The sequence below is a fragment of the Oncorhynchus mykiss genome, chromosome 18 (assembly GCF_057628025.1).
Source record: "Oncorhynchus mykiss isolate SJ-2025 chromosome 18, ASM5762802v1, whole genome shotgun sequence".
In the NCBI taxonomy this organism is placed as follows: Eukaryota; Metazoa; Chordata; class Actinopteri; order Salmoniformes; family Salmonidae; genus Oncorhynchus; species Oncorhynchus mykiss.
The window spans coordinates 5,979,627-6,049,396 of NC_143039.1; the positions used below are offsets into that span (position 1 = coordinate 5,979,627).

The 69,770-nt window shown below is 53.9% G+C and overlaps 2 protein-coding genes across 4 annotated transcripts in view; both read right to left on the reverse strand.

The window, feature by feature from the left end:
* Positions 1-236: 236 nt before the first annotated feature.
* On the reverse strand, positions 237-33,846 carry LOC149975363 (methyltransferase-like protein 21E). Its single transcript, XM_090206702.1, has 4 exons — positions 33,474-33,846; positions 4,728-4,885; positions 4,250-4,367; positions 237-2,584 (listed from the first exon to the last, which is right to left on the reverse strand). The coding sequence occupies exons 1-4, from the start codon at positions 33,526-33,528 to the stop codon at positions 2,160-2,162; spliced, it is 756 nt and encodes a 251-aa protein (XP_090062828.1). The 5' UTR covers positions 33,529-33,846; the 3' UTR covers positions 237-2,159.
* A 12,366-nt stretch (positions 33,847-46,212) lies between these two features.
* Positions 46,213-69,770, reverse strand: part of LOC110495346 (ERCC excision repair 5, endonuclease) — a 61,422-nt gene continuing 37,864 nt past the window's right edge. For all 3 annotated transcript variants that reach the window (XM_090206996.1, XM_090206994.1, XM_090206995.1), the window contains 5 exons: positions 53,828-54,041; positions 53,331-53,475; positions 52,545-52,745; positions 52,284-52,368; positions 46,213-47,193 (listed from right to left, as the gene is read on the reverse strand). In XM_090206996.1, coding sequence (XP_090063122.1) covers positions 46,483-47,193; positions 52,284-52,368; positions 52,545-52,745; positions 53,331-53,475; positions 53,828-54,041 — 1,356 coding nt within the window. In that variant the 3' untranslated portion in view covers positions 46,213-46,482. The remainder of the gene's footprint in view (positions 47,194-52,283; positions 52,369-52,544; positions 52,746-53,330; positions 53,476-53,827; positions 54,042-69,770) is intronic.

The window sequence follows — 69,770 nt, forward strand, 5'->3', positions numbered from 1 at the left end:
AGAGGTGTTTATAATGTACTGTATTTACAGACCAGAGGCGTTTATAATGTACTGTATTTACAGACCAGAGGTGTTTATAATGTACTGTATTTACAGACCAGAGGTGTTTATAATGTACTGTATTTACAGACCAGAGGTGTTTATAATGTACTGTATTTACAGACCAGAGGCGTTTATAATGTACTGTATTTACAGACCAGAGGTGTTTATAATGTACTGTATTTACAGACCAGAGGTGTTTATAATGTACTTTATTTCTCAGAACTATTTACAGACCAGAGGTGTTTATAATTATTATTATAGCAACACAACAGGTGAAGCAGGTCTTGTTATGTACAGCAACACATCAGGTGAAGCAGGTTCTTGTTATGTACAGCAACACATTAGGTGAAGCAGGTCTCGATATGTACAGCAACACATCAGGTGAAGCAGGTTCTTGTTATGTACAGCAACACATTAGGTGAAGCAGGTTCTTGTTATGTACAGCAACACATCAGGTGAAGCAGGTTCTTGTTATGTACAGCAACACATCAGGTGAAGCAGACACTATACATCTTCAATCAGAGATACAACTGAATAACAGAGAAAACAATAATATACTGATCTGCCCAGATGTGAAGAGAAGGAGAGTTCAAGACCCAGACATGAAGAGAGGAGAGTTCAAGGCCCAGACATGGAGGGAATGAGAGTTCAAGGCTCAGACATGAAGAGAGGAGAGTTCAAGGACCAGATATGAAGAGAGGAGATTTCAAGGACCAGATATGAAGAGAGGAAAGTTCAAGGACCAGATATGAAGAGAGGAGAGTTCAAGGACCAGATATGAAGAGAAGGAGAGTTCAAGGCTCAGATATGAAGAGAAGGAGAGTTCAAGGCCCAGACATGAAGGGAAGGAGAGTTCAAGACCCAGACATGAAGAGGAGAGTTCAAGACCCATATATGAAGGGAAGGAGAGTTCAAGGCCCAGACATGAAGGGAAGGAGAGTTCAAGGCCCAGATATGAAGGGAAGGAGAGTTAAAGACCCAGATATGAAGGGGAGTTCATTGCCCAGACATGAAGGGAAGGAGAGTTCAAGGCCCAGACATGAAGGGAAGGAGAGTTCAAGGCCCAGACATGAAGGGAAGGAGAGTTCATGTAACCTCCGTAACGAGGACAATAAACTCCGTAAAGAGGGCAGTAAACTCCGTAAAGAGGACAGTAACCTCAGTAAAGAGGAAAGGTCTCTCCGTAAAGAGGACAGTAACCTCAGTAAAGAGGACTGTAACCTCCGTAAAGAGGACAGTAACCTCCGTAAAGAGGACAGTAACCTCCGTAAAGAGGAAAGGTCTCTCTGTAAAGAGGACAGTAACCAACGTAAAGAGGACAGTAACCTCCATAAAGAGGAAAGTAACCTCCGTAAAGAGGACAGTAACCTCCTTAAAGAGAACAGTAACCTCTGTAAAGAGAACAGTAGCCTCTGTAAAGAGAACAGTAACCTCCGCAAAGAGAACAGTAGCCTCCGTAAAGAGGACAGTAGACTCCGTAAAGAGAACAGTAACTTCTGTAAAGAGAACAGTAGCCTCTGTAAAGAGAACAGTAGCCTCTGTAAAGAGGACAGTAGCCTCTGTAAAGAGAACAGTAACCTCCGCAAAGAGGACAGTAGCCTCTGTAAAGAGGACAGTAGCCTCTGTAAAGAGAACAGTAACCTCCGCAAAGAGGACAGTAGCCTCTGTAAAGAGGACAGTAGCCTCTGTAAAGAGAACAGTAACCTCCGCAAAGAGGACAGTAGCCTCTGTAAAGAGGACAGTAGCCTCTGTAAAGAGAACAGTAACCTCCGCAAAGAGGACAGTAGCCTCTGTAAAGAGGACAGTAGCCTCTGTAAAGAGGACAGTAGCCTCTGTAAAGAGGACAGTAGCCTCCGTAAAGAGGACAGTAACCTCCATAAAGTGGACAGCTACAACAAAACATAAAAGGGCTCCAATAAATTATTTTCTGGGCCATGACACTACAATTTCCCCCGAAATGCTGTGGATGTCGGATCAAGGGTAAATTACCTTCAAGAGTTAAGTGTAATGCACTTCTCGAGTGTGTGTCTGGGATTCAATCAAAGAACACACATTCACATCCCCATCTCTCCATCCCCCTGCAGTGTCTCAGACTGCTTCCGTTGAGCATGGTAGTATTAAGCTGCCTCTCCAGACCGTGTCTTCCTCCCCATCTCCTTCCTCGATGCTCGGTACAGTTTGATACTGAGACTGGGCAGATCGTACAGTTCATCCAGATGGAACCTGGTCTGGAACCGTTCTACGAACTGGTTCTCTCTGTCCAGACGGAACCTCATGGCCCAGAGGATCTCCGTCCCGTCCTGACACAGGTGATCGAAGGTGTCCAAGAGTTCCGCCAGGTAAGGGTGGCAGTACACCACATCGGCAGCGAACACGTAGTCGTAGTGACAGGCAGCCTGAGGGAAGCGTTGTTCCAGCTCCTTCCCCCAGGACAGCTCAGCGACACGAGGAGCGTGTCTACAGGAACCCCTGGTGTTACGCAGTACGTTATACTGCAGGTTACTCAGCACCTCCGGCAGGTCTGTGGACGTGACCTTGGCACCTAGGAAATAAACACAAACAAACACCAGTTACCAAACAGGAAGGAGATGTCTGTCCTCTGAAGAGGGCGGTGTGACCGGACGTGCTACCTGTCCCAGACCTGCTGTTTTCAACTCTCTAGAGACAGCAGGAGTGGTAGAGATCCTCTCAATGATCGGCTATGAAAAGCCAACTGACATTTACTCCTGAGGTACTGACCTGCTGCACCCTCGACAACTACTGTGATTATTATTATTATTTGACCCTGCTGGTCATCTATGAACATTTGAACATCTTGGCCATGATCTATTATAATCTCCACCCGGCACAGGCAGAAGAGGACTGGCCACCCCACATAGCCTGGTTCCTCTCTAGGTTTCTTCCTAGATTCTGGCCTTTCTAGGGAGTTTTTCCTAGCCACTGTGCTTCTACACCTGCATTGCTTGCTGTTTGGGGTTTTAGGCTGGGTTTCTGTTACAGCACTTTGAGATATCAGCTGATGTACGAAGGGCTTTATAAATACATTTGATTGATTGATTGGCCCGAAAAACTAAAACAAAAAAAACACACTAACGAGGAGGGTGTCTGGGGCCCCCCAGGACAGCTCAGTGACACGAGGAGGGTGTCTTGGGCCCCCAGGACAGCTCAGTGATACGAGGAGGGTGTCTGGGACCCCCCAGGACAGCTCAGTGATACGAGGAGGTTGTCTGGGACCCCCCAGGACAGCTCAGTGATACGAGGAGGTTGTCTGGGACCCCCCAGGACAGCTCAGTGGTACGAGGAGGTTGTCTGGGACCCCCCAGGACAGCTCAGTGATACGAGGAGGGTGTCTGGGACCCCCCAGGGCAGCTCAGTGATACGAGGAGGGTGTCTGGGACCCCCCAGGACAGCTCAGTGATATGAGGAGGGTGTCTGGGGCCCCCCAGGACAGCTCAGTAATACGAGGAGGGTGTCTGGGACCCCCCAGGACAGCTCAGTGACACGAGGAGGGTGTCTTGGGCCCCCCGGGACAGCTCAGTGATACGAGGAGGGTGTCTGGGGCCCCCCAGGACAGCTCAGTGATACAAGGAGGCTGTCTGGGACCCCCCAGGACAGCTCAGTGACACGAGGAGGGTGTCTTGGGCCCCCCGGGACAGCTCAGTGATACGAGGAGGGTGTCTGGGGCCCCCCAGGACAGCTCAGTGATACAAGGAGGGTGTCTGGGACCCCCAGGACAGCTCAGTGATACGAGGAGGGTGTCTGGGGCCCCCCAGGACAGCTCAGTGGTACGAGGAGGGTGTCTGGGACCCCCAGGACAGCTCAGTGATACGAGGAGGGTGTCTGGGGCCCCCCAGGACAGCTCAGTGGTACGAGGAGGTTGTCTGGAACCCCCCAGGACAGCTCAGTGATACGAGGAGGCTGTCTGGGACCCCCCAGGACAGCTCAGTGATACGAGGAGGCTGTCTGGGACCCCCCAGGACAGCTCAGTGATACGAGGAGGGTGTCTGGGTCCCCCAGGACAGCTCAGTGATACGAGGAGGCTGTCTGGGACCCCCAGGACAGCTCAGTGATACGAGGAGGGTGTCTGGGCCCCCCAGGACAGCTCAGTGATACGAGGAGGGTGTCTGGGTCCCCCAGGACAGCTCAGTGATACGAGGAGGGTGTCTGGGACCACCCGTGCGACTTTGTAAATACAAGATTGTCTCACCTAGAAGGCTTGTAACTATGGAGACCAGACCGGTCCCGGCGCCCAGCTCGATGACGTTCTTGTCCAGCAGGTTGTACGTGTCACGGTGCGTATCCAGGAAGTAACACAGCACTATGGCCTGATGGGAAATAAACACAATGCAATGTGAACTAACAGGACATTATAAAATGAAGTTGATGGATGAAGATGTACATGGTGAGGACAAAAGTGGAATTTAAAAGTAATGATTGTGATGAAGATTAGTGTAAGGGTAGTGTTAGTGAGGATGATGAAGGTGAGCGGTAGGGTAGTGTTAGTGAGGATGATGAAGGTGACCATAAGGGTAGAGTTAGTGAGGATGATGAAGGTGACCATAAGGGTAGTGTTAGTGAGGATGATGAAGGTGACCATAAGGGTAGTGTTAGTGAGGGTGATGAAGGTGGGCGGAAGGGTAGTGTTAGTGAGGATGATGAAGGTGGGCGGAAGGCGCGTGTTGTACCGAGGGCCACATCACAGCGCCGTAGAGGTCATGTGACTCCTTGATCTTGATCTGATGGTCAGCGAAGGTATATCCCTCCCAGGCTTCCACGGTGATCAGAGACTGGATGATCCTCCTGGACATGATGGCAGCTGCCAGCTCAGCATCCACATCCACACCTGGCAACACAATTAAATCACATTTATTCTATGTAGGACACGTGCTATGGAACTATTACCAAACCATGACAGTGAAGATGCTTGCATTTCCCATCATCCCCTCTCTCAGTACAGTCTCAGGTTGTTGACGTATCCCATCATCCCCTCTCTCAGTACAGTCTCAGGTTGTTGACGTATCCCATCATCCTCTCACTCAGTACAGTCTCAGGTTGTTGACGTATCCCATCATCCTCTCTCTCAGTACAGTCTCAGGTTGTTGACGTATCCCATCATCCTCTCTCTCAGTACAGTCTCAGGTTGTTGACGTATCCCATCATCCTCTCTCTCAGTACAGTCTCAGGTTATTGACGTATCCCATCATCCTCTCTCTCAGTACAGTCTCAGGTTGTTGACGTATCACATCATCCTCTCTCTCAGTACAGTCTCAGGTTGTTGACGTATCCCATCATCCTCTCTCTCAGTACAGTCTCAGGTTGTTGACGTATCCCATCATCCTCTCTCTCAGTACAGTCTCAGGTTGTTGACGTATCCCATCATCCTCTCTCTCAGTACAGTCTCAGGTTATTGACGTATCCCATCATCCTCTCTCTCAGTACAGTCTCAGGTTGTTGACGTATCACATCATCCTCTCTCTCAGTACAGTCTCAGGTTGTTGACGTATCACATCATCCTCTCTCTCAGTACAGTCTCAGGTTGTTGACGTATCCCATCATCCTCTCTCTCAGTACAATCTCAGGTTGTTGACGTATCCCATCATCCTCTCTCTCAGTACAGTCTCAGGTTGTTGACGTATCCCATCATCCTCTCTCTCAGTACAGTCTCAGGTTGTTGACGTATCACATCATCCTCTCTCTCAGTACAGTCTCAGGTTGTTGACGTATCACATCATCCTCTCTCTCAGTACAGTCTCAGGTTGTTGACGTATCCCATCATCCTCTCTCTCAGTACAGTCTCAGGTTATTGACGTATCCCATCATCCTCTCTCTCAGTACAGTCTCAGGTTGTTGACGTATCCCATCATCCTCTCTCTCAGTACAATCTCAGGTTGTTGACGTATCCCATCATCCTCTCTCTCAGTACAGTCTCAGGTTGTTGACGTATCCCATCATCCTCTCTCTCAGTACAGTCTCAGGTTGTTGACGTATCCCATCATCCTCTCTCTCAGTACAGTCTCAGGTTGTTGACGTATCACATCATCCTCTCTCTCAGTACAGTCTCAGGTTGTTGACGTATCACATCATCCTCTCTCTCAGTACAGTCTCAGGTTGTTGACGTATCCCATCATCCTCTCTCTCAGTACAGTCTCAGGTTGTTGACGTATCCCATCATCCAAATGTTCCATTTAAAGTCGAGACCTCGTCTTGTCCCAGAATGTCTCCCCCCGCCCCCTCCTCACTAGTTGTCCCCTGTAAGGTAGGGTTAACTGAGACCTCTGACCTTGGGTTAGTACTGTGTCAGCAGTGTAACATAACCCCTCTACACGACTAGCTGACCCAGTCCAGTAACCTAGTCCCTCAGTAGAGTACCATAACCCCTCTACATGGCTAGCTGACCCAGTCCAGTAACCTAGCCCCTCAGTAGAGTACCATAACCCCTCTACACGGCTAGCTGACCCAGTCCAGTAACCTAGCCCCTCAGTAGAGTACCATAACCCCTCTACACGGCTAGCTGACCCAGTCCAGTAACCTAGTCCCTCAGTAGAGTAACATAACCCCTCTACACGACTAGCTGACCCAGTCCAGTAACCTAGTCCCTCAGTAGAGTACCATAACCCCTCTACACGGCTAGCTGACCCAGTCCAGTAACCTAGCCCCTCAGTAGAGTACCATAACCCCTCTACACGGCTAGCTGACCCAGTCCAGTAACCTAGTCCCTCAGTAGAGTAACATAACCCCTCTACACGACTAGCTGACCCAGTCCAGTAACCTAGCCCCTCAGTAGAGTACCATAACCCCTCTACACGGCTAGCTGACCCAGCATCAGTCCAGTAACCTAGCCCCTCAGTAGAGTACCATAACCCCTCTACACGGCTAGCTGACCCAGTCCAGTAACCTAGTCCCTCAGTAGAGTACCATAACCCCTCTACACGGCTAGCTGACCCAACATCAGTCCAGTAACCTAGTCCCTCAGTAGAGTACCATAACCCCTCTACACGGCTAGCTGACCCAGTCCAGTAACCTAGTCCCTCAGTAGAGTACCATAACCCCTCTACACGACTAGCTGACCCAGCATCAGTCCAGTACCCTAGCCCCTCAGTAGAGTAACATAACCCCTCTACACGGCTAGCTGACCCAGTCCAGTAACCTAGCCCCTCAGTAGAGTACCATAACCCCTCTACACGGCTAGCTGACCCAGTCCAGTAACCTAGCCCCTCAGTAGAGTACCATAACCCCTCTACACGGCTAGCTGACCCAGTCCAGTAACCTAGCCCCTCAGTAGAGTACCATAACCCCTCTACACGGCTAGCTGACCCAGTCCAGTAACCTAGTCCCTCAGTAGAGTACCATAACCCCTCTACACGACTAGCTGACCCAGCATCAGTCCAGTAACCTAGCCCCTCAGTAGAGTACCATAACCCCTCTACACGGCTAGCTGACCCAGTCCAGTAACCTAGCCCCTCAGTAGAGTACCATAACCCCTCTACACGGCTAGCTGACCCAGTCCAGTAACCTAGCCCCTCAGTAGAGTACCATAACCCCTCTACACGGCTAGCTGACCCAGTCCAGTAACCTAGCCCCTCAGTAGAGTACCATAACCCCTCTACACGGCTAGCTGACCCAGTCCAGTAACCTAGCCCCTCAGTAGAGTACCATAACCCCTCTACACGGCTAGCTGACCCAGTCCAGTAACCTAGTCCCTCAGTAGAGTAACATAACCCCTCTACACGGCTAGCTGACCCAGTCCAGTAACCTAGCCCCTCAGTAGAGTACCATAACCCCTCTACACGGCTAGCTGACCCAGTCCAGTAACCTAGTCCCTCAGTAGAGTAACATAACCCCTCTACACGACTAGCTGACCCAGTCCAGTAACCTAGTCCCTCAGTAGAGTAACATAACCCCTCTACACGACTAGCTGACCCAGTCCAGTAACCTAGTCCCTCAGTAGAGTAACATAACCCCTCTACACGACTAGCTGACCCAGTCCAGTAACCTAGCCCCTCAGTAGAGTACCATAACTCCTCTACACGGCTAGCTGACCCAGTCCAGTAACCTAGTCCCTCAGTAGAGTACCATAACCCCTCTACACGGCTAGCTGACCCAGTCCAGTAACCTAGTCCCTCAGTAGAGTACCATAACCCCTCTACACGGCTAGCTGACCCAGTCCAGTAACCTAGCCCCTCAGTAGAGTACCATAACTCCTCTACACGGCTAGCTGACCCAGTCCAGTAACCTAGTCCCTCAGTAGAGAAACATAACCCCTCTACACGGCTAGCTGACCCAGCATCAGTCCAGTAACCTAGCCCCTCAGTAGAGTAACATAACCCCTCTACACGACTAGCTGACCCAGCATCAGTCCAGTAACCTAGCCCCTCAGTAGAGTAACATAACCCCTCTACACGACTAGCTGACCCAGCATCAGTCCAGTAACCTAGCCCCTCAGTAGAGTACCATAACCCCTCTTCACGACTAGCTGACCCTGCATCAGTCCAGTAACCTAGCCCCTCAGTAGAGTAACATAACCCCTCTACACGACTAGCTGACCCAGCATCAGTCCAGTAACCTAGCCCCTCAGTAGAGTAACATAACCCCTCTACACGACTAGCTGACCCAGTCCAGTAACCTAGCCCCTCAGTAGAGTACCATAACCCCTCTACATGGCTAGCTGACCCAGCATCAGTCCAGTAACCTAGCCCCTCAGTAGAGTAACATAACCCCTCTACACGGCTAGCTGACCCAGAATCAGTCCAGTAACCTAGTCCCTCAGTAGAGTACCATAACCCCTCTACACGGCTAGCTGACCCAGTCCAGTAACCTAGTCCCTCAGTAGAGTAACATAACCCCTCTACATGGCTAGCTGACCCAGCATCAGTCCAGTAACCTAGCCCCTCAGTAGAGTAACATAACCCCTCTACACGGCTAGCTGACCCAGAATCAGTCCAGTAACCTAGTCCCTCAGTAGAGTACCATACCCCTCTACACGGCTAGCTGACCCAGTCCAGTAACCTAGTCCCTCAGTAGAGTACCATAACCCCTCTACACGGCTAGCTGACCCAGTCCAGTAACCTAGCCCCTCAGTAGAGTACCATAACCCCTCTACACGACTAGCTGACCCAGTCCAGTAACCTAGTCCCTCAGTAGAGTAACATAACCCCTCTACATGGCTAGCTGACCCAGCATCAGTCCAGTAACCTAGTCCCTCAGTAGAGTAACATAACCCCTCTACACGGCTAGCTGACCCAGTCCAGTAACCTAGTCCCTCAGTAGAGTACCATAACCCCTCTACACGGCTAGCTGACCCAGCATCAGTCCAGTAACCTAGCCCCTCAGTAGAGTAACATAACCCCTCTACACGGCTAGCTGACCCAGAATCAGTCCAGTAACCTAGTCCCTCAGTAGAGTACCATAACCCCTCTACATGGCTAGCTGACCCAGCATCAGTCCAGTAACCTAGCCCCTCAGTAGAGTAACATAACCCCTCTACACGGCTAGCTGACCCAGAATCAGTCCAGTAACCTAGTCCCTCAGTAGAGTACCATAACCCCTCTACACGGCTAGCTGACCCAGTCCAGTAACCTAGTCCCTCAGTAGAGTACCATAACCCCTCTACACGGCTAGCTGACCCAGTCCAGTAACCTAGTCCCTCAGTAGAGTACCATAACCCCTCTACACGGCTAGCTGACCCAGTCCAGTAACCTAGCCCCTCAGTAGAGTACCATAACCCCTCTACACGGCTAGCTGACCCAGTCCAGTAACCTAGTCCCTCAGTAGAGTACCATAACCCCTCTACACGGCTAGCTGACCCAGCATCAGTCCAGTAACCTAGTCCCTCAGTAGAGTACCATAACCCCTCTACACGGCTAGCTGACCCAGTCCAGTAACCTAGTCCCTCAGCAGTGTAACATAACCCCTCTACACGACTAGCTGACCCAGTCCAGTAACCTAGTCCCTCAGTAGAGTACCATAACCCCTCTACATGGCTAGCTGACCCAGTCCAGTAACCTAGCCCCTCAGTAGAGTACCATAACCCCTCTACACGGCTAGCTGACCCAGTCCAGTAACCTAGCCCCTCAGTAGAGTACCATAACCCCTCTACACGGCTAGCTGACCCAGTCCAGTAACCTAGTCCCTCAGTAGAGTAACATAACCCCTCTACACGACTAGCTGACCCAGTCCAGTAACCTAGTCCCTCAGTAGAGTACCATAACCCCTCTACACGGCTAGCTGACCCAGTCCAGTAACCTAGCCCCTCAGTAGAGTACCATAACCCCTCTACACGGCTAGCTGACCCAGCATCAGTCCAGTAACCTAGCCCCTCAGTAGAGTACCATAACCCCTCTACACGGCTAGCTGACCCAGTCCAGTAACCTAGTCCCTCAGTAGAGTAACATAACCCCTCTACACGGCTAGCTGACCCAGTCCAGTAACCTAGCCCCTCAGTAGAGTACCATAACCCCTCTACACGGCTAGCTGACCCAGCATCAGTCCAGTAACCTAGCCCCTCAGTAGAGTACCATGACCCCTCTACACGGCTAGCTGACCCAGTCCAGTAACCTAGTCCCTCAGTAGAGTACCATAACCCCTCTACACGACTAGCTGACCCAGCATCAGTCCAGTAACCTAGCCCCTCAGTAGAGTACCATGACCCCTCTACACGGCTAGCTGACCCAGTCCAGTAACCTAGTCCCTCAGTAGAGTACCATAACCCCTCTACACGGCTAGCTGACCCAGTCCAGTACCCTAGCCCCTCAGTAGAGTAACATAACCCCTCTACACGGCTAGCTGACCCAATCCAGTAACCTAGTCCCTCAGTAGAGTACCATAACCCCTCTACACGACTAGCTGACCCAGCATCAGTCCAGTAACCTAGTCCCTCAGTAGAGTACCATAACCCCTCTACACGACTAGCTGACCCAGCATCAGTCCAGTAACCTAGCCCCTCAGTAGAGTAACATAACCCCTCTACATGGCTAGCTGACCCAGTCCAGTAACCTAGCCCCTCAGTAGAGTAACATAACCCCTCTACACGGCTAGCTGACCCAGTCCAGTAACCTAGCCCCTCAGTAGAGTAACATAACCCCTCTACACGGCTAGCTGACCCAGTCCAGTAACCTAGTCCCTCAGTAGAGTAACATAACCCCTCTACACAGCTAGCTGACCCAGTCCAGTAACCTAGCCCCTCAGTAGAGTAACATAACCCCTCTACACGGCTAGCTGACCCAGTCCAGTAACCTAGCCCCTCAGTAGAGTAACATAACCCCTCTACACGGCTAGCTGACCCAGTCCAGTAACCTAGTCCCTCAGTAGAGTAACATAACCCCTCTACACGGCTAGCTGACCCAGCATCAGTCCAGTAACCTAGCCCCTCAGTAGAGTAACATAACCCCTCTACACGACTAGCTGACCCAGTCCAGTAACCTAGCCCCTCAGTAGAGTAACATAACCCCTCTACACGGCTAGCTGATCCAGCATCAGTCCAGTAACCTAGCCCCTCAGTAGAGTACCATGACCCCTCTACACGGCTAGCTGACCCAGTCCAGTAACCTAGCCCCTCAGTAGAGTAACATAACCCCTCTACACGGCTAGCTGACCCAGTCCAGTAACCTAGCCCCTCAGTAGAGTAACATAACCCCTCTACACGGCTAGCTGACCCAGTCCAGTAACCTAGCCCCTCAGTAGAGTAACATAACCCCTCTACACGGCTAGCTGACCCAGTCCAGTAACCTAGCCCCTCAGTAGAGTAACATAACCCCTCTACACGGCTAGCTGACCCAGTCCAGTAACCTAGCCCCTCAGTAGAGTAACATAACCCCTCTACACGGCTAGCTGACCCAGTCCAGTAACCTAGTCCCTCAGTAGAGTAACATAACCCCTCTACACGGCTAGCTGACCCAGTCCAGTAACCTAGTCCCTCAGTAGAGTAACATAACCCCTCTACACGGCTAGCTGACCCAGTCCAGTAACCTAGTCCCTCAGTAGAGTACCATAACCCCTCTACACGGCTAGCTGACCCAGTCCAGTAACCTAGTCCCTCAGTAGAGTACCATAAACCCTCTACACGGCTAGCTGACCCAGTCCAGTAACCTAGTCCCTCAGTAGAGTAACATAACCCCTCTACACGGCTAGCTGACCCAGTCCAGTAACCTAGTCCCTCAGTAGAGTAACATAACCCCTCTACACGGCTAGCTGACCCAGTCCAGTAACCTAACCCCTCAGTAGAGTACCATAACCCCTCTACACGGCTAGCTGACCCAGTCCAGTAACCTAGCCCCTCAGTAGAGTAACATAACCCCTCTACACGGCTAGCTGACCCAGTCCAGTAACCTAGTCCCTCAGTAGAGTAACATAACCCCTCTACACGGCTAGCTGACCCAGTCCAGTAACCTAGTCCCTCAGTAGAGTACCATAACCCCTCTACACGGCTAGCTGACCCAGTCCAGTAACCTAGCCCCTCAGTAGAGTACCATAACTCCTCTACACGGCTAGCTGACCCAGTCCAGTAACCTAGCCCCTCAGTAGAGTACCATAACTCCTCTACACGGCTAGCTGACCCAGTCCAGTAACCTAGTCCCTCAGTAGAGTACCATAACCCCTCTACACGGCTAGCTGACCCAGTCCAGTAACCTAGTCCCTCAGTAGAGTACCATAACCCCTCTACACGGCTAGCTGACCCAGTCCAGTAACCTAGCCCCTCAGTAGAGTACCATAACTCCTCTACACGGCTAGCTGACCCAGTCCAGTAACCTAGTCCCTCAGTAGAGAAACATAACCCCTCTACACGGCTAGCTGACCCAGCATCAGTCCAGTAACCTAGCCCCTCAGTAGAGTAACATAACCCCTCTACACGACTAGCTGACCCAGTCCAGTAACCTAGTCCCTCAGTAGAGTAACATAACCCCTCTACATGGCTAGCTGACCCAGCATCAGTCCAGTAACCTAGTCCCTCAGTAGAGTAACATAACCCCTCTACACGGCTAGCTGACCCAGTCCAGTAACCTAGTCCCTCAGTAGAGTACCATAACCCCTCTACACGGCTAGCTGACCCAGCATCAGTCCAGTAACCTAGCCCCTCAGTAGAGTAACATAACCCCTCTACACGGCTAGCTGACCCAGAATCAGTCCAGTAACCTAGTCCCTCAGTAGAGTACCATAACCCCTCTACATGGCTAGCTGACCCAGCATCAGTCCAGTAACCTAGCCCCTCAGTAGAGTAACATAACCCCTCTACACGGCTAGCTGACCCAGAATCAGTCCAGTAACCTAGTCCCTCAGTAGAGTACCATAACCCCTCTACACGGCTAGCTGACCCAGTCCAGTAACCTAGTCCCTCAGTAGAGTACCATAACCCCTCTACACGGCTAGCTGACCCAGTCCAGTAACCTAGTCCCTCAGTAGAGTACCATAACCCCTCTACACGGCTAGCTGACCCAGTCCAGTAACCTAGCCCCTCAGTAGAGTACCATAACCCCTCTACACGGCTAGCTGACCCAGTCCAGTAACCTAGTCCCTCAGTAGAGTACCATAACCCCTCTACACGGCTAGCTGACCCAGCATCAGTCCAGTAACCTAGTCCCTCAGTAGAGTACCATAACCCCTCTACACGGCTAGCTGACCCAGTCCAGTAACCTAGTCCCTCAGTAGAGTACCATAACCCCTCTACACGGCTAGCTGACCCAGTCCAGTAACCTAGTCCCTCAGTAGAGTACCATAACCCCTCTACACGGCTAGCTGACCCAGTCCAGTAACCTAGTCCCTCAGTAGAGTACCATAACCCCTCTACACGGCTAGCTGACCCAGTCCAGTAACCTAGTCCCTCAGTAGAGTACCATAACCCCTCTACACGGCTAGCTGACCCAGTCCAGTAACCTAGTCCCTCAGTAGAGTACCATAACCCCTCTACACGGCTAGCTGACCCAGTCCAGTAACCTAGCCCCTCAGTAGAGTACCATAACCCCTCTACACGGCTAGCTGACCCAGTCCAGTAACCTAGTCCCTCAGTAGAGTACCATAACCCCTCTACACGGCTAGCTGACCCAGTCCAGTAACCTAGCCCCTCAGTAGAGTACCATAACCCCTCTACACGGCTAGCTGACCCAGTCCAGTAACCTAGTCCCTCAGTAGAGTACCATAACCCCTCTACACGGCTAGCTGACCCAGTCCAGTAACCTAGTCCCTCAGTAGAGTACCATAACCCCTCTACACGGCTAGCTGACCCAGTCCAGTAACCTAGTCCCTCAGTAGAGTACCATAACCCCTCTACACGGCTAGCTGACCCAGTCCAGTAACCTAGCCCCTCAGTAGAGTACCATAACCCCTCTACACGGCTAGCTGACCCAGTCCAGTAACCTAGTCCCTCAGTAGAGTAACATAACCCCTCTACACGGCTAGCTGACCCAGTCCAGTAACCTAGTCCCTCAGTAGAGTAACATAACCCCTCTACACGGCTAGCTGACCCAGTCCAGTAACCTAACCCCTCAGTAGAGTACCATAACCCCTCTACACGGCTAGCTGACCCAGTCCAGTAACCTAGCCCCTCAGTAGAGTAACATAACCCCTCTACACGGCTAGCTGACCCAGTCCAGTAACCTAGTCCCTCAGTAGAGTAACATAACCCCTCTACACGGCTAGCTGACCCAGTCCAGTAACCTAGTCCCTCAGTAGAGTACCATAACCCCTCTACACGGCTAGCTGACCCAGTCCAGTAACCTAGCCCCTCAGTAGAGTACCATAACTCCTCTACACGGCTAGCTGACCCAGTCCAGTAACCTAGCCCCTCAGTAGAGTACCATAACTCCTCTACACGGCTAGCTGACCCAGTCCAGTAACCTAGTCCCTCAGTAGAGTACCATAACCCCTCTACACGGCTAGCTGACCCAGTCCAGTAACCTAGTCCCTCAGTAGAGTACCATAACCCCTCTACACGGCTAGCTGACCCAGTCCAGTAACCTAGCCCCTCAGTAGAGTACCATAACTCCTCTACACGGCTAGCTGACCCAGTCCAGTAACCTAGTCCCTCAGTAGAGAAACATAACCCCTCTACACGGCTAGCTGACCCAGCATCAGTCCAGTAACCTAGCCCCTCAGTAGAGTAACATAACCCCTCTACACGACTAGCTGACCCAGTCCAGTAACCTAGTCCCTCAGTAGAGTAACATAACCCCTCTACATGGCTAGCTGACCCAGCATCAGTCCAGTAACCTAGTCCCTCAGTAGAGTAACATAACCCCTCTACACGGCTAGCTGACCCAGTCCAGTAACCTAGTCCCTCAGTAGAGTACCATAACCCCTCTACACGGCTAGCTGACCCAGCATCAGTCCAGTAACCTAGCCCCTCAGTAGAGTAACATAACCCCTCTACACGGCTAGCTGACCCAGAATCAGTCCAGTAACCTAGTCCCTCAGTAGAGTACCATAACCCCTCTACACGGCTAGCTGACCCAGTCCAGTAACCTAACCCCTCAGTAGAGTACCATAACCCCTCTACACGGCTAGCTGACCCAGTCCAGTAACCTAGCCCCTCAGTAGAGTAACATAACCCCTCTACACGGCTAGCTGACCCAGTCCAGTAACCTAGTCCCTCAGTAGAGTAACATAACCCCTCTACACGGCTAGCTGACCCAGTCCAGTAACCTAGTCCCTCAGTAGAGTACCATAACCCCTCTACACGGCTAGCTGACCCAGTCCAGTAACCTAGCCCCTCAGTAGAGTACCATAACTCCTCTACACGGCTAGCTGACCCAGTCCAGTAACCTAGCCCCTCAGTAGAGTACCATAACTCCTCTACACGGCTAGCTGACCCAGTCCAGTAACCTAGTCCCTCAGTAGAGTACCATAACCCCTCTACACGGCTAGCTGACCCAGTCCAGTAACCTAGTCCCTCAGTAGAGTACCATAACCCCTCTACACGGCTAGCTGACCCAGTCCAGTAACCTAGCCCCTCAGTAGAGTACCATAACTCCTCTACACGGCTAGCTGACCCAGTCCAGTAACCTAGTCCCTCAGTAGAGAAACATAACCCCTCTACACGGCTAGCTGACCCAGCATCAGTCCAGTAACCTAGCCCCTCAGTAGAGTAACATAACCCCTCTACACGACTAGCTGACCCAGTCCAGTAACCTAGTCCCTCAGTAGAGTAACATAACCCCTCTACATGGCTAGCTGACCCAGCATCAGTCCAGTAACCTAGTCCCTCAGTAGAGTAACATAACCCCTCTACACGGCTAGCTGACCCAGTCCAGTAACCTAGTCCCTCAGTAGAGTACCATAACCCCTCTACACGGCTAGCTGACCCAGCATCAGTCCAGTAACCTAGCCCCTCAGTAGAGTAACATAACCCCTCTACACGGCTAGCTGACCCAGAATCAGTCCAGTAACCTAGTCCCTCAGTAGAGTACCATAACCCCTCTACATGGCTAGCTGACCCAGCATCAGTCCAGTAACCTAGCCCCTCAGTAGAGTAACATAACCCCTCTACACGGCTAGCTGACCCAGAATCAGTCCAGTAACCTAGTCCCTCAGTAGAGTACCATAACCCCTCTACACGGCTAGCTGACCCAGTCCAGTAACCTAGTCCCTCAGTAGAGTACCATAACCCCTCTACACGGCTAGCTGACCCAGTCCAGTAACCTAGTCCCTCAGTAGAGTACCATAACCCCTCTACACGGCTAGCTGACCCAGTCCAGTAACCTAGCCCCTCAGTAGAGTACCATAACCCCTCTACACGGCTAGCTGACCCAGTCCAGTAACCTAGTCCCTCAGTAGAGTACCATAACCCCTCTACACGGCTAGCTGACCCAGCATCAGTCCAGTAACCTAGTCCCTCAGTAGAGTACCATAACCCCTCTACACGGCTAGCTGACCCAGTCCAGTAACCTAGTCCCTCAGTAGAGTACCATAACCCCTCTACACGGCTAGCTGACCCAGTCCAGTAACCTAGTCCCTCAGTAGAGTACCATAACCCCTCTACACGGCTAGCTGACCCAGTCCAGTAACCTAGTCCCTCAGTAGAGTACCATAACCCCTCTACACGGCTAGCTGACCCAGTCCAGTAACCTAGTCCCTCAGTAGAGTACCATAACCCCTCTACACGGCTAGCTGACCCAGTCCAGTAACCTAGTCCCTCAGTAGAGTACCATAACCCCTCTACACGGCTAGCTGACCCAGTCCAGTAACCTAGCCCCTCAGTAGAGTACCATAACCCCTCTACACGGCTAGCTGACCCAGTCCAGTAACCTAGTCCCTCAGTAGAGTACCATAACCCCTCTACACGGCTAGCTGACCCAGTCCAGTAACCTAGCCCCTCAGTAGAGTACCATAACCCCTCTACACGGCTAGCTGACCCAGTCCAGTAACCTAGTCCCTCAGTAGAGTACCATAACCCCTCTACACGGCTAGCTGACCCAGCATCAGTCCAGTAACCTAGTCCCTCAGTAGAGTACCATAACCCCTCTACACGGCTAGCTGACCCAGTCCAGTAACCTAGTCCCTCAGTAGAGTACCATAACCCCTCTACACGGCTAGCTGACCCAGTCCAGTAACCTAGTCCCTCAGTAGAGTACCATAACCCCTCTACACGGCTAGCTGACCCAGTCCAGTAACCTAGTCCCTCAGTAGAGTACCATAACCCCTCTACACGACTAGCTGACCCTGCATCAGTCCAGTAACCTAGTCCCTCAGTAGAGTAACATAACCCCTCTACACGGCTAGCTGACCCTGCATCAGTCCAGTAACCTAGCCCCTCAGTAGAGTAACATAACCCCTCTACACGACTAGCTGACCCTGCATCAGTCCAGTAACCTAGTCCCTCAGTAGAGTAACATAACCCCTCTACACGGCTAGCTGACCCAGCATCAGTCCAGTAACCTAGTCCCTCAGTAGAGTACCATAACCCCTCTACATGGCTAGCTGACCCAGTCCAGTAACCTAGTCCCTCAGTAGAGTACCATAACCCCTCTACACGACTAGCTGACCCAGTCCAGTAACCTAGTCCCTCAGTAGAGTAACATAACCCCTCTACACGGCTAGCTGACCCAGCATCAGTCCAGTAACCTAGTCCCTCAGTAGAGTACCATAACCCCTCTACACGACTAGCTGACCCAGTCCAGTAACCTAGTCCCTCAGTAGAGTAACATAACCCCTCTACACGGCTAGCTGACCCAGCATCAGTCCAGTAACCTAGTCCCTCAGTAGAGTACCATAACCCCTCTACACGACTAGCTGACCCAGTCCAGTAACCTAGTCCCTCAGTAGAGTAACTTAACCCCTCTACACGGCTAGCTGACCCAGTCCAGTAACCTAGTCCCTCAGTAGAGTACCATAACCCCTCTACACGGCTAGCTGACCCAGTCCAGTAACCTAGTCCCTCAGTAGAGTACCATAACCCCTCTACACGGCTAGCTGACCCAGTCCAGTAACCTAGTCCCTCAGTAGAGTAACATAACCCCTCTACACGGCTAGCTGACCCAGTCCAGTAACCTAGTCCCTCAGTAGAGTAACATAACCCCTCTACACGACTAGCTGACCCAGCATCAGTCCAGTAACCTAGCCCCTCAGTAGTGTAACATAACCCCTCTACACGACTAGCTGACCCAGCATCAGTCCAGTAACCTAGTCCCTCAGTAGAGTACCATAACCCCTCTACACGGCTAGCTGACCCAGTCCAGTAACCTAGTCCCTCAGTAGAGTACCATAACCCCTCTACACGACTAGCTGACCCAGTCCAGTAACCTAGTCCCTCAGTAGAGTACCATAACCCCTCTACACAGCTAGCTGACCCTGCATCAGTCCAGTAACCTAGCCCCTCAGTAGAGTAACATAACCCCTCTACACGGCTAGCTGACCCAGCATCAGTCCAGTAACCTAGTCCCTCAGTAGAGTACCATAACCCCTCTACACGGCTAGCTGACCCTGCATCAGTCCAGTAACCTAGTCCCTCAGTAGAGTACCATAACCCCTCTACACGGCTAGCTGACCCAGTCCAGTAACCTAGTCCCTCAGTAGAGTAACATAACCCCTCTACACGACTAGCTGACCCAGTCCAGTAACCTAGTCCCTCAGTAGAGTACCATAACCCCTCTACACGGCTAGCTGACCCAGCATCAGTCCAGTAACCTAGTCCCTCAGTAGAGTACCATAACCCCTCTACACGGCTAGCTGACCCAGTCCAGTAACCTAGCCCCTCAGTAGAGTACCATAACCCCTCTACACGGCTAGCTGACCCAGTCCAGTAACCTAGTCCCTCAGTAGAGTAACTTAACCCCTCTACACGGCTAGCTGACCCAGTCCAGTAACCTAGCCCCTCAGTAGAGTACCATAACCCCTCTACACGGCTAGCTGACCCTGTCCAGTAACCTAGTCCCTCAGTAGAGTACCATAACCCCTCTACACGGCTAGCTGACCCAGTCCAGTAACCTAGTCCCTCAGTAGAGTAACATAACCCCTCTACACGACTAGCTGACCCAGCATCAGTCCAGTAACCTAGTCCCTCAGTAGAGTACCATACCCCTCTACACGGCTAGCTGACCCAGTCCAGTAACCTAGTCCCTCAGTAGAGTACCATAACCCCTCTACACGGCTAGCTGACCCAGTCCAGTAACCTAGTCCCTCAGTAGAGTAACATAACCCCTCTACACGACTAGCTGACCCTGCATCAGTCCAGTAACCTAGCCCCTCAGTAGAGTACCATAACCCCTCTACACGGCTGGCTGACCCAGTCCAGTAACCTAGCCCCTCAGTAGAGTACCATAACCCCTCTACACGGCTAGCTGACCCAGTCCAGTAACCTAGTCCCTCAGTAGAGTACCATAACCCCTCTACACGGCTAGCTGACCCAGCATCAGTCCAGTAACCTAGTCCCTCAGTAGAGTAACATAACCCCTCTACACGGCTAGCTGACCCAGTCCAGTAACCTAGTCCCTCAGTAGAGTACCATAACCCCTCTACACGGCTAGCTGACCCAGTCCAGTAACCTAGCCCCTCAGTAGAGTAACATAACCCCTCTACACGGCTAGCTGACCCAGCATCAGTCCAGTAACCTAGCCCCTCAGTAGAGTAACATAACCCCTCTACACGGCTAGCTGATCCAGTCCAGTAACCTAGCCCCTCAGTAGAGTACCATAACCCCTCTACACGGCTAGCTGACCCAGCATCAGTCCAGTAACCTAGCCCCTCAGTAGAGTACCATGACCCCTCTACACGGCTAGCTGACCCAGTCCAGTAACCTAGTCCCTCAGTAGAGTACCATGACCCCTCTACACGGCTAGCTGACCCAGTCCAGTAACCTAGCCCCTCAGTAGAGTAACATAACCCCTCTACACGGCTAGCTGACCCAGTCCAGTAACCTAGCCCCTCAGTAGAGTAACATAACCCCTCTACACGGCTAGCTGACCCTGTCCAGTAACCTAGCCCCTCAGTAGAGTAACATAACCCCTCTACACGGCTAGCTGACCCTGCATCAGTCCAGTAACCTAGTCCCTCAGTAGAGTACCATAACCCCTCTACACGGCTAGCTGACCCAGCATCAGTCCAGTAACCTAGCCCCTCAGTAGAGTACCATAACCCCTCTACACGGCTAGCTGACCCAGCATCAGTCCAGTAACCTAGCCCCTCAGTAGAGTACCATAACCCCTCTACACGGCTAGCTGACCCAGTCCAGTAACCTAGCCCCTCAGTAGAGTACCATAACCCCTCTACACGGCTAGCTGACCCAGTCCAGTAACCTAGTCCCTCAGTAGAGTAACATAACCCCTCTACACGACTAGCTGATCCAGCATCAGTCCAGTAACCTAGTCCCTCAGTAGAGTAACATAACCCCTCTACACGACTAGCTGATCCAGCATCAGTCCAGTAACCTAGCCCCTCAGTAGAGTACCATAACCCCTCTACACGGCTAGCTGACCCAGTCCAGTAACCTAGTCCCTCAGTAGAGTAACATAACCCCCCTACACGGCTAGCTGACCCAGTCCAGTAACCTAGTCCCTCAGTAGAGTACCATAACCCCTCTACACGGCTAGCTGACCCAGTCCAGTAACCTAGTCCCTCAGTAGAGTACCATAACCCCTCTACACGGCTAGCTGACCCAGCATCAGTCCAGTAACCTAGTCCCTCAGTAGAGAACCATAACCCCTCTACACGGCTAGCTGACCCAGTCCAGTAACCTAGCCCCTCAGTAGAGTACCATAACCCCTCTACACGACTAGCTGACCCAGTCCAGTAACCTAGTCCCTCAGTAGAGTACCATAACCCCTCTACACGGCTAGCTGACCCAGTCCAGTAACCTAGTCCCTCAGTAGAGTAACATAACCCCTCTACACGACTAGCTGACCCAGCATCAGTCCAGTAACCTAGTCCCTCAGTAGAGTAACATAACCCCTCTACACGGCTAGCTGACCCTGCATCAGTCCAGTAACCTAGTCCCTCAGTAGAGTACCATAACCCCTCTACACGACTAGCTGACCCAGTCCAGTAACCTAGCCCCTCAGTAGAGTACCATAACCCCTCTACACGGCTAGCTGACCCTGCATCAGTCCAGTAACCTAGCCCCTCAGTAGAGTACCATAACCCCTCTACACGGCTAGCTGACCCTGCATCAGTCCAGTAACCTAGTCCCTCAGTAGAGTACCATAACCCCTCTACACGGCTAGCTGACCCTGCATCAGTCCAGTAACCTAGTCCCTCAGTAGAGTACCATAACCCCTCTACACGGCTAGCTGACCCTGCATCAGTCCAGTAACCTAGTCCCTCAGTAGAGTACCATAACCCCTCTACACGGCTAGCTGACCCAGTCCAGTAACCTAGTCCCTCAGTAGAGTACCATAACCCCTCTACACGGCTAGCTGACCCTGCATCAGTCCAGTAACCTAGTCCCTCAGTAGAGTACCATAACCCCTCTACACGGCTAGCTGACCCAGTCCAGTAACCTAGTCCCTCAGTAGAGTACCATAACCCCTCTACACGGCTAGCTGACCCAGTCCAGTAACCTAGTCCCTCAGTAGAGTACCATAAACCCTCTACACGGCTAGCTGACCCAGTCCAGTAACCTAGTCCCTCAGTAGAGTAACATAACCCCTCTACACGGCTAGCTGACCCAGTCCAGTAACCTAGTCCCTCAGTAGAGTAACATAACCCCTCTACACGGCTAGCTGACCCAGTCCAGTAACCTAGTCCCTCAGTAGAGTACCATAACCCCTCTACACGGCTAGCTGACCCAGTCCAGTAACCTAGCCCCTCAGTAGAGTACCATAACCCCTCTACACGGCTAGCTGACCCTGCATCAGTCCAGTAACCTAGTCCCTCAGTAGAGTACCATAACCCCTCTACACGGCTAGCTGACCCAGTCCAGTAACCTAGTCCCTCAGTAGAGTACCATAACCCCTCTACACGGCTAGCTGACCCAGTCCAGTACCCTAGTCCCTCAGTAGAGTACCATAACCCCTCTACACGGCTAGCTGACCCAGTCCAGTAACCTAGTCCCTCAGTAGAGTACCATAACCCCTCTACACGGCTAGCTGACCCAGCATCAGTCCAGTAACCTAGTCCCTCAGTAGAGTACCATAACCCCTCTACACGACTAGCTGACCCAGCATCAGTCCAGTAACCTAGTCCCTCAGTAGAGTACCATAACCCCTCTACACGACTAGCTGACCCAGTCCAGTAACCTAGTCCCTCAGTAGAGTAACATAACCCCTCTACACGGCTAGCTGACCCAGTCCAGTAACCTAGTCCCTCAGTAGAGTACCATAACCCCTCTACACGACTAGCTGACCCAGCATCAGTCCAGTAACCTAGTCCCTCAGTAGAGTACCATAACCCCTCTACACGGCTAGCTGACCCAGTCCAGTAACCTAGTCCCTCAGTAGAGTACCATAACCCCTCTACACGGCTAGCTGACCCAGTCCAGTAACCTAGTCCCTCAGTAGAGTACCATAACCCCTCTACACGGCTAGCTGACCCAGTCCAGTAACCTAGTCCCTCAGTAGAGTAACATAACCCCTCTACACGACTAGCTGACCCAGCATCAGTCCAGTAACCTAGTCCCTCAGTAGAGTACCATAACCCCTCTACACGACTAGCTGACCCAGTCCAGTAACCTAGTCCCTCAGTAGAGTACCATAACCCCTCTACACGGCTAGCTGACCCAGTCCAGTAACCTAGTCCCTCAGTAGAGTACCATAACCCCTCTACACGACTAGCTGACCCAGCATCAGTCCAGTAACCTAGTCCCTCAGTAGAGTACCATAACCCCTCTACACGGCTAGCTGACCCAGTCCAGTAACCTAGTCCCTCAGTAGAGTACCATAACCCCTCTACACGGCTAGCTGACCCAGCATCAGTCCAGTAACCTAGTCCCTCAGTAGAGTAACATAACCCCTCTACACGACTAGCTGACCCAGTCCAGTAACCTAGTCCCTCAGTAGAGTACCATAACCCCTCTACACGGCTGGCTGACCCAGCATCAGTCCAGTAACCTAGTCCCTCAGTAGAGTACCATAACCCCTCTACACGGCTAGCTGACCCTGCATCAGTCCAGTAACCTAGCCCCTCAGTAGAGTACCATAACCCCTCTACACGGCTAGCTGACCCAGTCCAGTAACCTAGTCCCTCAGTAGAGTACCATAACCCCTCTACACGACTAGCTGACCCAGCATCAGTCCAGTAACCTAGTCCCTCAGTAGAGTAACATAACCCCTCTACACGACTAGCTGACCCAGCATCAGTCCAGTACCCTAGCCCCTCAGTAGAGTACCATAACCCCTCTACATGGCTAGCTGACCCAGTCCAGTAACCTAGTCCCTCAGTAGAGTACCATAACCCCTCTACACGGCTAGCTGACCCAGTCCAGTAACCTAGTCCCTCAGTAGAGTACCATAACCCCTCTACACGGCTAGCTGACCCAGTCCAGTAACCTAGCCCCTCAGTAGAGTACCATAACCCCTCTACACGGCTAGCTGACCCAGTCCAGTAACCTAGCCCCTCAGTAGAGTACCATAACCCCTCTACACGACTAGCTGACCCAGTCCAGTAACCTAGTCCCTCAGTAGAGTAACATAACCCCTCTACACGGCTAGCTGACCCAGTCCAGTAACCTAGTCCCTCAGTAGAGTACCATAACCCCTCTACACGACTAGCTGACCCAGTCCAGTAACCTAGTCCCTCAGTAGAGTACCATAACCCCTCTACACGGCTAGCTGACCCAGTCCAGTAACCTAGCCCCTCAGTAGAGTACCATAACCCCTCTACACGGCTAGCTGACCCAGTCCAGTAACCTAGCCCCTCAGTAGAGTACCATAACCCCTCTACACGGCTAGCTGACCCAGTCCAGTAACCTAGCCCCTCAGTAGAGAACCATAACCCCTCTACACGGCTAGCTGACCCAGTCCAGTAACCTAGCCCCTCAGTAACATAACCCCTCTACACGGCTAGCTGACCCAGCATCAGTCCAGTAACCTAGTCCCTCAGTAGAGTACCATAACCCCTCTACACAGCTAGCTGACCCAGTCCAGTAACCTAGCCCCTCAGTAGAGAACCATAACCCCTCTACACGGCTAGCTGACCCTGCATCAGTCCAGTAACCTAGCCCCTCAGTAGAGTACCATAACCCCTCTACACGGCTAGCTGACCCAGTCCAGTAACCTAGCCCCTCAGTAGAGTACCATAACCCCTCTACACGACTAGCTGACCCAGTCCAGTAACCTAGTCCCTCAGTAGAGTACCATAACCCCTCTACACGGCTAGCTGACCCAGTCCAGTAACCTAGCCCCTCAGTAGAGTACCATAACCCCTCTACACAGCTAGCTGACCCTGCATCAGTCCAGTAACCTAGTCCCTCAGTAGAGTACCATAACCCCTCTACACAGCTAGCTGACCCTGCATCAGTCCAGTAACCTAGTCCCTCAGTAGAGTACCATAACCCCTCTACACAGCTAGCTGACCCTGCATCAGTCCAGTAACCTAGCCCCTCAGTAGAGTACCATAACCCCTCTACACAGCTAGCTGACCCTGCATCAGTCCAGTAACCTAGCCCCTCAGTAGAGTACCATAACCCCTCTACACGGCTAGCTGACCCTGCATCAGTCCAGTAACCTAGCCCCTCAGTAGAGTAACATAACCCCTCTACACGACTAGCTGACCCAGTCCAGTAACCTAGCCCCTCAGTAGAGTACCATAACCCCTCTACACGGCTAGCTGACCCAGTCCAGTAACCTAGCCCCTCAGTAGAGTAACATAACCCCTCTACACGGCTAGCTGACCCAGTCCAGTAACCTAGTCCCTCAGTAGAGTAACATAACCCCTCTACACGGCTGGCTGACCCAGCATCAGTCCAGTAACCTAGCCCCTCAGTAGAGTAACATAACCCCTCTACACGACTAGCTGACCCAGTCCAGTAACCTAGTCCCTCAGTAGAGTACCATAACCCCTCTACACGACTAGCTGACCCAGCATCAGTCCAGTAACCTAGCCCCTCAGTAGAGTACCATGACCCCTCTACACGGCTGGCTGACCCAGTATCAGTCCAGTAACCTAGCCCCTCAGTAGAGTACCATAACCCCTCTACACGGCTAGCTGACCCAGTCCAGTAACCTAGCCCCTCAGTAGAGTAACATAACCCCTCTACACGGCTAGCTGACCCAGTCCAGTAACCTAGTCCCTCAGTAGAGTAACATAACCCCTCTACACGGCTGGCTGACCCAGCATCAGTCCAGTAACCTAGCCCCTCAGTAGAGTAACATAACCCCTCTACACGACTAGCTGACCCAGTCCAGTAACCTAGTCCCTCAGTAGAGTACCATGACCCCTCTACACGGCTGGCTGACCCAGCATCAGTCCAGTAACCTAGTCCCTCAGTAGAGTACCATAACCCCTCTACACGACTAGCTGACCCAGTCCAGTAACCTAGTCCCTCAGTAGAGTACCATGACCCCTCTACACGGCTAGCTGACCCAGTCCAGTAACCTAGTCCCTCAGTAGAGTACCATAACCCCTCTACACGGCTAGCTGACCCAGTCCAGTAACCTAGCCCCTCAGTAGAGTAACATAACCCCTCTACACGGCTAGCTGACCCAGTCCAGTAACCTAGCCCCTCAGTAACCTAGTCCCTCAGTAGAGTACCATAACCCCTCTACACGGCTGGCTGACCCAGTCCAGTAACCTAGTCCCTCAGTAGAGTACCATAACCCCTCTACACGGCTAGCTGACCCAGTCCAGTAACCTAGCCCCTCAGTAGAGTACCATAACCCCTCTACACGGCTAGCTGACCCAGTCCAGTAACCTAGTCCCTCAGTAGAGTAACATAACCCCTCTACACGACTAGCTGATCCAGCATCAGTCCAGTAACCTAGCCCCTCAGTAACCTAGTCCCTCAGTAGAGTACCATAACCCCTCTACACGACTAGCTGACCCAGCATCAGTCCAGTAACCTAGCCCCTCAGTAGAGTACCATAACCCCTCTACATGGCTAGCTGACCCAGTCCAGTAACCTAGTCCCTCAGTAGAGTACCATAACCCCTCTACACGGCTAGCTGACCCAGTCCAGTAACCTAGCCCCTCAGTAGAGTACCATAACCCCTCTACACGGCTAGCTGACCCAGTCCAGTAACCTAGTCCCTCAGTAGAGTACCATAACCCCTCTACACGGCTAGCTGACCCAGTCCAGTAACCTAGTCCCTCAGTAGAGTAACATAACCCCTCTACACGGCTAGCTGACCCAACATCAGTCCAGTAACCTAGCCCCTCAGTAGAGTACCATGACCCCTCTACACGGCTAGCTGACCCAGTCCAGTAACCTAGTCCCTCAGTAGAGTACCATAACCCCTCTACACGGCTAGCTGACCCAGTCCAGTAACCTAGTCCCTCAGTAGAGTACCATAACCCCTCTACACGGCTAGCTGACCCAGTCCAGTAACCTAGTCCCTCAGTAGAGTACCATAACCCCTCTACACGGCTAGCTGACCCAGTCCAGTAACCTAGTCCCTCAGTAGAGTACCATAACCCCTCTACACGGCTAGCTGACCCAGCATCAGTCCAGTAACCTAGCCCCTCAGTAGAGTACCATAACCACTCTACACGGCTAGCTGACCCAGTCCAGTAACCTAGTCCCTCAGTAGAGTAACATAACCCCTCTACACGACTAGCTGATCCAGCATCAGTCCAGTAACCTAGTCCCTCAGTAGAGTAACATAACCCCTCTACACGACTAGCTGATCCAGCATCAGTCCAGTAACCTAGCCCCTCAGTAACCTAGTCCCTCAGTAGAGTACCATAACCCCTCTACACGACTAGCTGATCCAGCATCAGTCCAGTAACCTAGTCCCTCAGTAGAGTAACATAACCCCTCTACACGACTAGCTGACCCAGCATCAGTCCAGTAACCTAGCCCCTCAGTAGAGTACCATAACCCCTCTACACGGCTGGCTGACCCAGTCCAGTAACCTAGTCCCTCAGTAGAGTACCATAACCCCTCTACACGGCTGGCTGACCCAGTCCAGTAACCTAGTCCCTCAGTAGAGTACCATAACCCCTCTACACGGCTGGCTGACCCAGTCCAGTAACCTAGTCCCTCAGTAGAGTACCATAACCCCTCTACACGGCTGGCTGACCCAGTCCAGTAACCTAGTCCCTCAGTAGAGTACCATAACCCCTCTACACGGCTAGCTGACCCAGCATCAGTCCAGTAACCTAGTCCCTCAGTAGAGTACCATAACCCCTCTACATGGCTAGCTGACCCAGTCCAGTAACCTAGTCCCTCAGTAGAGTACCATAACCCCTCTACACGGCTAGCTGACCCAGCATCAGTCCAGTAACCTAGTCCCTCAGTAGAGTACCATAACCCCTCTACATGGCTAGCTGACCCAGTCCAGTACCCTAGTCCCTCAGTAGAGTAACATAACCCCTCTACACGACTAGCTGATCCAGCATCAGTCCAGTAACCTAGTCCCTCAGTAGAGTAACATAACCCCTCTACACGACTAGCTGACCCAGTCCAGTAACCTAGTCCCTCAGTAACCTAGTCCCTCAGTAGAGTACCATAACCCCTCTACACGGCTGGCTGACCCAGTCCAGTAACCTAGTCCCTCAGTAGAGTAACATAACCCCTCTACACGACTAGCTGATCCAGCATCAGTCCAGTAACCTAGTCCCTCAGTAGAGTAACATAACCCCTCTACACGACTAGCTGATCCAGCATCAGTCCAGTAACCTAGCCCCTCAGTAACCTAGTCCCTCAGTAGAGTACCATAACCCCTCTACACGACTAGCTGACCCAGCATCAGTCCAGTAACCTAGCCCCTCAGTAGAGTACCATAACCCCTCTACACGGCTGGCTGACCCAGTCCAGTAACCTAGTCCCTCAGTAGAGTACCATAACCCCTCTACACAGCTAGCTGACCCAGTCCAGTACCCTAGCCCCTCAGTAGAGTAACATAACCCCTCTACACGGCTAGCTGACCCAGTCCAGTAACCTAGTCCCTCAGTAGAGTACCATAACCCCTCTACACGGCTAGCTGACCCAGCATCAGTCCAGTAACCTAGTCCCTCAGTAGAGTACCATAACCCCTCTACACGGCTGGCTGACCCAGCATCAGTCCAGTAACCTAGTCCCTCAGTAGAGTACCATAACCCCTCTACATGGCTAGCTGACCCAGTCCAGTAACCTAGTCCCTCAGTAGAGTAACATAACCCCTCTACACGGCTAGCTGACCCAGCATCAGTCCAGTAACCTAGTCCCTCAGTAACCTAGTCCCTCAGTAGAGTACCATAACCCCTCTACACGGCTAGCTGACCCAGTCCAGTAACCTAGCCCCTCAGTAGAGTACCATAACCCCTCTACACGGCTAGCTGACCCAGTCCAGTAACCTAGTCCCTCAGTAGAGTACCATAACCCCTCTACACGGCTAGCTGACCCAGTCCAGTAACCTAGTCCCTCAGTAGAGTACCATAACCCCTCTACACGGCTAGCTGACCCAGTCCAGTAACCTAGTCCCTTAGTAGAGAACCATAACCCCTCTACACGACTAGCTGACCCAGCATCAGTCCAGTAACCTAGTCCCTCAGTAGAGTACCATAACCCCTCTACACGGCTAGCTGACCCAGTCCAGTAACCTAGTCCCTTAGTAGAGAACCATAACCCCTCTACACGACTAGCTGACCCAGCATCAGTCCAGTAACCTAGTCCCTCAGTAGAGTACCATAACCCCTCTACACGACTAGCTGACCCAGTCCAGTAACCTAGCCCCTCAGTAGAGTAACATAACCCCTCTACACGGCTAGCTGACCCAGTCCAGTAACCTAGTCCCTCAGTAGAGTAACATAACCCCTCTACACGGCTAGCTGACCCAGTCCAGTAACCTAGTCCCTCAGTAGAGTAACATAACCCCTCTACACGGCTAGCTGACCCAGTCCAGTAACCTAGTCCCTCAGTAGAGTACCATAACCCCTCTACATGGCTAGCTGACCCAGTCCAGTAACCTAGCCCCTCAGTAGAGTAACATAACCCCTCTACACGGCTAGCTGACCCAGTCCAGTAACCTAGTCCCTCAGTAGAGTAACATAACCCCTCTACATGGCTAGCTGACCCAGTCCAGTAACCTAGTCCCTCAGTAGAGTAACATAACCCCTCTACACGGCTAGCTGACCCTGCATCAGTCCAGTAACCTAGTCCCTCAGTAGAGTACCATAACCCCTCTACACGGCTAGCTGACCCAGTCCAGTAACCTAGTCCCTCAGTAGAGTACCATAACCCCTCTACATGGCTAGCTGACCCAGTCCAGTAACCTAGTCCCTCAGTAGAGTACCATAACCCCTCTTCACGACTAGCTGACCCAGCATCAGTCCAGTAACCTAGCCCCTCAGTAGAGTACCATAACCCCTCTACACGGCTAGCTGACCCAGTCCAGTAACCTAGTCCCTCAGTAGAGTACCATAACCCCTCTACACGGCTAGCTGACCCAGTCCAGTAACCTAGTCCCTCAGTAGAGTACCATAACCCCTCTACACGGCTAGCTGACCCAGCATCAGTCCAGTAACCTAGTCCCTCAGTAGAGTACCATAACCCCTCTACACGACTAGCTGACCCTGCATCAGTCCAGTAACCTAGTCCCTCAGTAGAGTAACATAACCCCTCTACACGGCTAGCTGACCCAGCATCAGTCCAGTAACCTAGTCCCTCAGTAGAGAACCATAACCCCTCTACACGGCTAGCTGACCCAGTCCAGTAACCTAGTCCCTCAGTAGAGTACCATAACCCCTCTACACGGCTAGCTGACCCAGTCCAGTAACCTAGCCCCTCAGTAGAGTACCATAACCCCTCTACACGGCTAGCTGACCCAGTCCAGTAACCTAGCCCCTCAGTAGAGTAACATAACCCCTCTACACGGCTAGCTGACCCAGTCCAGTAACCTAGTCCCTCAGTAGAGTACCATGACCCCTCTACACGGCTAGCTGACCCAGTCCAGTAACCTAGCCCCTCAGTAGAGTAACATAACCCCTCTACACGGCTAGCTGACCCAGTCCAGTAACCTAGTCCCTCAGTAGAGTACCATAACCCCTCTACACGGCTAGCTGACCCAGTCCAGTACCCTAGTCCCTCAGTAGAGTAACATAACCCCTCTACACGGCTAGCTGACCCAGTCCAGTACCCTAGTCCCTCAGTAGAGTACCATAACCCCTCTACACGGCTAGCTGACCCAGTCCAGTAACCTAGTCCCTCAGTAGAGTACCATAACCCCTCTACACGGCTAGCTGACCCAACATCAGTCCAGTAACCTAGTCCCTCAGTAGAGTACCATGACCTCTCTACACGGCTAGCTGACCCAGTCCAGTAACCTAGTCCCTCAGTAGAGTACCATAACCCCTCTACACGGCTAGCTGACCCAGTCCAGTAACCTAGCCCCTCAGTAGAGTACCATAACCCCTCTACACGGCTAGCTGACCCAGCATCAGTCCAGTAACCTAGTCCCTCAGTAGAGTACCATAACCCCTCTACACGGCTAGCTGACCCAGTCCAGTAACCTAGCCCCTCAGTAGAGTACCATAACCCCTCTACACGACTAGCTGACCCAGTCCAGTAACCTAGTCCCTCAGTAGAGTACCATGACCCCTCTACACGGCTAGCTGACCCAGTCCAGTAACCTAGTCCCTCAGTAGAGTACCATGACCCCTCTACACGGCTAGCTGACCCAGTCCAGTAACCTAGTCCCTCAGTAGAGTAACATAACCCCTCTACACGGCTAGCTGACCCAGTCCAGTAACCTAGTCCCTCAGTAGAGTACCATGACCCCTCTACACGGCTAGCTGACCCAGTCCAGTAACCTAGTCCCTCAGTAGAGTACCATAACCCCTCTACACGGCTAGCTGACCTAGTCCAGTAACCTAGCCCCTCAGTAGAGTACCATAACCCCTCTACACGGCTAGCTGACCCAGTCCAGTAACCTAGTCCCTCAGTAGAGTACCATAACCCCTCTACACGGCTAGCTGACCCAGTCCAGTAACCTAGTCCCTCAGTAGAGTACCATAACCCCTCTACACGGCTAGCTGACCCAGTCCAGTAACCTAGTCCCTCAGTAGAGTACCATAACCCCTCTACACGGCTAGCTGACCCAGTCCAGTAACCTAGCCCCTCAGTAGAGTACCATAACCCCTCTACACGGCTAGCTGACCCAGCATCAGTCCAGTAACCTAGCCCCTCAGTAGAGTACCATAACCCCTCTACACGGCTAGCTGACCCAGTCCAGTAACCTAGTCCCTCAGTAGAGTAACATAACCCCCCTACACGACTAGCTGATCCAGCATCAGTCCAGTAACCTAGTCCCTCAGTAGAGTACCATAACCCCTCTACACGGCTAGCTGACCCAGTCCAGTAACCTAGTCCCTCAGTAGAGTACCATAACCCCTCTACACGGCTAGCTGACCCAGTCCAGTAACCTAGTCCCTCAGTAGAGTACCATGACCCCTCTACACGGCTAGCTGACCCAGTCCAGTAACCTAGTCCCTCAGTAGAGTACCATAACCCCTCTACACGGCTAGCTGACCCAGTCCAGTAACCTAGTCCCTCAGTAGAGTACCATAACCCCTCTACACGGCTAGCTGACCCAGTCCAGTAACCTAGTCCCTCAGTAGAGTACCATAACCCCTCTACACGGCTAGCTGACCCAGTCCAGTAACCTAGTCCCTCAGTAGAGTAACATAACCCCTCTACACGGCTAGCTGACCCAGCACCAGTCCAGTAACCTAGCCCCTCAGTAGAGTACCATAACCCCTCTACACGGCTAGCTGACCCAGTCCAGTAACCTAGCCCCTCAGTAGAGTAACATAACCCCTCTACACGGCTAGCTGACCCAGTCCAGTAACCTAGCCCCTCAGTAGAGTACCATAACCCCTCTACACGGCTAGCTGACCCAGCATCAGTCCAGTAACCTAGTCCCTCAGTAGAGTAACATAACCCCTCTACACAGCTAGCTGACCCAGTCCAGTAACCTAGTCCCTCAGTAGAGTACCATAACCCCTCTACACGGCTAGCTGACCCAGTCCAGTAACCTAGCCCCTCAGTAGAGTAACATAACCCCTCTACACGGCTAGCTGACCCAGTCCAGTAACCTAGTCCCTCAGTAGAGTACCATAACCCCTCTACACGGCTAGCTGACCCAGTCCAGTAACCTAGCCCCTCAGTAGAGTAACATAACCCCTCTACACGGCTAGCTGACCCAGTCCAGTAACCTAGTCCCTCAGTAGAGTACCATAACCCCTCTACACGGCTAGCTGACCCAGTCCAGTAACCTAGCCCCTCAGTAGAGTAACATAACCCCTCTACACGGCTAGCTGACCCAGCATCAGTCCAGTAACCTAGTCCCTCAGTAGAGTACCATAACCCCTCTACACGGCTAGCTGACCCAGTCCAGTAACCTAGCCCCTCAGTAGAGTAACATAACCCCTCTACACGGCTAGCTGACCCAGTCCAGTAACCTAGCCCCTCAGTAGAGTAACATAACCCCTCTACACGGCTAGCTGACCCAGTCCAGTACCCTAGCCCCTCAGTAACATAGCCCCTCAGTAACATAGCCCCTCTATGTAGTCGATTAGCACTTGGCAGGTTATTTGCGGCCTCTCTGACACAGACATGCAGCTGGTATACCAGTTATGTAAGCTAGTGAGGGGAGAGACAGAGAAGAGCTCTTAAATCACTTCACAGCCTGTGTGTGTGTGTGTGTGTGTGTGTCAATGTACCCGATTACAGTGCTATAAACACGTCTATGAAGCCCTATAAACATGACTTACCGCTCATAGTGACCATCAATGAATGAATAACAACCAATCTACCAAGAGGGCACTTCAACTATCAACGCTTTTGATATGTACAGAAATAACCAACAAAGTTGTGAGTCGTCCCACAGTTTACACATTTGTTCTGTACGGGTGTGGATCTGACAGCTCTAGCTACCTACCCTCCGTTTCAGCATCTTCCTCAGTCTGGACAGCCTGGGTCAGGAGGGGGTTCATGTCTCTGTCCTGTCCTGGAGTAGGGGTGAGGGGTTTGTGGGTAGTAGCAGTAACAATCTGACCGCGTTGCTCCAAAGTGGTGTGTTGGATGTCCAGGGAAACAGCGTCGGTCCTTAGTCTAGGTGCTCCGGGTCTCAATGGGCTCTAGTCTGAGTCAGGTCGGCTGGCTGTGTGTTGTGAGGGGTTGGTATATGGTTCTCTTTCTCCTTTCCGTCCCTCCCTCCGTTGGCATACTGGGTATGGTACTCCCCTCCCTCTCCCCCTCCCTCCCTCCCTCCGTTGGCATACTGGGTATGGTACTCCCCTCCCTCCCTCCTTTCCTTCCCTCCCTCCGTTGGCATACTGGGTATGGTACTCCCCCTCCCCCCTTTCCTTCCCTCCCTCCGTTGGCATACTGGGTATGTTACTCCCCCTCCCTCCCTCTCTCCTTTCCTTCCCTCCCTCCGTTGTCATACTGGGTATGTTACTCCCCTCCCTCCCTCTCTCCTTTCCTTCCCTCCCTCCGTTGGCATACTGGGTATGTTACTCTCCTCCCTCCCTCCTTTCCTTCCTTCCCTCCCTCGGCATACTGGGTATGGTACTCCCCCTCCCTCTCTCCTTTCCTTCCCTCCCTCCCTCCCTCCGTTGGCATACTGGGTATGTTACTCTCCTCCCGCTCTCCTTTCCTTCCCTCCCTCTCTCCTTTCCTTCCCTCCCTCCCTCCCTCTGTTGGCATACTGGGTATGGTACTCCCCTCCCTCTCTCCTTTCCTTCCCTCCCTCTCTCCTTTCCTTCCCTCCCTCCGTTGGCATACTGGGTATGTTACCCTCCTCCCTCTCTCATTTCCTTCCCTCCCTCCGTTGGCATACTGGGTATGTTACTCCCCCTCCCTCCCTCTCTCCTTTCCTTCCCTCTCTCCCTCTGTTGGCATACTGCCTGGTGGGCCAGCCAGAGAGAGAGGGAAACATGGATTAGAGAGAATGAAGAAAACAGGTGAGAGAAGGGCTAGAGGGAGGAAGGGCTAGAGAGAGAGACGGCTGGGAGGAAGGGCTAGAGGGAGGAAGGGCTAGAGAGAGAGAAGGGCTAGAGGGAGGAAGGGCTAGAGAGAGACAAGGGCTAGAGGGAGGAAGGGCTAGAGAGAGAGAGACGGCTGGGAGGAAGGGCTAGAGGGAGGAAGGGCTAGAGAGAGAGAGAAGGGCTAGAGGGAGGAAGGGCTAGAGAGAGAAAAGGGCTAGAGGGAGGAAGGGCTAGAGAGAGAGACGGCTGGGAGGAAGGGCTAGAGGGAGGAAGAGTGAGAGAAGGCTAGGGGGAAGGGCTAGATAGAAGGCTGGGGGGAAGGGCTAGAAAGAAGAGGCTGGGAGGAAGAGCTAGTGAGAGACAAGGCTAGGAGGAAGGGCTAGAGAGAGAGAAGGGCTAGGGGGAGGAAGGGCTAGAGAGAGACAATGCTAGGAAGAGCTAGAGAGAGACAAGGCTGGGAGGAAGGGCTAGAGAGAGAGAGAAGACTAGGAAGGACTAGAGAGAGAGAAGACTGGGAAGGACTAGAGAGAGAGAGAGAGAAGACTAGGAAGGACTAGAGAGAGAGAGAAGACTAGGAAGGACTAGAGAGAGAGAAGACTGGGAAGGACTAGAGAGAGAGAAGACTAGGAAGGACTAGAGAGAGAGAAGACTGGGAAGGACTAGAGAGAGAGAGAGAAGACTAGGAAGGACTAGAGAGAGAGAGAAGACTAGGAAGGACTAGAGAGAGAGAAGACTGGGAAGGACTAGAGAGAGAGAAGACTAGGAAGGACTAGAGAGAGAGAAGACTGGGAAGGACTAGAGAGAGAGACTAGGAAGGACTAGAGAGAGAGAGAAGACTAAGAAGGACTAGAGAGAGAGGGAAGACTAGGAAGGACTAGAGAGAGAAGACTGGGAAGGACTAGAGAGAGAGAAGACTAGGAAGGACTAGAGAGAGAGAAGACTGGGAAGGACTAGAGAGAGAGACTAGGAAGGACTAGAGAGAGAGAGAAGACTAAGAAGGACTAGAGAGAGAGGGAAGACTAGGAAGGACTAGAGAGAGAGAGAAGACTAGGAAGGGCTAGAGAGAGAGACTAGGAAGGACTAGAGAGAGAGAGAAGACTAGGAAGGACTAGAGAGAGAGAGAGAAGACTAGGAAGGGCTAGAGAGAGAGAGAGAAGACTAGGAAGGGCTAGAGAGAGAGAGAGAAGACTAGGAAGGGCTAGAGAGAGAGAGAGAAGACTGGGAAGGGCTAGAGAGAGAGAGAAGACTAGGAAGGGCTAGAGAGAGAGAAGACTAGGAAGGGCTAGAGAGAGAGAGAAGACTAGGAAGGACTAGAGAGAGAGAAGACTGGGAAGGACTAGAGAGAGAGAAGACTAGGAAGGACTAGAGAGAGAGAAGACTGGGAAGGACTAGAGAGAGAGAGAGAGAAGACTGAAGGACTAGAGAGAGAGAGAAGACTAGGAAGGACTAGAGAGAGAGAGAAGACTGGGAAGGACTAGCGAGAGAGAAGACTAGGAAGGACTAGAGAGAGATAAGACTAGGAAGGACTAGAGAGAGAGAGAGAAGACTAGGAAGGGCTAGAGAGAGAGAGAGAAGACTAGGAAGGGCTAGAGAGAGAGAGAGAAGACTAGGAAGGGCTAGAGAGAGAGAGAGAAGACTAGGAAGGGCTAGAGAGAGAGAGAGAAGACTGGGAAGGGCTAGAGAGAGAGAGAAGACTGGGAAGGACTAGAGAGAGAGAAGACTAGGAAGGGCTAGAGAGAGAGAGAGAAGACTAGGAAGGGCTAGAGAGAGAGAGAGAAGACTGGGAAGGGCTAGAGAGAGAGAGAAGACTGGGAAGGGCTAGAGAGAGAGAGAGAAGACTGGGAAGGGCTAGAGAGAGAGAGAAGACTATGAAGGGCTAGAGAGAGAGAGAGGGGAAAGGGGAGAGAGAGACTAAGGTGAGAGTTCTAGCAGTTGGAAATAGAGTACCTTGACAAATATTGTGACAAGGAGGGGGACATTGTCATGACAAACACTGACAGTTAGGCTACCTATCTGCTGCTCCCTACCTGCTGCATCCTACCTACTGCATCCTACCTACTGCATCCTACCTGCTGCATTCTACCTGCTGCCTTCTACCTGCTGCATTCTACCTGTTGTTCTTTACCTGCTGCTCCCTACCTGCTGCATCCTACCTGCTGCATTCTACCTGCTGCATTCTACCTGCTGCATCCTACCTGCTGTATCCTACCTGCTGCATCCTACCAGCTGCATTCCACCTGCTGCCTTCTACCTGCTGCATCCTACCTGCTGCATTCTACCTGCTGCATCCTACCTGCTGTATCCTACCTGCTGCATCCTACTTGCTGTTCTCTACCTGCTTCTCCCTACCTGCTGCATCCTACCTGCTACACCCTACCTGCTGTTCTCTACCTGCTGCATCCTACCTGCTGCACCCTACCTGCTGCACCCTACCTGCTGCACCCTACCTGCTGCACCCTACCTGCTGCATCCTACCTGCTGCATCCTACCTGCTGCACCCTACCTGCTGTTCTCTACCTGCTGCATCCTACCTGCTGCACCCTACCTGCTGCACCCTACCTGCTGTTCTCTACCTGCTGCCTTCTACCTGCTGCACCCTACCTGCTGTTCTCTACCTGCTGTTCTCTACCTGCTGCACCCTACCTGCTGCACCCTACCTGCTGTTCTCTACCTGCTGCACCCTACCTGCTGTTCTCTACCTGCTGTTCTCTACCTGCTGCATCCTACCTGCTGTATCCTACCTGCTGCATCCTACTTGCTGTTCTCTACCTGCTTCTCCCTACCTGCTGCATCCTACCTGCTGCACCCTACCTGCTGTTCTCTACCTGCTGCATCCTACCTGCTGCACCCTACCTGCTGCACCCTACCTGCTGCACCCTACCTGCTGCACCCTACCTGCTGCATCCTACCTGCTGCACCCTACCTGCTGTTCTCTACCTGCTGCATCCTACCTGCTGCACCCTACCTGCTGCACCCTACCTGCTGTTCTCTACCTGCTGCCTTCTACCTGCTGCACCCTACCTGCTGTTCTCTACCTGCTGCCTTCTACCTGCTGCACCCTACCTGCTGTTCTCTACCTGCTGTTCTCTACCTGCTGTTCTCTACCTGCTGCACCCTACCTGCTGCACCCTACCTGCTGTTCTCTACCTGCTGTTCTCTACCTGCTGTTCTCTACCTGCTGCCTTCTACCTGCTGTTCTCTACCTGCTGTTCTCTACCTGCTGTTCTCTACCTGCTGTTCTCTACCTGCAGCCTTCTACCTGCTGTTCTCTACCTGCTGTTCTCTATCTGCTGTTCTCTACCTGCTGTTCTCTACCTGCTGTTCTCTACCTGCTGTTCTCTACCTGCTGCCTTCTACCTGCTGTTCTCTACCTGCTGTTCTCTATCTGCTGTTCTCTACCTGCTGTTCTCTACCTGCTGTTCTCTACCTGCTGTTCTCTACCTGCTGCACCCTACCTGCTGTTCTCTACCTGCTGCACCCTACCTGCTGCACCCTACCTGCTGTTCTCTACCTGCTGCCTTCTACCTGCTGCACCCTACCTGCTGTTCTCTACCTGCTGTTCTCTACCTGCTGTTCTCTACCTGCTGTTCTCTATCTGCTGTTCTCTACCTGCTGTTCTCTATCTGCTGTTCTCTATCTGCTGTTCTCTACCTGTTGTTCTCTACCTGCTGTTCTCTACCTGCTGTTCTCTACCTGCTGTTCTCTACCTGCTGTTCTCTACCTGCTGCACCCTACCTGCTGTTCTCTACCTGCTGTTCTCTACCTGCTGCACCCTACCTGCTGTTCTCTACATGCTGTTCTCTACCTGCTGTTCTCTACCTGCTGTTCTCTACCTGCTGCACCCTACCTGCTGTTCTCTACCTGCTGTTCTCTACCTGCTGTTCTCTACCTGCTGTTCTCTACTTGCTGTTCTCTACCTGCTGCACCCTACCTGCTGTTCTCTACCTGCTGTTCTCTACCTGCTGTTCTCTACCTGCTGTTCTCCACCTGCTGTTCTCCACCTGCTGTTCTCTACCTGCTGTTCTCTACCTGCTGATCTCTACCTGCTGTTCTCTACCTGCTGTTCTCTACCTGCTACACCCTACCTGCTGTTCTCTACCTGCTGTTCTCTACCTGCTGCACCCTACCTGCTGTTCTCTACCTGCTGTTCTCTACCTGCTGTTCTCTACCTGCTGTTCTCTACCTGCTGTTCTCTACCTGCTGTCTTCTACCTGCTGTTCTCTACCTGCTGTTCTCTACCTGCTGTTCTCTACCTGCTGCACCCTACCTGCTGTTCTCTACCTGCTGTTCTCTACCTGCTGCACCCTACCTGCTGTTCTCTACCTGCTGTTCTCTACCTGCTGTTCTCTACCTGCTGTCTTCTACCTGCTGTTCTCTACCTGCTGTTCTCTACCTGCTGTTCTCTACCTGCTGCACCCTACCTGCTGTTCTTTACCTGCTGTTCTCTACCTGCTGTTCTCTACCTGCTGTTCTCTACCTGCTGCATCCTACCTGCTGCACCCTACCTGCTGTTCTCTACCTGCTGTTCTCTACCTGCTGTTCTCTACCTGCTGCACCCTACCTGCTGTTCTCTACCTGCTGCACCCTACCTGCTGCATCCTACCTGCTGTACCCTACCTGCTGCACCCTACCTGCTGCATCCTACCTGCTGCACCCTACCTGCTGCACCCTACCTGCTGTTCTCTACCTGCTGCACCCTACCTGCTGCACCCTACCTGCTGCATCCTACCTGCTGCATCCTACCTGCTGTTCTCTACCTGCTGTTCTCTACCTGCTGCACCCTACCTGCTGCACCCTACCTGCTATTCTCTACCTGCTGCATCCTACCTGATGTTCTCTACCTGCTGTTCTCTACCTGCTGTTCTCTACCTGCTGTTCTCTACCTGCTGCCTTCTACCTGCTGTTCTCTACCTGCTGTTCTCTACCTGCTGTTCTCTACCTGCTGCCTTCTACCTGCTGTTCTCTACCTGCTGTTCTCTATCTGCTGTTCTCTACCTGCTGTTCTCTACCTGCTGTTCTCTACCTGCTGCATCCTACCTGCTGTATCCTACCTGCTGCATCCTACTTGCTGTTCTCTACCTGCTTCTCCCTACCTGCTGCATCCTACCTGCTGCACCCTACCTGCTGTTCTCTACCTGCTGCATCCTACCTGCTGCACCCTACCTGCTGCACCCTACCTGCTGCACCCTACCTGCTGCACCCTACCTGCTGCATCCTACCTGCTGCACCCTACCTGCTGTTCTCTACCTGCTGCATCCTACCTGCTGCACCCTACCTGCTGCACCCTACCTGCTGTTCTCTACCTGCTGCCTTCTACCTGCTGCACCCTACCTGCTGTTCTCTACCTGCTGCCTTCTACCTGCTGCACCCTACCTGCTGTTCTCTACCTGCTGTTCTCTACCTGCTGTTCTCTACCTGCTGCACCCTACCTGCTGCACCCTACCTGCTGTTCTCTACCTGCTGTTCTCTACCTGCTGTTCTCTACCTGCTGCCTTCTACCTGCTGTTCTCTACCTGCTGTTCTCTACCTGCTGTTCTCTACCTGCTGTTCTCTACCTGCAGCCTTCTACCTGCTGTTCTCTACCTGCTGTTCTCTATCTGCTGTTCTCTACCTGCTGTTCTCTACCTGCTGTTCTCTACCTGCTGTTCTCTACCTGCTGCCTTCTACCTGCTGTTCTCTACCTGCTGTTCTCTATCTGCTGTTCTCTACCTGCTGTTCTCTACCTGCTGTTCTCTACCTGCTGTTCTCTACCTGCTGCACCCTACCTGCTGTTCTCTACCTGCTGCACCCTACCTGCTGCACCCTACCTGCTGTTCTCTACCTGCTGCCTTCTACCTGCTGCACCCTACCTGCTGTTCTCTACCTGCTGTTCTCTACCTGCTGTTCTCTACCTGCTGTTCTCTATCTGCTGTTCTCTACCTGCTGTTCTCTATCTGCTGTTCTCTATCTGCTGTTCTCTACCTGTTGTTCTCTACCTGCTGTTCTCTACCTGCTGTTCTCTACCTGCTGTTCTCTACCTGCTGTTCTCTACCTGCTGCACCCTACCTGCTGTTCTCTACCTGCTGTTCTCTACCTGCTGCACCCTACCTGCTGTTCTCTACATGCTGTTCTCTACCTGCTGTTCTCTACCTGCTGTTCTCTACCTGCTGCACCCTACCTGCTGTTCTCTACCTGCTGTTCTCTACCTGCTGTTCTCTACCTGCTGTTCTCTACTTGCTGTTCTCTACCTGCTGCACCCTACCTGCTGTTCTCTACCTGCTGTTCTCTACCTGCTGTTCTCTACCTGCTGTTCTCCACCTGCTGTTCTCCACCTGCTGTTCTCTACCTGCTGTTCTCTACCTGCTGATCTCTACCTGCTGTTCTCTACCTGCTGTTCTCTACCTGCTACACCCTACCTGCTGTTCTCTACCTGCTGTTCTCTACCTGCTGCACCCTACCTGCTGTTCTCTACCTGCTGTTCTCTACCTGCTGTTCTCTACCTGCTGTTCTCTACCTGCTGTTCTCTACCTGCTGTCTTCTACCTGCTGTTCTCTACCTGCTGTTCTCTACCTGCTGTTCTCTACCTGCTGCACCCTACCTGCTGTTCTCTACCTGCTGTTCTCTACCTGCTGCACCCTACCTGCTGTTCTCTACCTGCTGTTCTCTACCTGCTGTTCTCTACCTGCTGTCTTCTACCTGCTGTTCTCTACCTGCTGTTCTCTACCTGCTGTTCTCTACCTGCTGCACCCTACCTGCTGTTCTTTACCTGCTGTTCTCTACCTGCTGTTCTCTACCTGCTGTTCTCTACCTGCTGTTCTCTACCTGCTGCATCCTACCTGCTGCACCCTACCTGCTGTTCTCTACCTGCTGTTCTCTACCTGCTGTTCTCTACCTGCTGCACCCTACCTGCTGTTCTCTACCTGCTGCACCCTACCTGCTGCATCCTACCTGCTGTACCCTACCTGCTGCACCCTACCTGCTGCATCCTACCTGCTGCACCCTACCTGCTGCACCCTACCTGCTGTTCTCTACCTGCTGCACCCTACCTGCTGCACCCTACCTGCTGCATCCTACCTGCTGCATCCTACCTGCTGTTCTCTACCTGCTGTTCTCTACCTGCTGCACCCTACCTGCTGCACCCTACCTGCTATTCTCTACCTGCTGCATCCTACCTGATGTTCTCTACCTGCTGTTCTCTACCTGCTGTTCTCTACCTGCTGTTCTCTACCTGCTGCCTTCTACCTGCTGTTCTCTACCTGCTGTTCTCTACCTGCTGCCTTCTACCTGCTGTTCTCTACCTGCTGTTCTCTATCTGCTGTTCTCTACCTGCTGTTCTCTACCTGCTGTTCTCTACCTGCTGTTCTCTACCTGCTGCCTTCTACCTGCTGTTCTCTACCTGCTGTTCTCTATCTGCTGTTCTCTACCTGCTGTTCTCTACCTGCTGTTCTCTACCTGCTGTTCTCTACCTGCTGCACCCTACCTGCTGTTCTCTACCTGCTGCACCCTACCTGCTGCACCCTACCTGCTGTTCTCTACCTGCTGCCTTCTACCTGCTGCACCCTACCTGCTGTTCTCTACCTGCTGTTCTCTACCTGCTGTTCTCTACCTGCTGTTCTCTATCTGCTGTTCTCTACCTGCTGTTCTCTATCTGCTGTTCTCTATCTGCTGTTCTCTACCTGTTGTTCTCTACCTGCTGTTCTCTACCTGCTGTTCTCTACCTGCTGTTCTCTACCTGCTGTTCTCTACCTGCTGCACCCTACCTGCTGTTCTCTACCTGCTGTTCTCTACCTGCTGCACCCTACCTGCTGTTCTCTACCTGCTGTTCTCTACCTGCTGTTCTCTACCTGCTGTTCTCTACCTGCTGCACCCTACCTGCTGTTCTCTACCTGCTGTTCTCTACCTGCTGTTCTCTACCTGCTGTTCTCTACTTGCTGTTCTCTACCTGCTGCACCCTACCTGCTGTTCTCTACCTGCTGTTCTCTACCTGCTGTTCTCTACCTGCTGTTCTCCACCTGCTGTTCTCCACCTGCTGTTCTCTACCTGCTGTTCTCTACCTGCTGATCTCTACCTGCTGTTCTCTACCTGCTGTTCTCTACCTGCTACACCCTACCTGCTGTTCTTTACCTGCTGTTCTCTACCTGCTGCACCCTACCTGCTGTTCTCTACCTGCTGTTCTCTACCTGCTGTTCTCTACCTGCTGTTCTCTACCTGCTGTCTTCTACCTGCTGTTCTCTACCTGCTGTTCTCTACCTGCTGTTCTCTACCTGCTGCACCCTACCTGCTGTTCTCTACCTGCTGTTCTCTACCTGCTGCACCCTACCTGCTGTTCTCTACCTGCTGTTCTCTACCTGCTGTTCTCTACCTGCTGTCTTCTACCTGCTGTTCTCTACCTGCTGTTCTCTACCTGCTGTTCTCTACCTGCTGCACCCTACCTGCTGTTCTCTACCTGCTGTTCTCTACCTGCTGTTCTCTACCTGCTGTTCTCTACCTGCTGTTCTCTACCTGCTGCATCCTACCTGCTGCACCCTACCTGCTGTTCTCTACCTGCTGTTCTCTACCTGCTGTTCTCTACCTGCTGCACCCTACCTGCTGTTCTCTACCTGCTGCACCCTACCTGCTGCATCCTACCTGCTGTACCCTACCTGCTGCACCCTACCTGCTGCATCCTACCTGCTGCACCCTACCTGCTGCACCCTACCTGCTGTTCTCTACCTGCTGCACCCTACCTGCTGCACCCTACCTGCTGCATCCTACCTGCTGCATCCTACCTGCTGTTCTCTACCTGCTGTTCTCTACCTGCTGCACCCTACCTGCTGCACCCTACCTGCTATTCTCTACCTGCTGCATCCTACCTGCTGCACCCTACCTGCTGTTCTCTACCTGCTGTTCTCTACCTGCTGCTCCCTACCTGCTGCTCCCTACCTGCTGCACCCTACCTGCTGTACCCTACCTGCTGTTCTCTACCTGCTGCATCCTACCTGCTGCCTTCTACCTGCTGCATCCTACCTGCTGTTCTCTACCTGCTGTTCTCTACCTGCTGCATCCAACCTGCTGTTCTCTACCTGCTGTTCTCTACCTGCTGTTCTCTACCTGCTGTTCTCTACCTGCTGCATCCTACCTGCTGCACCCTACCTGCTGTTCTCTACCTGCTGTTCTCTACCTGCTGTTCTCTACCTGCTGCACCCTACCTGCTGTTCTCTACCTGCTGCACCCTACCTGCTGCATCCTACCTGCTGTACCCTACCTGCTGCACCCTACCTGCTGCATCCTACCTGCTGCACCCTACCTGCTGCACCCTACCTGCTGTTCTCTACCTGCTGCACCCTACCTGCTGCACCCTACCTGCTGCATCCTACCTGCTGCATCCTACCTGCTGTTCTCTACCTGCTGTTCTCTACCTGCTGCACCCTACCTGCTGCACCCTACCTGCTATTCTCTACCTGCTGCATCCTACCTGATGTTCTCTACCTGCTGTTCTCTACCTGCTGTTCTCTACCTGCTGTTCTCTACCTGCTGCCTTCTACCTGCTGTTCTCTACCTGCTGTTCTCTACCTGCTGCCTTCTACCTGCTGTTCTCTACCTGCTGTTCTCTATCTGCTGTTCTCTACCTGCTGTTCTCTACCTGCTGTTCTCTACCTGCTGTTCTCTACCTGCTGCCTTCTACCTGCTGTTCTCTACCTGCTGTTCTCTATCTGCTGTTCTCTACCTGCTGTTCTCTACCTGCTGTTCTCTACCTGCTGTTCTCTACCTGCTGCACCCTACCTGCTGTTCTCTACCTGCTGCACCCTACCTGCTGCACCCTACCTGCTGTTCTCTACCTGCTGCCTTCTACCTGCTGCACCCTACCTGCTGTTCTCTACCTGCTGTTCTCTACCTGCTGTTCTCTACCTGCTGTTCTCTATCTGCTGTTCTCTACCTGCTGTTCTCTATCTGCTGTTCTCTATCTGCTGTTCTCTACCTGTTGTTCTCTACCTGCTGTTCTCTACCTGCTGTTCTCTACCTGCTGTTCTCTACCTGCTGTTCTCTACCTGCTGCACCCTACCTGCTGTTCTCTACCTGCTGTTCTCTACCTGCTGCACCCTACCTGCTGTTCTCTACCTGCTGTTCTCTACCTGCTGTTCTCTACCTGCTGTTCTCTACCTGCTGCACCCTACCTGCTGTTCTCTACCTGCTGTTCTCTACCTGCTGTTCTCTACCTGCTGTTCTCTACTTGCTGTTCTCTACCTGCTGCACCCTACCTGCTGTTCTCTACCTGCTGTTCTCTACCTGCTGTTCTCTACCTGCTGTTCTCCACCTGCTGTTCTCCACCTGCTGTTCTCTACCTGCTGTTCTCTACCTGCTGATCTCTACCTGCTGTTCTCTACCTGCTGTTCTCTACCTGCTACACCCTACCTGCTGTTCTTTACCTGCTGTTCTCTACCTGCTGCACCCTACCTGCTGTTCTCTACCTGCTGTTCTCTACCTGCTGTTCTCTACCTGCTGTTCTCTACCTGCTGTCTTCTACCTGCTGTTCTCTACCTGCTGTTCTCTACCTGCTGTTCTCTACCTGCTGCACCCTACCTGCTGTTCTCTACCTGCTGTTCTCTACCTGCTGCACCCTACCTGCTGTTCTCTACCTGCTGTTCTCTACCTGCTGTTCTCTACCTGCTGTCTTCTACCTGCTGTTCTCTACCTGCTGTTCTCTACCTGCTGTTCTCTACCTGCTGCACCCTACCTGCTGTTCTCTACCTGCTGTTCTCTACCTGCTGTTCTCTACCTGCTGTTCTCTACCTGCTGTTCTCTACCTGCTGCATCCTACCTGCTGCACCCTACCTGCTGTTCTCTACCTGCTGTTCTCTACCTGCTGTTCTCTACCTGCTGCACCCTACCTGCTGTTCTCTACCTGCTGCACCCTACCTGCTGCATCCTACCTGCTGTACCCTACCTGCTGCACCCTACCTGCTGCATCCTACCTGCTGCACCCTACCTGCTGCACCCTACCTGCTGTTCTCTACCTGCTGCACCCTACCTGCTGCACCCTACCTGCTGCATCCTACCTGCTGCATCCTACCTGCTGTTCTCTACCTGCTGTTCTCTACCTGCTGCACCCTACCTGCTGCACCCTACCTGCTATTCTCTACCTGCTGCATCCTACCTGCTGCACCCTACCTGCTGTTCTCTACCTGCTGTTCTCTACCTGCTGCTCCCTACCTGCTGCTCCCTACCTGCTGCACCCTACCTGCTGTACCCTACCTGCTGTTCTCTACCTGCTGCATCCTACCTGCTGCCTTCTACCTGCTGCATCCTACCTGCTGTTCTCTACCTGCTGTTCTCTACCTGCTGCATCCAACCTGCTGTTCTCTACCTGCTGTTCTCTACCTGCTGTTCTCTACCTGCTGCCTTCTACCTGCTGTTCTCTACCTGCTGTTCTCTACCTGCTGTTCTCTACCTGCTGTTCTCTACCTGCTGCCTTCTACCTGCTGTTCTCTACCTGCTGTTCTCTACCTGCCGTGCTCTACCTGCCGTGCTCTACCTGCCGTTCTCTACCTGCTGTTCTCTACCTGCTGTTCTCTACCTGCTGTTCTCTACCTGCTGTTCTCTACCTGCTGATCCCTTCCTGTTAAAGAACGATGCTGTCTCTCTGAGGCATCCCTTCCTGCTGCCTTCTAGCTGTTAAAGAACGATGTAAACAAGCAGAGACACATCGCGTAAACAAATAACAAGACTGCCTTTGTAATACAAAAAACATTTTAATTGTTCCAAACATTCATCACAAACATAGAAAATACACCGACAAACGGCCAGAGACGCCTCGCTGAAATGATCAAAAAATATCATGGGTTTACACAGCGCCACCTTTTACACCGATGTGTATCAAACATCGTCCCTCATCATTCTAAACATCATTCAGAAAACACATCAAGGTGGTTTCAGCGCCTGTTTATTGGTTCACATATATATCCCTCTGATGACATCATCAACAAGAGACGGTTCGAGAGTTTAAAGTTGATAGTTCTCACAGTGTCTTCCTTCCTCTGCCTCTCCCCTCCCACCTCTCTTTCCCCCCCCCCTCCCACCTCTCTTACCCCGCCTCCCTTCTCTCGGTTGGCCCCTAAACACTGACTGGGCCGTTACCATGGCGACCCCGCTGTCACCGTCGCTGTCGTCCCCGGTACTGCTGCTGTCATTCTGCTCCGTCCTATTAGGGAGGAGTTTAGGTTGAGGTACTCCGTTATTAGGAGGAGGAAGCACTTCTTTCCTCTGCTGGCTGGCCCCTCCCACATCCAGGTTGGCCCCTCCCATATTCTGACTAACCACTCCTACTTTCTCTCTTTCTTGGCTGGCCACTCCCACATCATGGCTGGCTCTTCCCACATCCTCTTGAGCAGGCTTACTGACCTCTGCCCCCAGGAACCCCCCTGTCCCCTCCACCACCTCTCCCTTCCTCTGCTTTGGCTCTGACCCCTTCCCTCTTTTAGCCTTGGACGGAGAGCCAGTCCCCTCTTCTTCCTCCTCCCTCCATCCGTCCTCCCTCTCCTCCCTCCCTCCGTCCTCCCTCTCCTCCCTCCCTCCGTCCTCCCTCTCCTCCCTCCCTCCGTCCTCCCTCTCTTTCCTCTTTATACAGGTAACGGCCCGGCGGAGGCGCTGGCTCTTGATGGCCTGTCTCTCCTGCTGCTCCAGACGGAAGAACGAGTCGATACGCAGCTGGGTCTACAGGGAGGGAGGAGGGGAGAGGAGGAGGGGGTGGAGGGGAGGGGAGGAGGGGGGGGAGGAGGAGGGGAGAGAAGGAGGGAGGGGGGGAGGAGAGGGAAAAGGAAGGAGGAGAGGGAGGAGGGAAGAGGAAGGAGGAGAAAAGGAGGGACAGGGGGAGAGAAGGACGGCGGGGAGGGAGGAGGGGAGAGAAGGGCGGAGGGGATGGAGGAGGGGAGAGAAGGGCGGAGGGGATGGAGGAGGGGAGAGAAGGGCGGAGGGGATGGAGGAGAGGAGAGAAGGACGGAGGGGATGGAGGAGAGGAGAGAAGGACGGACGGGATGGAGGAGAGGAGAGAAGGGCGGAGGGGATGGAGGAGAGGTAGAGAAGGGCGGAGGGGATGGAGGAGGGGAGAGAAGGGCGGAGGGGATGGAGGAGAGGAGAGAAGGGCGGAGGGGATGGAGGAGAGGAGAGAAGGGCGGAGGGGATGGAGGAGAGGAGAGAAGGGCGGAGGGGATGGAGGAGGGGAGAGAAGGGCGGAGGGGATGGAGGAGAGGAGAGAAGGGCGGAGGGGATGGAGGAGAGGAGAGAAGGGCGGAGGGGATGGAGGAGAGGAGAGAAGGGCGGAGGGGATGGAGGAGAGGAGAGAAGGGCGGAGGGGAGGGAGGAGAGGAGAGAAGGGCGGAGGGGAGGGAGGAGAGGAGAGAAGGACGGAGGGGATGGAGGAGAGGAGAGAAGGGCGGAGGGGATGGAGGAGAGGAGAGAATGGAGGAGAGGAGAGAAGGGCGGAGGGGAGAGGAGGGGAGAGAAGGGCGGAGGGGAGAGGAGGGGAGAGAAGGGCGGAGGGGATGGAGGAGGGGAGAGAAGGGCGGAGGAGGGGAGAGGAGAGAAGGACGGAGGGGATGGAGGAGGGGAGAGAAGGGCGGAGGGGATGGAGGAGGGGAGAGAAGGGCGGAGGGGATGGAGGAGGGGAGAGAAGGACGGAGGGGATGGAGGAGAGGAGAGAAGGGCGGAGGGGATGGAGGAGAGGAGAGAAGGGCGGACGGGAGGGAGGAGAGGAGAGAAGGGCGGAGGGGATGGAGGAGGGGAGAGAAGGGCGGAGGGGATGGAGGAGGGGAGAGAAGGGCGGAGGGGAGGGAGGAGAGGAGAGAAGGGCGGAGGGGATGGAGGAGGGGAGAGAAGGGCGGAGGGGATGGAGGAGGGGAGAGAAGGGCGGAGGAGGGGAGAGGAGAGGGAAGAGGGGAGAGGAGGGAGGAGGGGATGGAGGAGAGGAGAGAAGGACGGAGGGGATGGAGGAGAGGAGAGAAGGACGGAGGGGATGGAGGAGAGGAGAGAAGGACGGAGGGGATGGAGGAGAGGAGAGAAGGACGGAGGGGATGGAGGAGAGGAGAGAAGGGCGGAGGGGATGGAGGAGAGGAGAGAAGGGCGGAGGGGATGGAGGAGAGGAGAGAAGGGCAGAGGGGATGGAGGAGAGGAGAGAAGGACGGAGGGGATGGAGGAGAGGAGAGAAGGACGGAGGGGATGGAGAAGGGGAGAGAAGGGCGGAGGGGATGGAGGAGAGGAGAGAAGGACGGAGGGGATGGAGGAGAGGAGAGAAGGACGGAGGGGATGGAGGAGAGGAGAGAAGGGCGGAGGGGATGGAGGAGAGGAGAGAAGGACGGAGGGGATGGAGGAGAGGAGAGAAGGGCGGAGGAGGGGAGAGGAGAGGGAAGAGGGGAGAGGAGGGAGGAGGGGATGGAGGAGAGGAGAGAAGGACGGAGGGGATGGAGGAGGGGAGAGAAGGGCGGAGGGGATGGAGGAGGGGAGAGAAGGGCGGAGGAGGGGAGAGGAGAGGGAAGAGGGGAGAGGAGGGAGGAGGGGAGAGAAGCACGGAGGAGGGGAGAGGGAAGAGGAACGGAGGTATTCAGGACAGATCAGAGGCAAATTGAGACAAATTCACAATAAATTCACTACCCAAGTCATTCACAATAAATTCACTATTATACCCAAGTCATTCTCAATCTCTACTTGCAATAATTACTACCAACCATTGATCCAGACTAATACCCATTGATCCAGACTAATACCCATTGATCCAGACTAATACCTGTTGATCCAGACTAATACCTATTGATCCAGACTAATACCCATTGATCCAGACTAATACCTGTTGATCCAGACTAATACCTATTGATCCAGACTAATACCCGTTGATCCAGACTAATAGCTATTGATCCAGACTAATACCTATTGATCCAGACTAATACCTATTGATCCAGACTAATACCTAATACCCATTGATCCAAACTAATACCCATTGATCCAGACTAATACCTATTGATCCAGACTAATACCTATTGATCCAGACTAATACCTAATACCTATTGATCCAGACTAATACCCATTGATCCAGACTGATACCTATTGATCCAGACTAATACCCATTGATCCAGACTAATACCTATTGATCCAGACTAATACCCATTGATCCAGACTGATACCTATTGATCCAGACTAATACCCATTGATCTAGACTGATACCTATTGATCCAGACTGATACCTATTGATCCAGACTAATACCTATTGATCCAGACTAATACCTGTTGATCCAGACTAATACCTATTGATCCAGACTAATACCCATTCATCCAGACTAATACCTATTGATCCAGACTAATACCCATTGATCCAGACTAATACCTATTGATCCAGACTAATACCCATTGATCCAGACTAATACCTATTGATCCAGACTAATACCTAATACCTATTGATCCAGACTAATACCTAATACCTATTGATCCAGGCTAATACCTATTGATCCAGACTAATACCTATTGATCCAGACTAATACCTATTGATCCAGACTAATACCTATTGATCCAGACTAATACCTGTTGATCCAGACTAATACCTATTGATCCAGACTAATACCTATTGATCCAGACTAATACCTATTGATCCAGACTAATACCTATTGATCCAGACTAATACCTATTGATCCAGACTAATACCCATTGATCCAGACTAATACCTGTTTATCCAGACTAATACCTATTGATCCAGACTAATACCTATTGATCCAGACTAATACCTGTTGATCCAGACTAATACCTATTGATCCAGACTAATACCCATTGATCCAGACTAATACCTGTTGATCCAGACTAATACCTATTGATCCAGACTAATACCCGTTGATCCAGACTAATAGCTATTGATCCAGACTAATACCTATTGATCCAGACTAATACCTATTGATCCAGACTAATACCTATTGATCCAGACTAATACCTAATACCCATTGATCCAAACTAATACCCATTGATCCAGACTAATACCTATTGATCCAGACTAATACCTATTGATCCAGACTAATACCTAATACCTATTGATCCAGACTAATACCTATTGATCCAGACTAATACCCATTGATCCAGACTAATACCTGTTGATCCAGACTAATACCCATTGATCCAGACTAAGACCTATTGATCCAGACTAATACCTATTGATCCAGACTAATACCTAATACCTATTGATCCAGACTAATACCCATTGATCCAGACTAATACCTGTTGATCCAGACTAATACCCATTGATCCAGACTAATACCTATTGATCCAGACTAATACCTATTGATCCAGACTAATACCTATTGATCCAGACTAATACCTATTGATCCAGACTAATACCTATTGATCCAGACTAATGCCTATTGATCCAGACTAATGCCTATTGATCCAGACTAATACCCATTGATCCAGACTAATGCCTATTGATCCAGACTAATACCTATTGATCCAGACTAATACCTATTGATCCAGACTAATACCTATTGATCCAGACTAATACCTAATACCTATTGATCCAGACTAATACCTATTGATCCAGACTAATACCCATTGATCCAGACTAATACCTGTTGATCCAGACTAATACCCATTGATCCAGACTAAGACCTATTGATCCAGACTAATACCTATTGATCCAGACTAATACCTAATACCTATTGATCCAGACTAATACCTATTGATCCAGACTAATACCCATTGATCCAGACTAATACCTGTTGATCCAGACTAATACCCATTGATCCAGACTAATACCTATTGATCCAGACTAATACCTATTGATCCAGACTAATACCTATTGATCCAGACTAATACCTATTGATCCAGACTAATACCTATTGATCCAGACTAATGCCTATTGATCCAGACTAATGCCTATTGATCCAGACTAATACCCATTGATCCAGACTAATGCCTATTGATCCAGACTAATACCTATTGATCCAGACTAATACCTATTGATCCAGACTAATACCTATTGATCCAGACTAATACCTAATACCTATTGATCCAGACTAATACCTAATACCTATTGATCCAGACTAATACCTATTGATCCAGACTAATGCCCATTGATCCAGACTAATGCCTATTGATCCAGACTAATGCCTATTGATCCAGACTAATGCCTATTGATCCAGACTAATACCTATTGATCCAGACTAATACCTATTGATCCAGACTAATACCTAATACCTATTGATCCAGACTAATACCTAATACCTATTGATCCAGACTAATACCTAATACCTATTGATCCAGACTAATACCTAATACCTATTGATCCAGACTAATACCTATTGATCCAGACTAATGCCCATTGATCCAGACTAATGCCTATTGATCCAGACTAATGCCTATTGATCCAGACTAATGCCTATTGATCCAGACTAATGCCTATTGATCAAGACTAATACCTGTTGATCCAGACTAATACCTATTGATCCAGACTAATACCCATTGATCCAGACTAATACCTATTGATCCAGACTAATACCCATTGATCGAGACTAATACCTATTGATCAAGACTAATACCTATTGATCCAGACTAATACCCGTTGATCCAGACTAATACCTATTGATCCAGACTAATACCTATTGATCCAGACTAATACCCGTTGATCCAGACTAATACCCATTGATCCAGACTAATACCTATTGATCCAGACTAATACCCATTGATCCAGACTAATACCCATTGATCAAGACTAATACCTATTGATCCAGACTAATACCTATTGATCCAGACTAATACCTATTGATCCAGACTAATACCTGTTGTGTGTTGAGCTGTTTGATAACAGGATGTAGAGTCTCTTCTGTCTTCCTGCTGTTCCAACCAAAACGACTCTCACAGAACGTAGGCTGAGGGTTAAGAAAAACTGGTCCCAAAGATGACACAGAACATCTCTCACACACACACACACACCCACACACACACACACTCACGCACACACACACACACGCTCACACTCACAGACACACACACACAGAGACACACACACACAGAGACACACACACTCTCCTAGAGGATATTCCTTGAGGAGGTCGAGGTGTGGGCGGCCCCAGCTAAAGGAGCTTTCTGATAGGTCGACGCTGGGCTGCAGGTAGGCAGTTGCCACGGCAGGGTTGGGGAAGCCCGGCCGCAGCCGAAGCCCTCTCAGTTTCCTTTTGACCTTGGAGTCACGGGGGTCAGAGGTCAGACGTTGCTGCTGCTGGGCCAAGGACCACCACTCACTGGAAGGGGAAACAGAGACAGAAAGCACAGACAGACTGAGTCAAGCAAAACAGCTGTGTCTCTGTGATCTCTGAGGGAATTGAACCCACAACCTTGGCATAGGTAAAGTAACACAGGACCACTCATTCATTATTCATCACCACACAATACCCTGATCCCACCCAGACCACTAGACACCAACCCCCCCACCAGACCACTAGACACCACCCCCCCACCCAGACCAATAGACACCAACCCCCCCCACCAGACCACTAGACACCAACCCCCCCACCAGACCACTAGACACCAACCCCCCCACCAGACCCCTAGACACCAACCCCCCCACCAAGACCACTAGATACCAACACCCCCCCACCAGACCACTAGACACCAACCCCCCCACCAGACCACTAGACACCAACCCCCCCACCAGACCACTAGACACCAACCCCCCCACCAGACCACTAGACACCCCCCCCCCACCAGACACCAACCCCCCCACCAGACCACCAGACACCAACCCCCCCACCAGACCACTAGACACCAACCCCCCCACCCAAACCACTAGACCCCCCCCCCCCCCCCAGTCACCCCCCGGTCCTGACCTGAACATGCTGACTGGTTCTGTACCAGGTCCAGGGAACTCATTGAGTATCTCCATGCCCGTCACATAGCCCACCCCCGGGACTCCCTCCGTATAGTCACTACCCAGCAGGTAGGCCAGGTTAATCAGCTTGGTACGGTCCACACCTGGGGAGGGACGAGGGTTAGGGTTCAGAGAGAGTAGTCTAGTGGTGGGGGGGGGGTAGTTGGCGTCTAGTGGTTTGGGTGGGTGGGTGGGGGGGGTTGGCGTCTAGTGGTTTGGGTGGGTGGGGGGGGGGGGGGGGGGGGGGGTTGGTATCTAGTGGTTTGGGTGGGGGGGGGGTTGGTATCTAGTGGTTTGGGTGGGTGGGGGGGTTGGCGTCTAGTGGTTTGGGTGGGGGGGTTGGTGTCTAGTGGTTTAGGTGGGGGGGTTGGCGTCTAGTAGTTTGGGTGGGGGGTCATAGGTAGTGTTCTAACCAGTTGGTTCTGTAGGTCTACGTACTGCTAGGGTTCTACGTACCCAGTTGGTTCTGTAGGTCTACGTACTGGTAGTATTCTAGGTATTTGTTCTGGCTGAAGAAGTTCTTGTAGACGTGTCGTCCTCCGAACAGCCACACGTCGCTGTCATCGGTGATTGTTCCGTGGGTCTGGTCGGTCCGGTCCAGGGCTGCACACTGGGCCTCGGCCTCACCGGGAGCCACCAGGAAGGGTACGCCAAACAACCTCAGCAGCTCCTGACGGACAAGACACACCGGGACATTAGACCCGGTAAGGGATCGTCATCGACGACGGGGGGGGGGGGGGGGGGCGACAGGAGATGGTGTGTTCCACGGAGCGGTGACGAACTGACCTTCCACAGAGTTGTATTATTTTCCAGAAAACTCAGAGCCCAGAGTTGATTATTAATCTTTTTATAACATGGCTATAATTTAACACATTTGCAGCTATGTGTGTTAAATGTGTTAAACATTCACTGAAGTAGTTAGCATGTTTACTAGATAGCTACAGTAGTTGCCGTGGTAATAGTTTAGCTAACCAAACTATCAGTTCCAGCTTGTTTGGCTAACCAAACAAACTATCAGACCTAGCTTGTTTGGCTAACCAAACTATCAGTCCTAGCTTGTTTGGCTAACCAAACTATCAGTCCTAGCTTGTTTGGCTAACCAAACTATCAGTCCTAGCTTGTTTGGCTAACCAAACTATCAGTCCTTGCTTGTTTGGCTAACCAAACTATCAGTCCTTGCTTGTTTGGCTAACCAAACTATCAGTGCTAGCTAGTTTAGCTAACCAAACTATCAGTCCTAGCTAGTTTAGCTAACCAAACTATCAGTCCTAGCTAGTTTAGCTAACCAAACTATCAGTCCTAGCTAGTTTAGCTAACCAAACTATCAGTCCTAGCTAGTTTAGCTAACCAAACTATCAGTCCTAGCTAGTTTAGCTAACCAAACTATCAGTCCTAGCTAGTTTAGCTAACCAAACTATCAGACCTATAGCTTGCTATTATGAAAATCTAATTCAACAACGCCAATAAAATGTTTTCAACTTGCCTTTTGCTTTCAAAAGCAGCTCAAAACATGTAAGAATGAACTGCAGCCATTGAATTCTACCGTGCTGATATACAGTGTGTCACATGGAAATAATACCCTTTCAAGCCAATCAGAAACATGTATTCAACAATGCCCTGCTATAAACAGATATAAACTCAGCAGTAGAATATGGACCATTCTAAAGCACTGAATTAGACCCAGGGTTTTTTCTGGAGAAAAAAGGGGCTTAGGCGGTGACCGTGGCAATGGGCGCGGTGACCGTGGCAATGGGCGCGGTGACCGTGGCAATGGGTGCGGTGACCGTGGCAATGGGCGCGGTCAACCCCTAGCCACAGCTGAATGTTGGAGGACATTTTTAAATCTATACCTTTTGCCATGGCCAATGCTGTGATCTTTTGATCAAACATAACCACATCAATACTGATAACTTCATTGTTTTGGGAACTTTCAATCACTTGTTTTTGGTGATTGTTAAATTTCTCAAGAAGTCAGCTGGTATTCTGTCTATAGTGGAGTGGCCAGCACAGTCACCGGATCTCAACCCTATTGAGCTGTTGTGGGAGCAGCTTGACCGTATGGTACGTAAGAAGTGCCCATCAAGCCAATCCAACTTGTGGGAGGTGCTTCAGGAAGCACGGGGTGAAATCTCTTCAGATTACCTCAACAAATTGACAACTAGAACGCCAAAGGTCTACAAGGCTGAAATTGCTGCAAATGGAGGATTCTTTGACTAAAGGGAGGTTGAAGGACATAATTATTATTGGGGGCAAGGTCAGGGGAAGGGTCAGGGTCAGGGGAAGAGTCAGGGGAAGGGTCAGGGGAAGGGTCTGGGCCAGGGGAAGAGTCAGGGGAAGGGTCTGGGTCAGAGGAAGTGTCAGGGGAAGGGTCTGGGTCAGAGGAAGAGTCAGGGGAAGGGTCTGGGTCAGGGGAAGAGTCAGGGGAAGGGTCTAGGTCAGAGGAAGAGTCAGGGGAAGGGTCAGGGGAAGAGTCAGGAGAAGGGTCTAGGTCAGGGGAAGAGTCAGGGGAAGGGTCAGGGGAAGAGTCAGGGGAAGGGTATAGGTCAGAGGAAGAGTCAGGGGAAGGGTCAGGGGAAAGGTCAGGGGAAGGGTCTAGGTCAGAGGAAGAGTCAGGGGAAGGGTCTAGGTAAGAGGAAGAGTCAGGGGAAGGGTCTGGGTCAGGGGAAGAGTCAGGGGAAGGGTCTAGGTCAGAGGAAGAGTCAGGGGAAGGGTCAGGGGAAGAGTCAGGAGAAGGGTCTAGGTCAGAGGAAGAGTCAGGGGAAGGGTCAGGGGAAGGGTCAGGGGAAGGGTCTGGGTCAGAGGAAGTGTCAGGGGAAGGGTCTAGGTCAGAGGAAGAGTCAGGGGAAGGGTCTAGGTCAGAGGAAGAGTCAGGGGAAGGGTCTGGGTCAGGGGAAGAGTCAGGGGAAGGGTCTAGGTCAGAGGAAGAGTCAGGGGAAGGGTCAGGGGAAGAGTCAGGGGAAGGGTCTAAGTCAGAGGAAGAGTCAGGGGAAGGGTCAGGGGAAGCGTCAGGGGAAGGGTCTAAGTCAGAGGAAGAGTCAGGGGAAGGGTCTAGGTCAGAGGAAGAGTCAGGGGAAGGGTCTAGGTCAGAGGAAGAGTCAGGGGAAGGGTCTAGGTCAGAGGAAGGGTCAGGGGAAGGGTCTGGGCCAGGGGAAGAGTCAGGGGAAGGGTCTAGGTCAGAGGAAGAGTCAGGGGAAGGGTCAGGAGAAGGGTCTGGGGAAGGGTCTGGGCAAGGGGAAGAGTCCGGGGAAGGGTCTAGGTCAGAGGAAGAGTCAGGGGAAGTGTCTGGGTCAGGGGAAGAGTCTGGGTCTGGGGAAGAGTCTGGGTCTGGGTCAGGGGAAGATCAGGGGAAGAGTCAGGGTCTGGGTCAGGGGAAGAGTCAGGGGAAGAGTCAGGGTCTGGGTCAGGGGAAGAGTCAGGGTCTGGGTCAGGGGAAGAGTCAGGGGAAGAGTCAGGGGAAGTGTCCGGGGAAAAGTCAGGGGAAGTGTCTGGGGAAGTGTCCGGGGAAGGGTCCGGGGCAGGGGAAGAGTCCGGGGAAGTGTCAGGGGCAGGGGAAGAGTCCGGGGAAGTGTCAGGGGAAGAGTCCGGGGAAGAGTCCAGGGAAATGTCAGGGGAAGAGTCCGGGGAAGAGTCCGGGGAAGTGTCAGGGGTAGGGGAAGGGTCCGGGGAAGAGTCAGGGGCAGGGGAAGAGTCTGGGGAAGTGTCAGGGGCAGGGGAAGTGTCAGGGGCAGGGGAAGAGTCCGGGGAAGTGTCAGGGTCAGGGGAAGAGTCAGGGGAAGGGTCTAGGTCAGAGGAAGAGTCAGGGGAAGGGTCAGGGGAAGGGTCAGGGGAAGGGTCTAGGTCAGAGGAAGAGTCAGGGGAAGGGTCTAGGTCAGAGGAAGAGTCAGGGGAAGGGTCTAGGTCAGAGGAAGAGTCAGGGGAAGGGTCAGGGGAAGAGTCAGGGGAAGGGTCTAAGTCAGAGGAAGAGTCAGGGGAAGGGTCTAGGTCAGAGGAAGAGTCAGGGGAAGGGTCTAAGTCAGAGGAAGAGTCAGGGGAAGGGTCTAGGTCAGAGGACGAGTCAGGGGAGGGGTCTAGGTCAGAGGAAGGGTCTAGGTCAGAGGAAGAGTCAGGGGAAGGGTCAGGGGAAGAGTAGGGGGAAGGGTCTAGGTCAGAGGAAGAGTCAGGGGAAGGGTCTAGGTCAGAGGAAGAGTCAGGGGAAGGGTCTAGGTCAGAGGAAGAGTCAGGGGAAGGGTCCGGGGAAGGGTCTGGGCAAGGGGAAGAGTCAGGGGAAGGGTCTAGGTCAGAGGAAGAGTCAGGGGAAGGGTCTGGGTCAGGGGAAGAGTCAGGGTCTGGGGAAGAGTCTGGGTCTGGGTCAGGGGAAGAGTCAGGGGAAGAGTCAGGGTCTGGGTCAGGGGAAGAGTCAGGGGAAGGGTCAGGGGAAGTGTCCGGGGAAGTGTCCGGGGAAGGGTCTGGGTCAGAGGAAGTGTCAGGGGAAGGGTCAGGGTCTGGGTCAGGGGAAGAGTCAGGGTCTGGGTCAGGGGAAGAGTCAGGGGAAGAGTCAGGGGAAGTGTCCGGGGAAGAGTCCGGGGAAGGGTCCGGGGAAGGGTCCGGGGCAGGGGAAGAGTCCGGGGAAGTGTCAGGGGCAGGGGAAGAGTCCGGGGAAGTGTCATGGGCAGGGGAAGAGTCCGGGGAAGTGTCAGTGGCAGGGGAAGAGTCCGGGGAAGTGTCAGGGGAAGAGTCCGGGGAAGAGTCCAGGGAAATGTCAGGGGAAGAGTCCGGGGAAGAGTCTGGGGAAGTGTCAGGGGCAGGGGAAGAGTCCGGGGAAGAGTCAGGGGCAGGGGAAGAGTCTGGGGAAGTGTCAGGGGCAGGGGAAGTGTCAGGGGCAGGGGAAGTGTCAGGGGCAGGGGAAGAGTCCGGGGAAGTGTCAGGGGCAGGGGAAGAGGCCGGGGAAGTGTCAGGGGCAGGGGAAGAGGCCGGGGAAGTGTCAGGGTCTGGGTCAGGGGAAGTGTCAGGGGAAGAGTCAGGGGAAGAGTCAGGGGAAGAGTCCGGGGCAGGGGAAGAGTCTGGGTCTGGGTCAGGGGAAGAGTCAGGGGAAGAGTCAGGGTCTGGGTCAGGGGAAGAGTCAGGGGAAGGGTCAGGGGAAGAGTCAGGGTCTGGGGAAGAGTCAGGGTCTGGGTCAGGGGAAGAGTCATGGGAAGAGTCAGGGGAAGTGTCCGGGGAAGAGTCAGGGGAAGTGTCCGGGGAAGGGTCTGGGTCAGAGGAAGTGTCAGGGGAAGGGTCTGGGTCAGAGGAAGAGTCAGGGGAAGGGTCTGGGTCAGGGGAAGAGTCAGGGGAAGGGTCAGGGAAAGAGTCAGGGGAAGGGTCTAGGTCAGAGGAAGAGTCAGGGGAAGGGTCAGGGGAAGGGTCAGGGGAAGGGTCTAGGTCAGAGGAAGAGTCAGGGGAAGGGTCTAGGTCAGAGGAAGAGTCAGGGGAAGGGTCTGGGTCAGGGGAAGAGTCAGGGGAAGGGTCTAGGTCAGAGGAAGAGTGAGGGGAAGGGTCAGGGGAAGAGTCAGGGGAAGGGTCTAAGTCAGAGGAAGAGTCAGGGGAAGGGTCTAGGTCAGAGGAAGAGAGGGGAAGGGTCAGGGGAAGAGTCAGAGGAAGAGTCAGGGGAAGGGTCTAAGTCAGAGGAAGAGTCAGGGGAAGGGTCTAGGTCAGAGGAAGAGTCAGGGGAAGGGTCTAGGTCAGAGGAAGAGTCTAGGTCAGAGGAAGAGTCAGGGGAAGGGTCAGGGGAAGAGTCAGGGGAAGGGTCTAGGTCAGAGGAAGAGTCAGGGGAAGGGTCTAGGTCAGAGGAAGGGTCAGGGGAAGGGTCTGGGCCAGGGGAAGAGTCAGGGGAAGGGTCTAGGTCAGAGGAAGAGTCAGGGGAAGGGTCAGGGGAAGGGTCTGGGCAAGGGGAAGAGTCAGGGGAAGGGTCTAGGTCAGAGGAAGAGTCTGGGTCTGGGGAAGAGTCTGGGTCTGGGTCAGGGGAAGAGTCAGGGTCTGGGTCAGGGGAAGAGTCAGGGGAAGGGTCAGGGGAAGGGTCAGGGGAAGAGTCAGGGTCAGGGGAAGAGTCAGGGTCTGGGGAAGAGTCTGGGTCTGGGTAAGGGGAAGAGTCAGGGGAAGAGTCAGGGTCTGGGTCAGGGGAAGAGTCAGGGGAAGGGTCAGGGGAAGGGTCAGGGGAAGTGTCCGGGGAAGGGTCTGGGTCAGAGGAAGTGTCAGGGGAAGGGTCAGGGTCTGGGTCAGGGGAAGAGTCAGGGTCTGGGTCAGGGGAAGAGTCAGGGGAAGAGTCAGGGGAAGTGTCCGGGGAAGAGTCCGGGGAAGGGTCCGGGGAAGGGTCCGGGGCAGGGGAAGAGTCCGGGGAAGTGTCCGGGGCAGGGGAAGAGTCTGGGTCTGGGTCAGGGGAAGAGTCAGGGGAAGAGTCAGGGTCTGGGTCAGGGGAAGAGTCAGGGGAAGGGTCAGGGGAAGAGTCAGGGTCTGGGGAAGAGTCTGGGTCAGGGGAAGAGTCATGGGAAGAGTCAGGGGAAGTGTCCGGGGAAGAGTCAGGGGAAGTGTCCGGGGAAGGGTCTGGGTCAGAGGAAGTGTCAGGGGAAGGGTCTGGGTCAGAGGAAGAGTCAGGGGAAGGGTCTGGGTCAGGGGAAGAGTCAGGGGAAGGGTCAGGGAAAGAGTCAGGGGAAGGGTCTAGGTCAGAGGAAGAGTCAGGGGAAGGGTCAGGGGAAGGGTCAGGGGAAGGGTCTAGGTCAGAGGAAGAGTCAGGGGAAGGGTCTAGGTCAGAGGAAGAGTCAGGGGAAGGGTCTGGGTCAGGGGAAGAGTCAGGGGAAGGGTCTAGGTCAGAGGAAGAGTGAGGGGAAGGGTCAGGGGAAGAGTCAGGGGAAGGGTCTAAGTCAGAGGAAGAGTCAGGGGAAGGGTCTAGGTCAGAGGAAGAGAGGGGAAGGGTCAGGGGAAGAGTCAGAGGAAGAGTCAGGGGAAGGGTCTAAGTCAGAGGAAGAGTCAGGGGAAGGGTCTAGGTCAGAGGAAGAGTCAGGGGAAGGGTCTAGGTCAGAGGAAGAGTCTAGGTCAGAGGAAGAGTCAGGGGAAGGGTCAGGGGAAGAGTCAGGGGAAGGGTCTAGGTCAGAGGAAGAGTCAGGGGAAGGGTCTAGGTCAGAGGAAGGGTCAGGGGAAGGGTCTGGGCCAGGGGAAGAGTCAGGGGAAGGGTCTAGGTCAGAGGAAGAGTCAGGGGAAGGGTCAGGGGAAGGGTCTGGGCAAGGGGAAGAGTCAGGGGAAGGGTCTAGGTCAGAGGAAGAGTCTGGGTCTGGGGAAGAGTCTGGGTCTGGGTCAGGGGAAGAGTCAGGGTCTGGGTCAGGGGAAGAGTCAGGGGAAGGGTCAGGGGAAGGGTCAGGGGAAGAGTCAGGGTCAGGGGAAGAGTCAGGGTCTGGGGAAGAGTCTGGGTCTGGGTCAGGGGAAGAGTCAGGGGAAGAGTCAGGGTCTGGGTCAGGGGAAGAGTCAGGGGAAGGGTCAGGGGAAGGGTCAGGGGAAGTGTCCGGGGAAGGGTCTGGGTCAGAGGAAGTGTCAGGGGAAGGGTCAGGGTCTGGGTCAGGGGAAGAGTCAGGGTCTGGGTCAGGGGAAGAGTCAGGGGAAGAGTCAGGGGAAGTGTCCGGGGAAGAGTCCGGGGAAGGGTCCGGGGAAGGGTCCGGGGCAGGGGAAGAGTCCGGGGAAGTGTCAGGGGCAGGGGAAGAGTCCGGGGAAGTGTCATGGGCAGGGGAAGAGTCCGGGGAAGTGTCAGTGGCAGGGGAAGAGTCCGGGGAAGTGTCAGGGGAAGAGTCCGGGGAAGAGTCCAGGGAAATGTCAGGGGAAGAGTCCGGGGAAGAGTCTGGGGAAGTGTCAGGGGCAGGGGAAGAGTCCGGGGAAGAGTCAGGGGCAGGTGAAGAGTCTGGGGAAGTGTCAGGGGCAGGGGAAGTGTCAGGGGCAGGGGAAGTGTCAGGGGCAGGGGAAGAGTCCGGGGAAGTGTCAGGGGCAGGGGAAGAGGCCGGGGAAGTGTCAGGGGCAGGGGAAGAGGCCGGGGAAGTGTCAGGGTCTGGGTCAGGGGAAGTGTCAGGGGAAGAGTCAGGGGAAGAGTCCGGGGCAGGGGAAGAGTCTGGGTCTGGGTCAGGGGAAGAGTCAGGGGAAGAGTCAGGGTCTGGGTCAGGGGAAGAGTCAGGGGAAGGGTCAGGGGAAGAGTCAGGGTCTGGGTCAGGGGAAGAGTCAGGGTCTGGGTCAGGGGAAGAGTCATGGGAAGAGTCCGGGGAAGAGTCAGGGGAAGTGTCCGGGGAAGTGTCCGGGGAAGGGTCTGGGTCAGAGGAAGTGTCAGGGGAAGGGTCTGGGTCAGAGGAAGAGTCAGGGGAAGGGTCTGGGTCAGGGGAAGAGTCAGGGGAAGGGTCTAGGTCAGAGGAAGAGTCAGGGGAAGGGTCCGGGGAAGGGTCTGGGGAAGGGTCTGGGCAAGGGGAAGAGTCAGGGGAAGGGTCTAGGTCAGAGGAAGAGTCAGGGGAAGGGTCTGGGTCAGGGGAAGAGTCAGGGTCTGGGGAAGAGTCTGGGTCTGGGTCAGGGGAAGAGTCAGGGGAAGAGTCAGGGTCTGGGTCAGGGGAAGAGTCAGGGGAAGGGTCAGGGGAAGTGTCCGGGGAAGTGTCCGGGGAAGGGTCTGGGTCAGAGGAAGTGTCAGGGGAAGGGTCAGGGTCTGGGTCAGGGGAAGAGTCAGGGTCTGGGTCAGGGGAAGAGTCAGGGGAAGAGTCAGGGGAAGTGTCCGGGGAAGAGTCCGGGGAAGGGTCCGGGGAAGGGTCCGGGGCAGGGGAAGAGTCCGGGGAAGTGTCAGGGGCAGGGGAAGAGTCCGGGGAAGTGTCATGGGCAGGGGAAGAGTCCGGGGAAGTGTCAGTGGCAGGGGAAGAGTCCGGGGAAGTGTCAGGGGAAGAGTCCGGGGAAGAGTCCAGGGAAATGTCAGGGGAAGAGTCCGGGGAAGAGTCTGGGGAAGTGTCAGGGGCAGGGGAAGAGTCCGGGGAAGAGTCAGGGGCAGGGGAAGAGTCTGGGGAAGTGTCAGGGGCAGGGGAAGTGTCAGGGGCAGGGGAAGTGTCAGGGGCAGGGGAAGAGTCCGGGGAAGTGTCAGGGGCAGGGGAAGAGGCCGGGGAAGTGTCAGGGGCAGGGGAAGAGGCCGGGGAAGTGTCAGGGTCTGGGTCAGGGGAAGTGTCAGGGGAAGAGTCAGGGGAAGAGTCAGGGGAAGAGTCCGGGGCAGGGGAAGAGTCTGGGTCTGGGTCAGGGGAAGAGTCAGGGGAAGAGTCAGGGTCTGGGTCAGGGGAAGAGTCAGGGGAAGGGTCAGGGGAAGAGTCAGGGTCTGGGGAAGAGTCAGGGTCTGGGTCAGGGGAAGAGTCATGGGAAGAGTCAGGGGAAGTGTCCGGGGAAGAGTCAGGGGAAGTGTCCGGGGAAGGGTCTGGGTCAGAGGAAGTGTCAGGGGAAGGGTCTGGGTCAGAGGAAGAGTCAGGGGAAGGGTCTGGGTCAGGGGAAGAGTCAGGGGAAGGGTCAGGGAAAGAGTCAGGGGAAGGGTCTAGGTCAGAGGAAGAGTCAGGGGAAGGGTCAGGGGAAGGGTCAGGGGAAGGGTCTAGGTCAGAGGAAGAGTCAGGGGAAGGGTCTAGGTCAGAGGAAGAGTCAGGGGAAGGGTCTGGGTCAGGGGAAGAGTCAGGGGAAGGGTCTAGGTCAGAGGAAGAGTGAGGGGAAGGGTCAGGGGAAGAGTCAGGGGAAGGGTCTAAGTCAGAGGAAGAGTCAGGGGAAGGGTCTAGGTCAGAGGAAGAGAGGGGAAGGGTCAGGGGAAGAGTCAGAGGAAGAGTCAGGGGAAGGGTCTAAGTCAGAGGAAGAGTCAGGGGAAGGGTCTAGGTCAGAGGAAGAGTCAGGGGAAGGGTCTAGGTCAGAGGAAGAGTCTAGGTCAGAGGAAGAGTCAGGGGAAGGGTCAGGGGAAGAGTCAGGGGAAGGGTCTAGGTCAGAGGAAGAGTCAGGGGAAGGGTCTAGGTCAGAGGAAGGGTCAGGGGAAGGGTCTGGGCCAGGGGAAGAGTCAGGGGAAGGGTCTAGGTCAGAGGAAGAGTCAGGGGAAGGGTCAGGGGAAGGGTCTGGGCAAGGGGAAGAGTCAGGGGAAGGGTCTAGGTCAGAGGAATAGTCTGGGTCTGGGGAAGAGTCTGGGTCTGGGTCAGGGGAAGAGTCAGGGTCTGGGTCAGGGGAAGAGTCAGGGGAAGGGTCAGGGGAAGGGTCAGGGGAAGAGTCAGGGTCAGGGGAAGAGTCAGGGTCTGGGGAAGAGTCTGGGTCTGGGTCAGGGGAAGAGTCAGGGGAAGAGTCAGGGTCTGGGTCAGGGGAAGAGTCAGGGGAAGGGTCAGGGGAAGGGTCAGGGGAAGTGTCCGGGGAAGGGTCTGGGTCAGAGGAAGTGTCAGGGGAAGGGTCAGGGTCTGGGTCAGGGGAAGAGTCAGGGTCTGGGTCAGGGGAAGAGTCAGGGGAAGAGTCAGGGGAAGTGTCCGGGGAAGAGTCCGGGGAAGGGTCCGGGGCAGGGGAAGAGTCCGGGGAAGTGTCCGGGGCAGGGGAAGAGTCTGGGTCTGGGTCAGGGGAAGAGTCAGGGGAAGAGTCAGGGTCTGGGTCAGGGGAAGAGTCAGGGGAAGGGTCAGGGGAAGAGTCAGGGTCTGGGGAAGAGTCAGGGTCTGGGTCAGGGGAAGAGTCATGGGAAGAGTCAGGGGAAGTGTCCGGGGAAGAGTCAGGGGAAGTGTCCGGGGAAGGGTCTGGGTCAGAGGAAGTGTCAGGGGAAGGGTCTGGGTCAGAGGAAGAGTCAGGGGAAGGGTCTGGGTCAGGGGAAGAGTCAGGGGAAGGGTCAGGGAAAGAGTCAGGGGAAGGGTCTAGGTCAGAGGAAGAGTCAGGGGAAGGGTCAGGGGAAGGGTCAGGGGAAGGGTCTAGGTCAGAGGAAGAGTCAGGGGAAGGGTCTAGGTCAGAGGAAGAGTCAGGGGAAGGGTCTGGGTCAGGGGAAGAGTCAGGGGAAGGGTCTAGGTCAGAGGAAGAGTGAGGGGAAGGGTCAGGGGAAGAGTCAGGGGAAGGGTCTAAGTCAGAGGAAGAGTCAGGGGAAGGGTCTAGGTCAGAGGAAGAGAGGGGAAGGGTCAGGGGAAGAGTCAGAGGAAGAGTCAGGGGAAGGGTCTAAGTCAGAGGAAGAGTCAGGGGAAGGGTCTAGGTCAGAGGAAGAGTCAGGGGAAGGGTCTAGGTCAGAGGAAGAGTCTAGGTCAGAGGAAGAGTCAGGGGAAGGGTCAGGGGAAGAGTCAGGGGAAGGGTCTAGGTCAGAGGAAGAGTCAGGGGAAGGGTCTAGGTCAGAGGAAGGGTCAGGGGAAGGGTCTGGGCCAGGGGAAGAGTCAGGGGAAGGGTCTAGGTCAGAGGAAGAGTCAGGGGAAGGGTCAGGGGAAGGGTCTGGGCAAGGGGAAGAGTCAGGGGAAGGGTCTAGGTCAGAGGAAGAGTCTGGGTCTGGGGAAGAGTCTGGGTCTGGGTCAGGGGAAGAGTCAGGGTCTGGGTCAGGGGAAGAGTCAGGGGAAGGGTCAGGGGAAGGGTCAGGGGAAGAGTCAGGGTCAGGGGAAGAGTCAGGGTCTGGGGAAGAGTCTGGGTCTGGGTCAGGGGAAGAGTCAGGGGAAGAGTCAGGGTCTGGGTCAGGGGAAGAGTCAGGGGAAGGGTCAGGGGAAGGGTCAGGGGAAGTGTCCGGGGAAGGGTCTGGGTCAGAGGAAGTGTCAGGGGAAGGGTCAGGGTCTGGGTCAGGGGAAGAGTCAGGGTCTGGGTCAGGGGAAGAGTCAGGGGAAGAGTCAGGGGAAGTGTCCGGGGAAGAGTCCGGGGAAGGGTCCGGGGAAGGGTCCGGGGCAGGGGAAGAGTCCGGGGAAGTGTCAGGGGCAGGGGAAGAGTCCGGGGAAGTGTCATGGGCAGGGGAAGAGTCCGGGGAAGTGTCAGTGGCAGGGGAAGAGTCCGGGGAAGTGTCAGGGGAAGAGTCCGGGGAAGAGTCCAGGGAAATGTCAGGGGAAGAGTCCGGGGAAGAGTCTGGGGAAGTGTCAGGGGCAGGGGAAGAGTCCGGGGAAGAGTCAGGGGCAGGTGAAGAGTCTGGGGAAGTGTCAGGGGCAGGGGAAGTGTCAGGGGCAGGGGAAGTGTCAGGGGCAGGGGAAGAGTCCGGGGAAGTGTCAGGGGCAGGGGAAGAGGCCGGGGAAGTGTCAGGGGCAGGGGAAGAGGCCGGGGAAGTGTCAGGGTCTGGGTCAGGGGAAGTGTCAGGGGAAGAGTCAGGGGAAGAGTCCGGGGCAGGGGAAGAGTCTGGGTCTGGGTCAGGGGAAGAGTCAGGGGAAGAGTCAGGGTCTGGGTCAGGGGAAGAGTCAGGGGAAGGGTCAGGGGAAGAGTCAGGGTCTGGGTCAGGGGAAGAGTCAGGGTCTGGGTCAGGGGAAGAGTCATGGGAAGAGTCCGGGGAAGAGTCAGGGGAAGTGTCCGGGGAAGTGTCCGGGGAAGGGTCTGGGTCAGAGGAAGTGTCAGGGGAAGGGTCTGGGTCAGAGGAAGAGTCAGGGGAAGGGTCTGGGTCAGGGGAAGAGTCAGGGGAAGGGTCAGGGGAAGAGTCAGGGGAAGGGTCTAGGTCAGAGGAAGAGTCAGGGGAAGGGTCAGGGGAAGGGTCAGGGGAAGGGTCAGGGGAAGGGTCTAGGTCAGAGGAAGAGTCAGGGGAAGGGTCTAGGTCAGAGGAAGAGTCAGGGGAAGGGTCTGGGTCAGGGGAAGAGTCAGGGGAAGGGTCTAGGTCAGAGGAAGAGTGAGGGGAAGGGTCAGGGGAAGAGTCAGGGGAAGGGTCTAAGTCAGAGGAAGAGTCAGGGGAAGGGTCTAGGTCAGAGGAAGAGTCAGGGGAAGGGTCAGGGGAAGAGTCAGGGGAAGAGTCAGGGGAAGGGTCTAAGTCAGAGGAAGAGTCAGGGGAAGGGTCTAGGTCAGAGGAAGAGTCAGGGGAAGGGTCTAGGTCAGAGGAAGAGTCTAGGTCAGAGGAAGAGTCAGGGGAAGGGTCAGGGGAAGAGTCAGGGGAAGGGTCTAGGTCAGAGGAAGAGTCAGGGGAAGGGTCTAGGTCAGAGGAAGGGTCAGGGGAAGGATCTGGGCCAGGGGAAGAGTCAGGGGAAGGGTCTAGGTCAGAGGAAGAGTCAGGGTCAGGGGAAGGGTCTGGGCAAGGGGAAGAGTCAGGGGAAGGGTCTAGGTCAGAGGAAGAGTCTGGGTCTGGGGAAGAGTCTGGGTCTGGGTCAGGGGAAGAGTCAGGGTCTGGGTCAGGGGAAGAGTCAGGGGAAGGGTCAGGGGAAGAGTCAGGGTCTGGGTCAGGGGAAGAGTCAGGGTCTGGGTCAGGGGAAGAGTCAGGGGAAGAGTCAGGGGAAGTGTCCGGGGAAGAGTCAGGGGAAGTGTCCGGGGAAGTGTCCGGGGAAGGGTCCGGGGAAGGGTCCGGGGCAGGGGAAGAGTCCGGGGAAGTGTCAGGGGCAGGGGAAGAGTCCGGGGAAGTGTCATGGGCAGGGGAAGAGTCCGGGGAAGTGTCAGGGGCAGGGGAAGAGTCCGGGGAAGTGTCAGGGGAAGAGTCCGGGGAAGAGTCCAGGGAAATGTCAGGGGAAGAGTCCGGGGAAGTGTCAGGGGCAGGGGAAGAGTCAGGGGCAGGGGAAGAGTCCGGGGAAGTGTCAGGGTCCGGGGAAGAGTCAGGGGAAGGGTCAGGGGAAGAGTCAGGGGAAGGGTCTAGGTCAGAGGAAGAGTCAGGGGAAGGGTCTAGGTCAGAGGAAGAGTCAGGGGAAGGGTCAGGGGAAGGGTCAGGGGAAGGGTCTAGGTCAGAGGAAGAGTCAGGGGAAGGGTCTAGGTCAGAGGAAGAGTCAGGGGAAGGGTCAGGAGAAGAGTCAGGGGAAGGGTCTAAGTCAGAGGAAGAGTCAGGGGAAGGGTCTAGGTCAGAGGAAGAGTCAGGGGAAGGGTCAGGGGAAGAGTCAGGGGAAGAGTCAGGGGAAGGGTCTAAGTCAGAGGAAGTGTCAGGGGAAGGGTCTAGGTCAGAGGAAGAGTCAGGGGAGGGGTCTAGGTCAGAGGAAGGGTCTAGGTCAGAGGAAGAGTCTGGGGAAGGGTCTAGGTCAGAGGAAGGGTCAGGAGAAGGGTCTGGGCCAGGGGGAGAGTCAGGGGAGGGGTCTAGGTCAGAGGAAGGGTCTAGGTCAGAGGAAGAGTCAGGGGAAGGGTCAGGGGAAGGGTCAGGGGAAGGGTCAGGGTCTAGGTCAGAGGAAGAGTCAGGGGAAGGGTCTGGGTCAGAGGAAGTGTCAGGGGAAGGGTCTGGGTCAGAGGAAGAGTCAGGGGAAGGGTCTGGGTCAGGGGAAGAGTTAGGGGAAGGGTCAGGGGAAGAGTCAGGGGAAGGGTATAGGTCAGAGGAAGAGTCAGGGGAAGGGTCAGGGGAAAGGTCAGGGGAAGGGTCAGGGGAAGGGTCTAGGTCAGAGGAAGAGTCAGGGGAAGGGTCTAGGTCAGAGGAAGGGTCTGGGTCAGGGGAAGAGTCAGGGGAAGGGTCTAGGTCAGAGGAAGAGTCAGGGGAAGGGTCAGGGGAAGAGTCAGGGGAAGGGTCTAAGTCAGAGGAAGAGTCAGGGGAAGGGTCAGGGGAAGCGTCAGGGGAAGAGTCAGGGGAAGGGTCTTGGTCAGAGGAAGAGTCAGGGGAAGGGTCTAGGTCAGAGGAAGAGTCAGGGGAAGGGTCTAGGTTAGAGGAAGAGTCAGGGGAAGGGTCTAGGTCAGAGGAAGGGTCAGGGGAAGGGTCTGGGCCAGGGGAAGAGTCAGGGGAAGGGTCTAGGTCAGAGGAAGAGTCAGGGGAAGGGTCAGGAGAAGGGTCTGGGGAAGGGTCTGGGCAAGGGGAAGAGTCCGGGGAAGGGTCTAGGTCAGAGGAAGAGTCAGGGGAAGTGTCTGGGTCAGGGGAAGAGTCTGGGTCTGGGGAAGAGTCTGGGTCTGGGTCAGGGGAAGAGTCAGGGGAAGAGTCAGGGTCTGGGTCAGGGGAAGATTCAGGGGAAGGGTCAGGGGAAGGGTCAGGGGAAGAGTCAGGGTCTGGGTCAGGGGAAGAGTCAGGGTCTGGGGAAGAGTCTGGGTCTGGGTCAGGGGAAGAGTCAGGGGAAGAGTCAGGGTCTGGGTCAGGGGAAGAGTCAGGGGAAGGGTCAGGGGAAGGGTCAGGGGAAGGGTCAGGGGAAGGGTCTAGGTCAGAGGAAGAGTCTAGGTCAGAGGAAGAGTCAGGGGAAGGGTCAGGGGAAGAGTCAGGGGAAGGGTCTAGGTCAGAGGAAGAGTCAGGGGAAGGGTCTAGGTCAGAGGAAGGGTCAGGGGAAGGGTCTGGGCCAGGGGAAGAGTCAGGGGAAGGGTCAGGGTCTGGGTCAGGGGAAGAGTCAGGGGAAGGGTCAGGGGAAGTGTCCAGGGAAGTGTCCGGGGAAGGGTCTGGGTCAGAGGAAGTGTCAGGGGAAGGGTCAGGGTCTGGGTCAGGGGAAGAGTCAGGGTCTGGGTCAGGGGAAGAGTCAGGGGAAGAGTCAGGGGAAGTGTCCGGGGAAGAGTCCGGGGAAGGGTCCGGGGAAGGGTCCGGGGCAGGGGAAGAGTCCGGGGAAGTGTCAGGGGCAGGGGAAGAGTCCGGGGAAGTGTCATGGGCAGGGGAAGAGTCCGGGGAAGTGTCAGTGGCAGGGGAAGAGTCCGGGGAAGTGTCAGGGGAAGAGTCCGGGGAAGAGTCCAGGGAAATGTCAGGGGAAGAGTCCGGGGAAGAGTCTGGGGAAGTGTCAGGGGCAGGGGAAGAGTCCGGGGAAGAGTCAGGGGCAGGGGAAGAGTCTGGGGAAGTGTCAGGGGCAGGGGAAGTGTCAGGGGCAGGGGAAGTGTCAGGGGCAGGGGAAGAGTCCGGGGAAGTGTCAGGGGCAGGGGAAGAGGCCGGGGAAGTGTCAGGGGCAGGGGAAGAGGCCGGGGAAGTGTCAGGGTCTGGGTCAGGGGAAGTGTCAGGGGAAGAGTCAGAGGAAGAGTCCGGGGAAGAGTCCGGGGCAGGGGAAGAGTCTGGGTCTGGGTCAGGGGAAGAGTCAGGGGAAGAGTCAGGGTCTGGGTCAGGGGAAGAGTCAGGGGAAGGGTCAGGGGAAGAGTCAGGGTCTGGGGAAGAGTCAGGGTCTGGGTCAGGGGAAGAGTCATGGGAAGAGTCAGGGGAAGTGTCCGGGGAAGAGTCAGGGGAAGTGTCCGGGGAAGTGTCCGGGGAAGGGTCTGGGTCAGAGGAAGTGTCAGGGGAAGGGTCTGGGTCAGAGGAAGAGTCAGGGGAAGGGTCTGGGTCAGGGGAAGAGTCAGGGGAAGGGTCAGGGAAAGAGTCAGGGGAAGGGTCTAGGTCAGAGGAAGAGTCAGGGGAAGGGTCAGGGGAAGAGTCAGGGGAAGGGTCAGGGGAAGGGTCTAGGTCAGAGGAAGA

Coding starts and splice junctions, on each gene's coding strand:
- LOC149975363 (XM_090206702.1), bottom strand. CDS start 33,528: ATGAACCCCCTCCTGACCCAGGCTGTCCAGACTGAGGAAGATGCTGAA. Junction 4,886..33,473: donor GGAAGATGCTGAAACGGAGG/GTAGGTAGCTAG, acceptor TTGTGTTGCCAG/GTGTGGATGTGGATGCTGAG. Junction 4,368..4,727: donor GCGCTGTGATGTGGCCCTCG/GTACAACACGCG, acceptor ATTTCCCATCAG/GCCATAGTGCTGTGTTACTT.